The 72,089-nt window shown below is 27.8% G+C and overlaps 4 protein-coding genes across 6 annotated transcripts; 1 reads left to right on the top strand and 3 right to left on the bottom strand.

Moving 5' to 3' along the window:
- Positions 1-6,157: 6,157 nt before the first annotated feature.
- Positions 6,158-12,457, bottom strand: LOC148231982 (endochitinase-like). Its single transcript, XM_088193436.1, has 12 exons — positions 12,403-12,457; positions 10,569-10,691; positions 10,426-10,499; positions 10,029-10,364; positions 9,734-9,956; positions 7,506-7,629; positions 7,232-7,429; positions 7,092-7,164; positions 6,778-6,989; positions 6,595-6,702; positions 6,455-6,523; positions 6,158-6,382 (listed from the first exon to the last, which is right to left on the bottom strand). The coding sequence occupies exons 3-12, from the start codon at positions 10,487-10,489 to the stop codon at positions 6,260-6,262; spliced, it is 1,530 nt and encodes a 509-aa protein (XP_088049562.1). The 5' UTR covers positions 10,490-10,499; positions 10,569-10,691; positions 12,403-12,457; the 3' UTR covers positions 6,158-6,259.
- A 224-nt stretch (positions 12,458-12,681) lies between these two features.
- LOC148231981 (endochitinase-like) lies at positions 12,682-23,022 on the bottom strand. Of its 2 annotated transcripts, none has more exons than XM_088193434.1 (12): positions 22,816-23,022; positions 19,404-19,475; positions 19,170-19,339; positions 18,937-19,102; positions 16,710-16,932; positions 16,525-16,648; positions 14,898-15,095; positions 14,742-14,823; positions 13,432-13,643; positions 13,168-13,356; positions 13,028-13,099; positions 12,682-12,955 (listed from the first exon to the last, which is right to left on the bottom strand). In XM_088193434.1, exons 2-12 carry the CDS (start codon positions 19,465-19,467, stop codon positions 12,830-12,832), a joined length of 1,626 nt encoding a protein of 541 aa, XP_088049560.1. In that variant the 5' UTR covers positions 19,468-19,475; positions 22,816-23,022; the 3' UTR covers positions 12,682-12,829. The 2 variants fall into 2 exon arrangements, with proteins under 2 accessions (XP_088049560.1, XP_088049561.1); XM_088193435.1 differs by lacking the exon at positions 22,816-23,022 and adding an exon at positions 22,572-22,649.
- A 14,388-nt stretch (positions 23,023-37,410) lies between these two features.
- Positions 37,411-46,958, top strand: LOC148231980 (uncharacterized). The gene is made up of 4 exons (XM_088193433.1): positions 37,411-37,568; positions 39,137-39,621; positions 44,573-44,776; positions 46,224-46,958. Exons 1-4 carry the CDS (start codon positions 37,535-37,537, stop codon positions 46,497-46,499), a joined length of 999 nt encoding a protein of 332 aa, XP_088049559.1. The 5' UTR covers positions 37,411-37,534; the 3' UTR covers positions 46,500-46,958.
- A 3,393-nt stretch (positions 46,959-50,351) lies between these two features.
- mtg (mind the gap) lies at positions 50,352-71,000 on the bottom strand. Of its 2 annotated transcripts, XM_088193431.1 has the most exons (6): positions 70,604-71,000; positions 53,539-53,661; positions 52,464-52,594; positions 51,582-52,408; positions 51,325-51,523; positions 50,352-51,261 (listed from the first exon to the last, which is right to left on the bottom strand). In XM_088193431.1, exons 1-6 carry the CDS (start codon positions 70,656-70,658, stop codon positions 50,377-50,379), a joined length of 2,220 nt encoding a protein of 739 aa, XP_088049557.1. In that variant the 5' UTR covers positions 70,659-71,000; the 3' UTR covers positions 50,352-50,376. The 2 variants fall into 2 exon arrangements, with proteins under 2 accessions (XP_088049557.1, XP_088049558.1); XM_088193432.1 differs by lacking the exon at positions 53,539-53,661 and having other exon boundaries at positions 70,604-70,951.
- Positions 71,001-72,089: the final 1,089 nt, after the last annotated feature.

Below are 72,089 nucleotides of genomic sequence, written 5' to 3'. Positions count from 1 at the left end.
CTGTGTTTTAATTAAAAATATTTAAAAAAAAGTATTTCCCATTTTTTCCCATTTCTAGAGGTTTTTAACTAAAATAATACTTTTAAAATGCTATTTTCATTTATTTCTCGTGGTTTTGATTTCGAAAATCCAGCAAAAGAGGAATTGACTGAAAATTGAAATTCTTTAAAAAAAACACTAATAATTTGTAAAAAATCGATCATACCAAAAACAATATTCAAATCTACAATTTTTTATCTCTTTGAAAAATATGAAATTAGTGGAAATTTTGTTTACATATTCGCACCCCTTTCTTAAGGTTTAGACCTAAAAATTCATCAAAAGATCTGAGTAAATAAATTTGTGAAAAATCAAAGTTTATAAATTTTCACCGTACTTCAAAAATATAAATAAAAATTATTTTCTTTATTCCTTAAAACAGACTATAAATTTAAAAAAAATATAAATGATAATGAAACTTTTAAAGAATTTATTTTATTAAGCAAATTAATAATTTTGAATATTTTTTTGTAATACTTTATGTCTTTATTATTGATATTTTAGAAATCAACGAATGTTTTATAATAAAAACTAATATAACTATAGATAATCGTTTAATTGCAAATAAAATATAAAATTTTGAAATATTATTTCAAAGAGAAAATAAGAATAAGTTAGGTAATATATGTATAAGTATTTGCCAAACAAACAACACTAAATATAAACCTAAGCTAGCACTAATTCTTAAACTAAATATCTTATATGTAATTGTTCTAAGCCGTTTTAAAAATTGAGTTTGCTCCAAATAATTTTCGTGCCGCCGGTAATGCATTCGATTGTTTTGACCAATGAAAAACAAGCATTAAAATATAAATCAAGATGGCCGACATCAACGTGACAACAGCTTTAAATAATTATTATTTATAAATAAAATTTTGCTATGCGACAATAATTTTTCATTAATTCGTCATGTGCGTTGTTCGATTTGACTGAATATAAATAATTGGATTGCAAATTATCAAGGTGTGTTATAACTATGAAAATTAAATATATACATAATGTGTTGAGGATTAAAAAAATTGATTGAACTAGATAAACCATCATTAAGCAATCTTCGTAATGAAATCTTCAAATTTTGAATTCCCGGCGACGGTCTCCGAGGTCAAAAAGTGAGTTTTTCCTTTTACAAATAATCAGATTGCAAGATAACTAGGTGTGTTATAACTATGAAAATTAAATATATGCATAATTTGTTTAGGATAAGAAGACTGCATTGATTAAATTAGATAAACAATCATAAAACAATCTTCAAATTTTGAATTCCCGGCGACGGGCTCCAAGGCCGAAAAGTGAGTCTTTTATATTACATAAACATTATCATTGCTTCCGATTTAATGTACATATACGTTAGATTTTAAGAATTTCAAATAAACGAGGTATGTGTTAAACGTGAACGTGTGATATATCCTTAGTATGTATGAGGATTGAAAGTTAATGTCGATCAAATCGGCGCTGTCGCAGTGGGAAAACTATATATATATATATATATATATATATATATATATATATATATATATATATATATATATATATATATATATATATATATATATATATATATATATATATATATATATATATATATATATATATATATATATATATATATATATATATATATATATATATATATATATATATATATATATATATATCAGCCAACGGACAGCTTATAAATGTGTAGCTTCTTGGATGTTATCTAATAAACGACATTTTACAATAAATATAAATATGTGATTGCATACCTTGAATAATCGATAGCCAAAATATCTAAGAGTAGGTTATTTTTAATTCCGATGTAGCAAAATATGTATACGTCTTATTAATTAAAACTATGCTTTGTAATTTTCTTTCTCCTTTAGTGAAAAATCTTTTTCTTTATAATAGTTAACAAATAAATATTATATTTTTGCATTGAGAAACGCAAAGCAAATCATATTAATCCATTTTCAACTAGTTATGTAATATTGAGTGACACTATAACCTATAAGAAGCAATGCTTTTACGATAGTCGAGACACAACTAGCATGTGACGCATTTACTCAGAAAGACATGAAATGCCTGGTAACACAGACTATGACTAACTGAAATATAGCGATTTGTGACTTGCAACATGCAACCCTTTTCAACATAAGAGAATTGTCTACTTCTAATTATTTAATGTATTTTTATGTTCTTGATTAAAACAAAAATAATGTAAAACAATATATATATTTTTTTTAAAGGGACGCAAAAAATATAATTGATGAAAGTTTGTAAAACATAATATAATCTATAAATCGTTCGCTTTCAATACCGCTATAAAATAATATATATATTTTTTTGTTTGAACTAGCATTTTTTTAACAACATAACCCTTTTCGATTGTTATTCGAGAATTATGCGACAATATAAATAAACAACCTTTAATATAATGACCCCATCGGAAAAAAGGCGATAGGACAAACAAGATATTTCGTTACTGGCTCATTGTACTTTACGGACAATCAAATATTATGACGTTGTAAAATCGCATTCGCGCGGTATTTCCAAAGGGCAAAATTGCCGTTTTTTATGAGTAAAAATAAGGATGTCCATTCTTTAAACGACAATATTTTTTTGGCGTTTGTTTGACATTAATTAAATTTGCATTCAACGCGTTAGACTAAAGATAGTTGCTTGAGTGAAGTGTGACTGGAAAATTTTCGTCCGAGGTTTTTGCTACGAAAATGGAATTTAATGCGTCTCTCTCTCTCCTTTTCTTTCACAAGAAAGTTCATTAAACTGTCTTTATTTTGATTTAGAGCGTTTTATAGCGTGATTTATGTCGTGAGTTTCAGTCCTCTCCATTCTGAGGGCCTGCAAGTTTGTCGAGTGTTTAAATTAATTGTTGCCGGATGATGAATTATCGGCGAAATTGTTCGCATGTGAAATCTTTGAAAAGATTTCTTTAGAATGAATATAAATCGCTCCGGATGAGACGAGTCCTCTTTTCGTATATTCCGAGGATTTTTATCTCAGTCGCTTTGAACATTTACAGTCCTTTGACTTAAAATTCAACGTGTGATCGTGGGATGCGAAATTATAATTTTCAAAAGGAATCGCAAACGCGACGGTTACAAAAGTGAACCAAGCAGAGTTGCATTTTTAACATACGTGTGTCGCTTTGACTTTTAAATTCATAGTAAATTTGTTCTTTTATTTACAATATTTTATAAGTTAAATCTTATTAATCTTTCATACCTAAGTATATTTTTTGTTAAAACTATATTAATGCACATCTTGACTCCTATTTAAAAAAAAATGCGTCCCAAAATTTACAATGGCAGAAATTTTATCAAGTTAATCATTTATAGGAAATGCATCTTATATGAATTTAATGAAAAAAAAGAAAATTATGACCACTAAAAATATTAGTAAAGTAGTAGATGCTTTATTAGAATGTCTAAAAAAAATCGAACAGGAAATCACAATATCAAAAAAAGTTCTTTATGTGGCAAATCAGCAAAGATAATAGATAATGTATTGGCTGCTGATCGACCTTCGATAGTTTTGATCATTTTAAGATTACCTAAATTTATTTCATTAATCTGTCTTAATATAAACTCATATATTTATTTATTTCTATGATTTTTTACAAAATAATATAATATTATTATAAATATAGTATTAATATTTACTTTCTAATTATAATATTTCTTCGACCTAATAAGTTTATTTTAATGACTTTTAAAAACAAAGAATATAAAATTCGATTGAATTAATACTTGTATTTAGATAGATGCACTACGTTAAGTTTATACATAAATTCTCTAAATCCAGAAGTGGATTACAACAGTTCAAACCAACCCTCAATGTCGGTTGTACTATTATGCTCCTGATTAATTTATATTCACAAAACTATACAATGAAACGCGGTTGGTTGTATATGCACTGTATACCTGTGATTGAAGAACGCATCTAGCTAGCGCTTTTAATTGCGAGAATGTGATTCACAGAATCCCATTGCTTCCCAGAGATATGTCATTTCGCTTTAAGCGACTTCAATTCACGATTTACCTTTTTTTTATGATAATAAAAAATCAATTGGAACAGCGCTCAATATGAGATGAATTGACTTGAGAGATTTTTCTCTCATTGTCAACTCTATATCGCAATGTTACGTGCAAAATATACAAAAGACTAACATATATGTATGTATGTGCTGGCACCAAAAAAAAACATTATCTTTTTCATAGTATTTAATTGCGTTTTCTAAATATATTTAATAGATTTTTATCATTGCTGATGTATCAATTGTGTAATAAATAAAATATTGTCTTTATTTGACGTATAATATATATTCAAATAGTGGTTTTTGATTGTAATTGTAATTTCAATAAGTAGCCCAGTTTCAATACTTGCTCAATTACTTTAAGTTTTAAAAATAAAATTAATTTCTGCAATGGTTTATTTTATTTTACTGCAAAATTTAATACAAACATGTTTAACACTCTTAATAAAACATACCATACTGCAACACTCTTAATAAACATACCATAATTGTATATATTACACAGATCACCTAATGGCACGTGCATTATGAAACGGCAATTACTCACAAATACCGCCGAAAAACTACTCTTTCTTTGGAAAAGACGCGCGCTAGACAATACATTCTATCATAAAATGCGCATAATAATATTGTTCTTCTAACCTTTGGTTACCAATCGCAGGAGTGCCCATTTAGACTGTTTTTTTTAATGTGTAAAAAATATAGTAGCGCCGAGAAAATTTTTAAATTAAAATTTCATTAATGGTTAAAAATATATATTATAATTTGATATTTTGAAATGAAATAACCAGAAGTTTAACTCAAATCTTAGCTACTTAAAACACAAGTTAATCTCCAACTCTGGCCAGCTACATACACGTAATCTAAGCCAACAAAACTACTCAAGAAGATGTTTTTTGATACCTTGACTTAAGAATCTTATTGAACATATTTATTTAATTATACATTTTTAAACTTTTGATTGTGAATTAATAGTTTAATTTTTCGATTATCGAGTATTTTGTAAATTTTATAAGCATCTATTTTCTTATATATTTTATATTTAATATATAAATTACAACATAAAATACTACATACAAGATTAATATATAAATTACAACATAAAATACTACATACTTAATTGCAAGCACCGTTGCTTCGACAGCGCAGAGACTAAACCGTAAAGGGGAATGCAAAATACTTTTCTTTGTCACTAATTAAGCATTTGTTGACAGCTGACACGGAAGCCACATCAAGGATAAGGCACTGCATATTAAAAAAGTACAAAGATCTTTGTACAAACATATATATATACACATAGATGTATAAACCTACAAGTATTAACATACAGATTGAAAGTTTGGGAATCGGTGACATCTACATTTTTAATAATTATAAATTATTATGTGTAATACAATTTATAATCAACAGATGTCACTACAGCTGGGCCAGTTTTTTTAATAAGAGCGCATTTTTATTATAAATAAAAATTCGAGTGCCGCTGCCGGGGCTCGAAACCGCAACCTCAGAATTACTAGTCTGAGACGATACGGACTACGCTATTCCGTCCTTTGTAATATAAAATAATGACTGTCAGATTGGAAATAAATAAATATTTGCTTTATAATAATAATTAATATCTTGAAGTATGCTTAAAATTTAAATCATAGTTAAATGATTTAGCCGTTTTACTAAAATGTATCGGCGCTCAATCAATCATCTGCTACGACTGCAGCAGATTTGTCATATTTGTAATTAATTGCCACTCGAGATTAGACGTGGATTTATATATAAATTGTGTGTGTCATATATACATACACATATATGAAAGCGGCATTGCCTTTCCAAATTACTGCGCGTATAAAATTTTATTATGCCAATGAAAACCGGCGGCTTGGTACGAGTTATTAGTAGATTTTCTCGAGACATTATTGGTCTCGTAAACTTTGATGAAATAATTCAATATAACGCGTCGGATTAAAAACAGATTATCTTCCATAAGATACCAATATAGAAAATTTATTAAATTGCTTACAGTTGCGTAGTAATGTGATACCAATAATCTAATCTTAAAATACTGATTTATATCGCAAAAAAACATACATGAAAGAATTAAGAATTTTTATTAAATTAATACTATTTTTTTATTATATAATTGCAAATATTTATGATAGCTAATCATTAAATTTATATCACATTTTATTAAATTTAACCTCTGCATTCTGGTCTGTCGGAGTTCGCTGGCCAATCGCACACTTTCAAGGTTGTGTGCCATACGGTTCCAGGTGTGCATTCAAATGCCACTGGAACTCCTTGGATGCATCTCCAATACTATATCCAATGATAACAAATTATTAAAATTTGTTTAAATCTGTTAGTAATAATAATTTAAGTCATACTTACGCGAGTGCATGAAATGTCGGGGAAGAAATCTCCGCCTGTGGAGCAATCGATTTCACCGGGATTTGGTGGCTAAAATTAGGTTATTAGCAATACTTATATTTGATTACTGTAATTAAAAATTTTAGCGAACATATACTTACAGATGTTGGCTTAGCTGTGGTGCTCGGGCTCGTTGGATCAATTGGGCCAGATGAGCTACTGCCTTCACTTGGATCAGGTGTGGTTGATGGTGGACGATCCCATTCAGGCTATAAAATCATAATATTCAATATTGAATTATTTAACTTATTAAGTAAGTAAATACACAATTATAACTGACGCACCCTTGGGGTTGTGACGACGTTCGGATCTGGCACAGTATAGCTTTTCATATTATTGTACAGGACTTTTGTGAGTGGATTTGACTCGCCGCAAAGTCCTCTAAAATCATCCATGTCAATCGCCCATGTCATAGCACCCAAATATCCCTTGGTCTTAAGCCAATCCATTTTGATTTGGACAGATTCCGCATGTTCATATCCGACCCATTGTGTGCCTATAAAAATATTTTTAATTAAAATATATCATGAAATTTTTTACTAAAACGCAGTAAATATGTTAAGGAGATGTGACTAAAAATATATAATTGATGTAGTACCTTTGTGCATCCACGGGCATTTTCCGATGTCGTCCCACCTGTGCGTCCATCCGTCAGACTCGTACATACAGATCTATATCAAAAATATATATTTATGAAACTGCACGTAAAGTACGCCTTTCTATTCGATATGGCATTACCTCATAATAAGACCAGAAGCCAGTTTCGTTTGTGAATGGAGCAGGAGCTCCGCCGCCTGCCTCTTTATTGATGTAAGTTCCTAACTCGTAATTGGTGTTGCCTTGCGACAAAGTGAATGATCTGCCATAGAAAGGTATGCCTACTACCAATTTGTCGGGAGAGCATCCTTTGTTCACCCATAGACTTAGTCCGTCATTCTGAGAAAATAAAAATAACGTACTCATGATAAAATGCAGCATGAAATTGTATTGAATGGGTTAAATGAGCACGTACGACGTTGAGAGCTTCATATCCCCATTGGTCGTGTGGGCGTTTGTACAATGGACTGTGGACATCAGCGAATCCAGCCCAGTTTCCTCTCAGATCGTATGACATAACATGGATGGCATCCAATAAACTGTTGAATAGAAAAATGCAATTAATGAGATGATTAATTAACAGAACAGATCTAAAAATATTTAATGATGGAAACTTTCTTATGATGAATATATGAAATATACATTTATATTTATCATATTTTTTCAATGAAAAATCTTATTTATATTAAAATAATTTATAAATAAATATGTTTTGTAAAAAAATTTAGTAAAAAAAAATGGAGACCACAGTACTATTTTTTTCCATAGAATTTTTATGTGCAAGGCCTTATCATAGCTAAATTATTTTTTTATTTGTACATTGATTATTAATTTAATTATTGAATAATATTTTAAAAATATTAATTATTTCATGATTAGTTTTTTCCTACGGGACAAATTATATACTTAATTAAGTTTAGTGTTTTTTTTCTAATATTGTAGATTATAATTGTGGTGATTTATATAATCAAATATTTTTGTCGTTTAACTTTTTACTTTTGACGCTAAACTATATGCATCACTTCACTTTTTTTCTACAAAAATTAAATCAGTTTTATTTTAAATGTATTATTTGTATACTTCTACCATATATCAATTTATGTTTTCACTGATTTTATTGTATCAAATTATTAAAACCGCAATATAAACCAAAAATTGTGAACTTTTAAGCATTTTAAAATCGGTACATATTATTACATCGATTATTGATTTACATATTGAATAATATTTAAGAAATAATAATTATTTTATTATTAGTTTTTCCTTATAAGATTTAAATTGTTACTTTAACAAACTACATATTTAACTAAATAAAATATGATTTTTTTTCCCAAGGTTGAAATTGCGGTGATGACTATAATCAATTATTTTTATCATCGTATATAAGTGTGATATAGTCGTTTATATCACTTTTTACTTTTGACGCTAAGCTATATGCATTACATCGCTGGGATTTCATTTTTTTACTACAAAGATTTATTCAGCTTTATTTCAAATGTACTATGATTTTTCTTCTAGCTTATATAAATTTATATTTACGCCGATTTTATTTTGTGAAATTATTATAACCGAGTAAGTAATCAACTTTTTAAAACAGTATATATGATATTTAAAACCAGTATATATTACATTCTGTATTATTATAATTATTGAATAATATTTTAGAATTGAAAAATATTTTATTAATAGTATTTCGCTATAAGACTTGAGATTGTACTTAAAAAAAGTATGCTTTTAATTAAATAAAATTTGATTTTTTTTTAATTATAAAATTAATTATTTTTATCATTTTGATATAAACGATTAATTTATTAAGTTAATAGTACTTATTACTTTGACGCTAAGCTATATGCATATTTCACTATGATTTCACTTTATTTCAAATATGTAGTGAGTTTTCTTCTAGCATGTATAAATTTATGTTTACACCGATTTTATAATGTGAAAATATTGATACTGCATTATACATATTCAAAGATCTAAAACCAGTACATATTAATTAATTTATTAAAACGATAGCAATAAATTGTAATCAAGTTCAATTCCAAAAACCGATACAATGTGTCACACTTAAATTGAAAAAATAATAAACGACTATAAAATTATATTAGCATAAGCTATTAAAAACTAGCTACAGTTGTGGGCAATATATCAATTTTAATGCACAAATGTATAATTTTAGAGCACAAATGACTTTTCCTTTTAAAAAACTCAATAATTTAATTTAAAACTCAGTTGAATTAAATATGCTTAATGTTTTGTAAAATATCATAAGCATAAATAATTGAAAATATTTAATATTGCATAAAATTTAATTAAATGAAGTCAAAGATATAAAAACCAGATATCGTTAGAGATAATACATCTGTAATTTGGATGTAATTTTACGTAAATAACAGTAGCATAAATATTATAAATAGTATATAAATCATTTAAAATGAAAGGTCGATAAAATAATCATCAACACTAATTTTTAATTTCTGTTTTAAAACAAATATACAAGAAATTTCGATATGTTTACGTATTTAACTGAATTTCAGTTAGAATTTATATGAAAATATAGTTTTATTATTAAAAATATTAAAGTAGAGTATTTCGTAGAATTCAGTATTATGATAAAAATGAAAATAAGTATATACTCACATGCAAAGCTCAGGTACGTGATAACCCTCATCGAGACGGAACTTGGCTAGCGGAACAGCAATCGTAATTTCCCATCCTTTTTCTTGCCTATCAAAAGCCCTCCTCAATTCTTCAACGAAATAGAAGAAATTATTCTTGTCTGCGAAACTGCCACCACGATCGGCTGCTCCGGGGTACTCCCAATCGAGATCGAATCCGTCGAATTCGTACTTATGCATGAAATCTACAACCATAACACTATCAATATCATATTTTATTCAATCATATATCATAGAAAAATTTAAATAATACACACCAATGACGCTGTTGATGAAAGAGGTCCTTCTCGCTTTTTGGGAAACCATAGCCGAATATTTCTCTCCTCCCTCGGCCCATCCTCCGACGGCTACTTCCAATTGCAATTTAGGGAACTTGTGGCGAAGATTGGTGAAGTTTCTGAATCCATTGTTGACAACGTCGTTTTCGGGATCGATAACTAGGACTCCCCAAGTTTTGTCGTCGAGGCCGATGAAAGAATAGATGAGATGAGTGCAAAGGTCTCCGGGAACATCATCAATCGTGTATTTGCCAACGCCCGGGCGATAGATCGCCCAGTTGCTGAAGTAGCATACGATTCTAGATTCCTTAATTGCTATAAAAGTTTAAAATTATATATTTATTCTATTAAAATAATAATAATAATCGATATTTACCCAAGGCAGGGGGAGCCACTGCCAGGCAGATCACGAACAACGACAACAGGGTTTTGAGACCCATGTTTCGAAATCTTTAATGCAATGTTCAAGATCAGTTTTATAGATTAAAGATAATATAATATTTATTATTGTCAATTTACCTCTTTTTCGACTCCAGCAGTATGGACTGAGTGAAGTGGCGATATCAGTTTATTTTTTCGTTTATATATTTTCGCGTGTATCGATTATCTCGTAGAAAATCTGATTTGTTTTATCTGTAGCAACTATGGATTTTAATTTTTAAAATCGTATGATGAAGTACATCATGATGTAATTAAAAAAATGTTCACAAGAAAATCTTAAGCTTAGATTCCTATAAGTGAAATGGTATGCAATATTAATACTTAACCACCTAACCTAACTTAATTTACCCTAACTGAGAAAAAAACATATATTAAAAATTAATATAACTTAACTTAATCTGTGATAAAAATATTATTAAAAAATATTTTACGCAAAGTAATATCATAACACACACCATTATTAATAGATAAATTTGTTAATTAATATGTACGAAGATAACTATATAAATATCATTATTTTATTTTTTTAATTCTGTCGCACTCTGAATGTAGTTTTATTATAAGTATTATTTTGTGTTCTTGGTATATTTTAGTATAAAAAATTAAGTTGTTAAAATATATCGAAATATGTTAGAATGCCACTTTGCTTACTACAATATCTAAGTTTTTATACATTTAATTAAAGCCATTTAATAGTTAAAAAAAACACATAAATAATAACTATATAACATGAATCATATTTTTTGCATTAGAAACTACATCGCTCTATTTTATTATCATATACAAGAAGTGTACTAGTTTAATTATTTATTAATGATTTACATACCAGATATAACGGAATATTACGTTGACATTGACACATCAACTCTTCCCAATGACCCAGAAGTGCACAGTAGTTATTATTGAATAACACCGTTATTCGTAAAACATTTAATAATTACATTTTTAGCGAAATATAAAGACTAAATAATTTTATTTTTAACATATGCTTATTATTGTTCATTAAGCATATGCTCTACGCATATTAAAATAAAGTAAATAGAACAAAATTGTATACCACTTGGACAAACATGTTATTGAGTTCAGAACTATTTATTTTAAATATTTTATTTAATTTAATCCGAATATCTATCACACTGCCTTTGACATGCAAATCTATAATTTCATTCGATTCGTTCTAGTAGTTTTTCCGAAATTTCGGATACAATTTTAAACCATATACACAGAGTTATATAACTCTAACGGTATATTTTACCAGATTGATATACATAAAAAGATGACCACTTTATGACGAATCCAATACTTTTCTACACCACATAAGTGAAGGATACAAATATATACAAGATGAAAATCCCCCAACTGTATCATATATATGTTACATAAATATCCGTATTTAATAAATACAAGATCTTAAAATTCATTTTTTTATATACTTTATTTATAGTACTATATTTAGATTTTAAATTAAATAATGTTTTTTATTCTGAAATATGTATTAATATATTTAATATATTATAGTATCTAAGATTGAAATAAATTTATAATCCTATTAGTATTTGTACACATAATATGGAAATTTAATTGTTTTATTGTTGAGAAAATCTATATAATTTGGTATTACATTGAATCTTATCAAATTAAAAAATAATCGGTAGTATTTATTAAAAAAAAATCAAGATCAAAAATTAACGATTATCAATTAAAGATAGGTAGTGCTTGTTAAACAATATTTTTCTAAAATAAAATATATAGATAAAAAATAATAATATTTTAATTTTAATTGCTTTTTAAAAAAAACGTTACTTTTATATATTAATTATAAAAAAACATATATAACATAAATACATATAGCCAAGACAATATCCTGCTTTGATCCAAATAAGATACAGGTTTACTTTGGGTTTCCATATACCATTTCAATTTGAGCTCACAAAATCCAACCAATTCGCAATAAACTTTAGAAACCTGCGTCCTTTTCGTATATATTTTCCTTTGGAGAAATATTGAAAATAATTTTCCGCATTTGTTTACGTCTAAATATGAAACGCACAACAGAATTCATCTGACAACAAGATTGACGCAAAATGGATATCGTTAATACTTTATCTTATCGATTTTTTACACAAAAAATAAATATAAACATCATTTTATTACTTGTGATAAAAAAAATCAGGTTTATATAATACAAATGTTAGAGAAAGTAAATAGTTTTATTGCTCTACGTTTAGCATAATATGGCACGTCACATTTTACACACATGAAATAAATACATTAAATACGCCCATACATTAAGAAGCATCTAACAATAATACTGAAAGTGATAATATAGAAATAATAATTTATTGATTTCTGCACTGTGGCCTATCGGCGTTTTCCGGCCAATCGCAGATTTGTATCTTTATATTGAAAATAGTTCCTGGTCTGCAAGAGAATAAGACTGGATCACCATGGACACATCTCCAATACTGAAAAAATATTTAGATAAAAAGCAATTAATTTGTAAAAACTACAATAAAAATAAATTAAAATATTTTTACATGAATGCAGGATTTATGAGGCATAAAATCACTATTTGCTGTACATTTAACTTCGTTTTCAGAGCTTGAGACCTATAAAATTTAATTATTCAATTAATTAATATAAAATCTTATTATATACATATACTTTTGAGCCATACTTGAGTCGTGGATGTTTCTGGTGTTGCGGTAGTTGTAGTTGTAGTTGTAATAGGCTTAGGAGTATCCACAAGTACAGGCCTTTGTGTAGTTACAGGTGGAATATAAGCTGGTTTAATACTAGTTGTAGTTGGAATTGGAGCACCTTCAGCTGAATCTGAAGGAGTTGATGGGGGGCGATCCCATTCAGGCTAAAATACAATCAAATAATATTTATTACATAATTAGAAATAGTGATAATTTTTTTTAAATAAATGTGTACGAACCCTTGGAGTGATGTTGCCACTCGGATTTGGGACTACATAGTCTTTAAGGCTGTTGTACATGACTTTAATAAGGGGATTTGTTTCTCCGCAAACTCCTCTAAAGTCGTCCATATCAATAGCCCACGTCATACCGCCAAGATAACCTTTGGTTTTTAGCCAATCCATTTTGATTTGAATGCTCATTGGATGCTCATAACCAACCCATTGTGTTCCTGTAAATAACAGTAATAATATATGTATACTAAAAATAAATTTACTGATTATAAAGAACATATTTTATGCAGTAATGGGCAACGTATTATTGGGGGAGAATTTTAGGAATTTTTCCAAAACATTAATCACTCATTATCACCTATAAGTACCGGAAAAACTACCCTTTGTGTGAAAAGGATGCGCGATTTACAATGCGTTCTACCCTAAGCAAAAGGCACTATATATATATATATATATATATATATATATATATATATATATATATATAAATATATATATATATATATATTTATTGTATCCAAAAAGCGATGCAATTGGTCCATTAACATCCTCTTCTGTTTCAAATGAGCAATATAAAATATGTGAGTCAGATAGAGAGAGAGAGAGGCTAGAAGAAAGACACTCGCACTAGCATCATCAGATCACAGCCGACAATAATTCAACTCAACACTCCAGCAAAAACAATCCGACTTTCAAGACTACCTTTTTTTACTCCACTACCTGATAATGGCAGCTACATTCTCATATGTATGTGGTGTATCATATGTGCTTAATAAAATAAACTAATAACAGCTTTTACGGCGGTTATTTTGGCTGCAAAGTCACACCCTTTCGGCCTTAAAGCCAGATTTTTTTTATTTGCAGCTGGAGTAGAATAAACATTTTTTGATTAATAAAATAAATAAAATTACAGTATCTTCTTGGTTAAAAGTTGGCAAAATAATATAAATTTTAACATAAAAATATACATGCTAAAAAAATATCTTTATTTTTTTGTAAATTTTAAATATTAATATTTATTGAAAAATAACTAATAGTATCATATTATTTGTTATTCCCATAAAAAATACAAAAAGTATGATAAAGTTTATTACAGATCTTTTTCTATATCACTATTTTTTAGTTTTAGCCGCAGTGAAAATCATTATAAATCGAAACCAATACTTTGCTGATTACTTTATTTATTGTTTTACTTTATCTCAATTTATAAAAAAAAAGCTCAGAGACTTGTTTAGTTTTCCTTACTTTTCTCTTTCGCTTAAAAGTCTGTCTTTACTACACCCATGATAATATTAACTAAGAAACTTTTTTATTACCTTTGTAGGCGAAGGGGCACTTTCCGACGTCGTCCCATTTCACGGTCCATCCGAGGTCTGGCTTTTGAACTTCCATACATATCTATCACACAAAAACACGATATCAATCTCATTAAAATTTAATCAAAATGTAGATTGAGCAATTATTATCCTCACTTCGTAGTAAGACCAGAATCCTGTCGCGTTCGTGTAAGGCGCCGGATCTCCACCGCCAGCTTCTTTGTTAATGTACGTACCGAGATTGTAATTGTTGTTTCCCTGAGACAACGTAAACGATCGTCCGTAGAAAGGCACTCCAACTACCAATTTGTCAGGTGAGCACCCTTTATCTACCCACAGTTGTAAGCCGTCGTTCTGAAAATTTGTTTGTTTAAGTAACAACTTATCAATATCTTGATATCGGCTCAAGTTTAAAAGGTTAACCCTCGTCTTTAGTTCTATGCTAATTTAATGCCAGAAACAAATGTTCGACTTAAAAATCATAACTTAATATTTAAATGAATGCGTATCTATTTTAATAATATATTTCGTAGATTAATCGGTTTTAATTCATCGTAGGAATCATATCCAAAAAAATGTAAACTCGACTGATTTAACCGTTTGTATGCCACAGTTTGTATGTCACAAACTTTCTATTAGGCTCTTGCAAAAATTTGCATTTATACTTTAAAATGATATTACAAGACATTAAGTATATAGTCATATATGGAGAAACGTTTAAAAGTATTACCACTCTATAGCATTCATAAAATGACAAGAAATAAAAGATAGCTTTTCAATGTTTCCAGTGTTGTCATAAGCAACTTGTGCCTTTGTAATTTTTAATAACAATTTTCCGACCTATTTTGAATCAAATCGATTGAAGAAGCCTTTCTGTTGATGCACAAACAAAGAATCCTGCTATTAAATTTTATTATCAAAATTGAAATTTGTCCTTGTGTCTGGCTACTAAAATACGAATATTATTACTCGAACAATTCTTGAATGCCGTAAAGCAACATTGGATGTACACCTATACAAAAATAATATTGAGAACTCAATTAAAAATAGATAACAACTTTATAAAACATGAAAGTCAGTTTTTAATGAGTGTTACAAAAACTCAACTGAATTTAAATTCACTACAAAACTTAAAATAAATCGTCAAAGACCAAAAATCTGCTGAAGAATATTTTCATTTAAAAGATTTTGACAAAATTATTAAATTAATTAAAAATAGACTTACGCGTCGATTTCAATAATTTCTTTAACGCAAAATTATTGCTAAGGAAATATGAAAAAAATGGCAGAATTATTGAAAGAAATTATCGAAATGGTAATCTTCAGCATATTACATAGCATAAGCTAAAAGATCATTTAGTATTCTGAAAAAATTTAAGCTTTCTATGATCGACAATGAGTCAGAAGCGACTTAATAAATTGACACGACATATTTTATATAATTCTGAAATACATAACAACCGATTTTGCTAATGGAAAAGCGCGAAGAGCCTCTGAATGAATAACTAAATGTTATAACCGAACAAATATTTAATATAATACCATTGATTTTATTGTCTTGCCCACGTTGTTTTCTTTTTAATATTCAATGGCCTCCAAAATAATATAATAGTTGCCCCAAGCTTAACATTTTTTATCAAAGGCTCTGTTTACATGTATTATATTTTAAATGTTTTATAAACTTTGTATTGGTTATTTAGGATTATGTTATTTTATAATAATATTAGTATCTGATATAATTTAATCTACCCTCATTTGACATAATAAATTAATCGATACTTACAACGTTCAGTGTTTCATAAGCAAATTGATCATGTGGACGCTTGTACAGAGGGCTGTGTACGTCGGCAAATCCGGCCCAATTTCCTCTCAAATCGTATGACATAACATGTACGGCGTCCAGCAACCTTAAAATGGAATTTTGTAATGGAAGTCGAATTCATATGTGTGTTGTAAAAGTGTACTTACTCGCAAAGCTCGGGCACGTGGTAACCTTCGTTGAGCCGGAACTTGGCGAGCGGAACGGCTATTGTTATTTCCCATCCTTTGCCTACCCTAATGAAAGCTCTTCTCAACTCTTCGACAAAATGGAAGAAGTGGTTCTTGTCTGAGAATGAACCTCCTCTATCAGCAGCGCCGGGATACTCCCAGTCGAGATCAAATCCGTCGAATTCGTATTGCTTCATAAAACCTTTAAAAGTATACATGTACATGTCATATATATTTTTAAAACAGCAATTTCAGGGATGACTAAAACTAATGGAATAGATTTAGTTGTAACTTATACCTAACGTTCGTATTTGCACGATATAAATCATATCTAGCTAAAATGTTAATAGTCAGGTCCGGTCGCTGAGATATTTTCCTTTTCGGTCGCTCGCGTGTTAAGTGTCGAGAGTGAGTAAGAGATGAGAGCGTGCAATTGCACGCTCTTATTCACCATTAAGTAAAAGGGAAAACATATCACCATTAAATAATTTGTAGGGTTCATCAAATAATTGGAGTGATTAACTCATGCAATTATTTTATAAAAAGGGCAATTCGGCAAGAGATTAAGCATTTTAGCCATCTTAGAAAAAATAATTTTCTTCGCTAAAATAGGACACCACCGTGTAAATTTTTTTGCCGGCTTAAGTCACAAGGTACATGCTTTGAAACAAAAAGGTTTAAAATATCCCATTAAGGGCGCCATAGGTATAAATACGGGAACGTACTCACTTCCCCTTAAATACATCGTCTAAGGACACTTCTACTGGCATTTACAAATGCACATCTACGTCGAAGCTTATAGTATCAGATTTTCAAGAGCCCACTAACTTGGATTACGACCAAGAGGAGGCCGACTCAACTTCAGCGAAGATTGCCGAAGGCACCGCTTCTCTCTTAGTATGGTCCAGCTTTACGTTTAACCCGCACCGATAAGACTTGGAGCCTACAGACGTAATAACGGACAATATTTTAACCTCCTGAATTGAAGGTTATGGCAATCTTTTTCACCATACAGTTTTTAATATTAAAAACTACTAATAGAAACAGTTGCCTTTAATTGCTTATGTAAAATTTATTTAGCATCAGTTTTTCTCACATTTTTTACTAAAATGTAAAGTACTGTCTTTGCCTACAACTATATGATAACAAGCAATATTTTCAAGATAATACTTTTATTTTCTAAATAAAAACGTAGAATAATGTTTCATAAATATGGTGCGGTAAAAGCATATTTTTTGTGAAATATTTAATTATAACATACAAAGCGCTAAAACTAAAAACTTAAAATAATTATTAGTAAATCAATATTTAAATAATACACATTTAAATAATTATTTTAACAGCTGATATTTTCCTAATAAATTTAAAAATCATTTTAATTTTTATAAATAATTACCAAGCATTCCATATTTTTTTATAAATACGTATTTACTGCATTCAAAAAATTCAGTCCTGTGTCGTTCCCCTCCACAGAGGTATGTGTTTTTAAAAGTTATATTAAAAACTATATTTATGTCCTTGTAAAACTTTTTTCTTCAAGACGTGTGTAAAAAATACGATAAAAATAAAAGTATTGTTGTGAATTTTAAAGCAGATCTTTATATTACGGATTCAATAGTAAATAGTAAATAAAAATACTAAAAAATTTAAATCTGTCATAATTTAAAAGCTCTAGAAGTATTTTAGCAAAACGCAATGCGACAGTGCTCACATATTAAGTGTTAAATAAAAATGTATTATTTTCAGAATATATTTTCTAAAATGCTAATAAATTTAATAAAAATTGTTAAACCTTTTGCAGCATTTAATATTTAAAATGTATTTATTTAATTGACGTAATTGTATGATTTATATTAAAAAATATATGTGTACTACGTATGAAAAATAGAATATGTGTAATGTGACGATGATCATTATAAATAAACCACAAGAAACTGATCGCAGTACCACATAAATTATAAATACATCTATAAACACAAAACGTTGCTTTCGTTACTAAATAGTAGGAGTTAAGTTACTTGAAAACATATATTTATAAACCTCTTCATAAATTTAAATCATTTTAATAATAGATTGTAATTGTGAGATTTGAGATTCATAATGAAAGCTTTGTTTATGTTTCAAATGTCAATTTGAGATAAACTACTCGTTAATACCGTAGGGTTTTAAACTTTTAATTAAGTTGAAATATCATTTAAGCTCTCACCTACTACGCTGCTAATAAACGACGTCCTCCTAGACTTTTGAGAAACCATAGCAGAATATTTCTCTCCACCTTCAGCCCATCCACCCACGGCAATTTCTAATTTTAGATGTGGATATTTGCTGCGAAGCGATGTGAAGTTTTTGTATCCGTTCATTTCAATATCAACCTTAAATTACCACACAATAAATACACAAATATCGAATTCTAATAATACATCGGTAAAATTTAAAAACCTTAGGATCGATGATGAGAACATCCCAATTTTTATCATTGACGCCTATAAACGAATAGATGACATGCGTGCACAAATCACCGGGAATATCTTCGATTCCATATCTACCGATACCAGGCCTATAAATTGCCCAGTTGCTAAAGTAGCACACAACTCTGGGTGGCTTTGTAGCTGAAAGCGTAATAATTTATAAGCATAATATTACATATAAAAATAAAATATAAAAAATACGTACCTAAAATCGATGGAGCTATGGCGAAAAGTAATATCGTGATTGAGATAAGGGCTCTGAGACCCATGATGAAATCTGTAATTAATTTAATGATTTTTATTTAATGATTTTTGTACCAAATTATAATAAATATATGTTGATTTTTATGTTAGTTTGAAGCGTATAACAAAGTGTGGGCGCTAGTTAAATTAACCGTCTTTTATATGCGATCTTTATCTATGATAGTTTTAAAATAATGTACCTTAATGTTGCATCAATTTTATGATGTTTAAAGATTGATAAGCATCATATAGTGTAAAAATATGTGTGATATACTAATTAAAATATATTAAATTTGATACATAATAATATAGCGATCTGCGATTTTGATTAAAATTAATTTAATCACACGTAGTATTTTTTTGGATCTGTGAAAAGTGCGAAATGTATATATAAGAAGTACATAATTTAATAAAATCATGATAATACTTTATTTCAATGTTTAAAAAAACATAATATTTGCCTATTCTGTATAGTTAACATTATTGAATTGGACAATCTATACTTAATTACGTTACCAGTGATTATCACTTTATTTATAATTATATATACATAACATCCAAATATTTGTTTTTGTTTATAAATGGCTAAAAATACGTAAAAATAATTGTATTTCATATTGATAGCGAATATATGTATATGTATATAATTATTTATAAATATATATATATATAGTACCGTTTGTTTTCAGAAAATACAATAGTGCAGTTCAAACTTATTTTTCTTGTATAATAAAGTACTTTCATTTTTATTCTACAAACAAATAAAATCTGAATAAATGATTTGCGTTATTTTTTTATTGTTTTATTTTATATATTAAAACAATCTTTAAGATAAATAATATTGGATTCATATGCGTCATAATCGATTGAGCTGAATTTAATCAGGATATTTTTCATAAAATTCAATAAAAGTCTAGTTGTTAAATACATATTATTGATAAAATATTTTTTTAACTGAATTAAATTTCTCATTGAGATATTGTAGTGTCAAGAAAAAACAATTAATTTATGGACATTTTATTAGATAATCCCGAAATTAATGTTATTTTTGTCAGTCGTGCTTTGACCGTTTTTTTCTTAAATCTATATTGATGCATATCTGGACTCCAAATTACGATATTAAAAAAAAATGGGGCGTAAAATTTACAATGACAAAAATTTTTACCAATGAACAATTTATACGTTGTATGATTTTTTCAAAAGTTCTGCATCTAACAACTAAGTGTAATATCCGTAAATGGCAAAAACAGTTTAAATAAATTCGATCGGAAAGTTATGATTTCAAGTCTAGTCTTAGATGTGGGAGACCAGAAAAGATAGGCGATAATGTCCTAGATGCAGAAACGGAAGCAAATCCTACTCAAACTATCCATCAGATAGCCGAGACACTAAATCATTCCGATTCAACCGTTTAAGCAGATCGGGAAAGCTTGGAGACAATTTGTATGAATTCCACACGAATTGAGCGAAGAAAAGAAGTCGGCTTCCAAGAGCTTCTGGATTTTAAACCCGTTTTTTTTTCTCAATCGTTTGATAGTACGACAGTAATCGTCGATAAAATACAAAATATTTGATGCTAATGGGATTTAAAAAATATCAAAGAAGTTAAAGAAGGTAATATCTATAAAAAAAAAATGTATTAAATCATTAAAATAAAAAAGATATTCTCTTCGGTATTATTAAATTTTAGTTGATTATATGACTTATAGCATTATTATCATCTATTTAATGGATACTCCTACAAAACGCCCGATGAATGCAAAAATTTACCAACTTACATAAGACTCTTGAATAGTAATTAAAGGACCTGGGTCGGTGTCCTTTGGGGTAAAAAAAAAGATAAAATATGTGAAATGTGCAGATAGGTTGAAGACCTTCGAAAAAATCAAGTTCATTGTGGGTTCACGTTCGTTGACCCATCGAAATTAATTCGGTAACCGGTTCGCGAGAGATTTCATCTCGGCAGCTCCTCTGCGACATTTCCTTTTACCGTTAAACCGGCCACAGTCTGTATTTTGGCGAATAATTTGGTCATCTGTTAAACTGTTAATGGTGTCTTTGCGATAGCTTTTGATTAACGGGCGCGAAAGTGCTCGCCCTAGTTTTTTATTACATTTTTAGCAACAGGATCGATATAATCAATCAGCTTATGTGGAATGCAAACGGAAAAATTAAAATATCCTGTACGTTCATAAATTAAATATTTTTGTTAACAATTACAACAATAAGAATTTTTAATTAAAAACGATTTGTTCATAATAATATAAAAATAACTAAAAAAATACATTTAAAATGAGATTAAAAAATTATAAACTTACATTATATTGATAATTTAAAACATCATGGAAAAACAGAGGTAAGTCATATTTCGTTAATTACATTTTTTAGTAGCGTTATATTATCACATTAGTTTCAAAATATACAACATTTTATTCAATGAAACGATTATATCTATCACTAATTGACTTACCTCCTTTTCTCCTGATGTTTCATATGTAACACAAGAATGTATAATAAGTATTAGATGGTTATCTTTAAATATATAAAATAGGGTTGTTATAATACAAAAGTGTGATAGCAAAGGTTCGCATTAAGTAATATCATTGTATATGTCGTTTAACTGCTAAGCGATAAAAAAATAATAAAAACTTTTAATGCGTTGTTGGCAACTGACAGATACACTGAGACAGCAAAAGCTTTAAGAAAGATGTTATTTGAAGCTTGATCTAACAATGAAAATATAAGTATTCACATAATTTATTGTATTATTTTGTAATATACTATTATTCGCTTATGTATAACTAAAATTGTTAACAATAATCCTGAATTGTTTGTTTTATAACTAGAACATTATGATTAAAATTATAGTTAAAAATAACAATACATATTTTAATGTATAAGTTAAAAAAATAAACTAACAATAATTCAGCGCTAATAATTAATTAGTTCCTATCGATATTACTAATTAAAAAACATTGTATTGTTATTATAAATTTTGATTAATTCTACCTGTTACAAAGTTTATACTTTGTTCGATTTTATGGGTAAAAATGATTAAATATCAGTAATTAAAATTATACAATTTCTACAAAATCGACGAAAATATAATAAACTATTAAATTTCACTTACTATTTCATTCACTATATTATATTATATAACTAACAATTAAATGAGTAAACCAATCGACGCGACGCTATGATCGCAAATGATGACAGTTAGCTCGATCAAAACCCGCTAAGTGCCTCGTTCTTACGGTAACGACCTCATAGTTAGAAAACTACATTGTGACATGTTTAAAATTACAAGGCCAAGGACCTGCCAGTAAAATTTCACTGCGTGACTTTTAATCCGGTTAAGTGAATTTGCTACTCACTGGTTTATTGTTAACCGTGCAAAGACCTGCCGCAAAATAACGCCAAATTCGCAGAACGTCTTTTATTTATATATGCCGGTTCGTGTGTGCATATATATATATATACACACTTAGTAATAAATATTCTTTCACGTTAATAAAACATGATTGAAAAAATACAAGAAGAGCAAACGACTTTTGGAGGACAGAGAAAGATGCATCAGTGGTACTCCATGTTGCATTTAATGTTTGTTATATATTTTATTTTAAAATATGTATTGTGATTATTATTTATAAATTATGGAACGAACAGGTACAATCAATATTTTTGTTGCTAATATCCTTAATAATACAGAAAAACTATAATAATAATAATAATAAAATACATATTTATTATACTGAGAGAAAAAAATCATGAACCAAATGTTTAACCTGTTTTTTACATTTCCTTAAAATAAAAGCAAATTGTCACGAAAAATTCTTAAAAACACAAAGCTCAAGGGATACTCAGTTCACGTATTGTTTGATAATGTCATTCTATTGTGCCCTTCTAAATTTCACCTGTACGAATACAGTGATTGAAAAATATATGATTTATATTATAAACATATGATTTTTTTAACTATGGTTATTGTGAATATCATTGTTGGACACATAAATAAGAAAAAAACATTTATGTTTTGTATTTATAACTTTTAAAAAGGCCTTTTTTATAATAAATTTAACTAGTTAAATAAATTTAACTATTTATTAATTGTATATTTTTACTGTATAAATAATGTCTGATTATCGGCCATAACATTTTTATAGACATCTGTAATGTCTCGTTCCTTTGTTTCAAAGCTGCATTGTGAGAATGTGCGTCAATAAGGATGGATTATATTTTACGACATAAAGAAGAATGCTCGTTTTTTTTCATGTCATTTTTATCTCGCATTCCTTCTGTGCATCTTTGTGTCATGATCGATGACTGGCGAATATAATTTCCTCGTTCACAAGACCGATCTTCGGGATAATGATACCTCATCGGTCATGGCCCGGAGAAAGAAGTTACATACAAAGGGAACGGTTAAAAGTGCAATGCACCATAATGAAATCCGGTTTTTTAACTTGCATAATAATCGGCTTACATAATCGATTCGGGGGAGATAAATATTTTGCTCGAAAACAAGATTTAAATTGCTAATAAAAACCCTGTGCTAAAAAATATTCGTAAAATAATGATTTCTTATTGTACAATATTTTTGCTGGCTTATTAAAAATTTAGTGATATAGAAGTATACATTTTTAAAAGCAATATATTATTTATTACAAAGCTATTAATATTTATATCTTACAAATGTCACAAATAAAATAAAAATATATTTTTTTTCTATTTTAGATTTAATATTTATTATATATTAGTTACTTATTATGAGGCTTTTCTGAATTTATATAATTGTTTGATTGATAAAAATATACATACATATATGTATGTATATTAAAAAAATAATAAAATTTTATTTACATAAATTATTATTAACTAATAATAGTAAATTATAATTTTCATAGACAAAAATTATAGAAATCTCTTGATTTCTTTATATTACATGTAAACTAATGTTAAAAAAATTGTCCTGTACTGTATTAAAATTGAATTACTCTTATAAGCATAAATGGAAAGTCTACACTCATAAATAATTTAAAACTAGATATGCTATGATTTTTTATGTATAAGCATTAATCATAAAATTCAATACTAATATTCAATAGTTTACAAAAACTGTTAATATGACCAGAAAAAAATAATAAAATACCACAAAAAAATCTGGATAAGCTCTACAAATTGGCAATAAAAAATTTTAATTTCACATAAAATTGGTCTTGGACTTTTTTTGTAAAGCTGTAGAAAGGACTGCACAAAAATTATAAAACCAATTCTAAATGGGTTAGGAAACAGTTAACAAATTAGCACGTAAATATTTTAAATTTATACAGTTTTTTTCGAAACACACGACTTTGAAGGCTATATTCAATAGCTTACAAAAACTGACCGAATTTTCTTAAAAACCCTTAAAAGGTTTTGGTAAGCTAAACGAATTGGCGATTAAAAATTTGAGTTCTACATAAAATTTGCACAAAAGTAATACCTGTTTGTTAAATCTGTGAAAACATTTACTAAACAAACTTCAATAAAACGAACGTGAAGAAATTAAAAACAAACTACAAAAGGTCTAAAAATAAATAAAAAATAGTTTATCCATAAAATTATCATAATTACGACTTCAAAAATATACGAAAATATATACATAAAAATTAAGTGCAATTTTCCGTTTAATAACTATTTTCTAATGTACAAGAGGAAATTTAAAAAATAAAATAAGACTAATTAAATTAAGGAAAATTACAAAAAGCTGTAACAAACTAGAATAAAAAATATATAAATCAATAATTTTGATGTATAAGCTAAAAATGATGAAGGACCTGTAAAATCTAATCTATACTTATGAAGCAAGATGTGTTGAGAAAAACTTTAATTACTAGTGTTACTCTACATTATCGATTTAATTAGAATTTATATAAAAAAAATAGTTAATGCGCTCCTTTTAATAAATAGCATTTTTTGGGGCCGCAATGGCAGCAAGCTCTTTGAACGTGAGATCCGCTACATGTTTAGTGAAATCAAGCAGATGTATACCTAGGTATTTGTCGCTCGCCCTCTATTTAATGCTATGGCATAAATATGACAAATAGTAATGTTTAAACATTAATAAATAATTCATATTTAATTATTTTTTGTAGTAATACGTATAAATAACTATAACATATTACATTTTATACAATAAATTAGAGCTCGAATTAATATTCCATCTATACTCGTATTGCGAAAATAACTCCAAATATATTACAACAAAAAATATGGATATCTTATGAGTAAGTGAACAACACAATACGAAACACTTCGATATAACAGAAAGTTTTTTAACTTAACCAAATATTTGTTTATGTTGCTAGAAATATTTTTATATAAAAACTTAATATACAAAAACGCAACTTTGATAAAATTGCGACTTTTTATAGACACCGCCCCATTACAACCCCATATGAAAAGGTAAGTATCGATTATTGCACCCTACATCATCTTTTATACGAATACTTTTTTCATTACGCTTTTCAATGAATAGTATTTACGACAAAAGTTATATTAAACGGCCGGTTTAGTTATCGGCTTGGTAATTTATTAAATTAATAAAACATTCAAGCACGTAAATTGCGTTTTTATTAATTTATTAAACTTATGATAAAATAAATTTAATGCTTTTCGAAAAGTTTACGAGAACGTAGACGGAAAGCGACTGTGATATTAATGTGATATACAAAAATTATTTGATATAATATTAATTAATTATTACATCTTTTGCTCCAAATAATACAAGAATATAAGAAAGGGTATTAGAAAAAGATATTAATCGTCTGAAACGTGTCCAGAAATTATATCCGTCGCGTTCGCAAGGAAGACATTCATATTCTGTGGCTATAAAGATAAGGTCGGGAAATGAAATAAAGGATCCGGATATTTTTTATTATCAATTTGTCTTCTTAGTAAAGTTTCGCACAAACGAAAAGAATGGTTGCAATACGGCAATTAAGTATTCTAAACAAGTCTGCGGTTCGAAGACAATACTGCGAACCTTGTCTGGACAAATATTTCTTACAAAGTCACAAAACGCATACAAATGTAAAGGATGACCATCGGAACATATGACAAATGCTAATTTTCAGGAAATATTATTAAATCGATGTCTGTGGATGCGTTAGACATTTTAATATTTTTATGCAAATCAATAATATAAACAAATATATTGAAAGAAAACAAGCGCTAAAAGCCTATATTAACTTATAGGGAAAACACTGTATAACTTTAGTAAAATATGTTTGTTTTACTTTGAGGATTGGACACGATACTCAGTTAAAAGAATGCAATAATAATAATTTAAGTAATTGTGATTTTTACATCAAAATTACATTTTCTTTGAATATACAAAGAGAAAAATGTGATGCATATTATATTACTTGATGTTAGTCATTTGTGCAAAAAATAATAATAAAAATATTTACCATGGCAAATTATGTGATATAACGAACACATTTAAATTAATTGGTGATGTACATAGATATATACATATATATTTTTATATTCCACAAAAAGTTACTTAGTTTATGTGTTTTCTCAAGAAGCACTTTATATTAGAATTAATAATGAAATTATCAATCTCAAATCAACAATATAAAATATGTGAAATTTGGTCACCTGTGAGCAGAAAAGCTCTAGAACCTTCAATAAATCCAATCACGAGGCACATCAGCGAATAGTCCATCATCATCACAAGATCACATTACAATTTAACTCGAAAATCCAGCAAAGACTCAAGATCGACTACATTTTCATATTATTGCATTTCTTTTTATGTACTTGAATATGGTTATTTGTACATGAAAAAAATAAAATCTCTGCTGTGGTTATTTGTACATAATAAAAATAAATCGTTACCAGTTTTTCCGGTGTCTATTTTGGTTACAAAGTCACACCCCCATTGGCCTCAAAACTGTCATTTTTGTCATCTTGTATTTAATTGTTCTAAGCCGCTTCCGGACACGCATGTTTTAAAATAAAACATTCTCCATTTAATCTTTTACTCTCTGAATCGTATCTCTTTGTATGAACGGTGTATATAATACTACACATAAACAAAGGAATTATATTTAAATATAATTAATAATAATACAAATAGAGTTAGCACGATGATTTTTGAACCTCGGCTAATGTATTCTTTTGATGTCGACCAATGAAAAATAAGCATTCAAATATAAAACAAGATGGCCGTCATCAACGTGACAACAGTTTTAAATAATTATTATTTATTAATAAAATGTTGCTACGCGACAATAATTTTCATTAATTCGTCATTTGACTGAATATAAATATTCGGATTGTAAACTAACTAGGTATGTTATAACTATGAAAATGAAATATGTACATAATATGTGTAAGAATTATAAGAATACATTAATTAAACTAGATAAACAATCATAAAACAATCTTCGTAATGAAATCTTCAAATTTTGAATTCCCGTCAACGGACTCCGAGGCAAAAAGTGAGTTTTTTTGTTTTATAATACATAAACATAATCATTGCTTTCGATTTAATGCACATATACATTAGATTTAACTAAACTAAGTACGTTTTAAGCGTGAATATGTAATATATACTTCGTAGATTGAGGTAATTATCGATCAACCCATATAAATGCTATTAAAACCTATTTTTTTATCTATTGATATTAGGGCATACTATCTTTTACATTTTTTAATGATTGTGATGCAATTGATTATTTAGCTAAAGAAGCTTAGTTACAGCAAAAAAAATTAAAACCATTATTGCAGCAAAAAAATTCAACTAGATCGTTCCGTACTGTGTGACGCAAAATATTATACATTTGTGTCGTTCCTTGGATTTTATTTAATAGACGACATTTCACAATGATTATAAATATGTGATTGCATACCTGGAATAATCGATAGACAAAATATCTAAGTGGATTATTTTTAATTCCGATGTGGTTAAATATGTATACGTCATAGTTTTTAATCAATTTTTGTTCTGTGCCACCATTCCTCTTTCGGAATAGCCAAATTCAGAATATTCAGTTACATCAAACTTATGTAGTATGTTCTTTATAAAAAGAGAATACTTGCTGACAGTGACTTCAATATGAGAAGTTTCACTCTTTGTTTATATATACCAATTCTATTTTGTAGCCATATAGGCCATCAAATTGTTCTATCATTGCTTCTGAAAAATAATTAAAAACAATAAGAATTTATCAAGAGTAAATATTGAACACATTATTACTACTAATAAAATCCATAAATTAAATTTAAACGACAACCGAAAAACAAAATTGATGGAAGTTACTGTAGAGGATTAAACACGTAGATTGGCGTCTCCTCATCTTGTTAAAAATTGTCGCAATATGTCATAGTTTAATTGTTATTAGATCTATCATGACTTCTAAAAATGAATGGTAAGCGATACTATATAGTGGGTAAAATGTAACTTTTGTTTACACTAATACGAGATTTTTCATTATTACTAGCAGTGTTTTTGGTATGTATACCTTTAATTACCAAATCATGGCTGTTTGTCTTTTAATATTTGATCCTAGAAAGTCAATGGTAATTTTGTTAGAATAACCGTGATATATTATTCATATAACCAAACACTCATAATTTATAGTTTTAATTATATTGTCTATAATTCCAATGCTACATCACTTTGAATCATCTTCAATTGACACTTTGTAAGAAAAATGCTGTGATTATAACATATTTCACTGTTTATTTAATTGCACAGAACTATGCACCGCGAGTGCTTGCCAGACGACAGAAAAGCTGTCGCATGTAAGTAAGTTTGAAAGGGAAACCCAGTTTTAGGCACGCTTGAGAACGAACTACGAAATTGATTTTATCGATTTAAATTGAAAAACACTTTTTAAATTGTAAAACACGTAAAAATTATCAGATTCTAAAAAATTTATGATAAAGTAACTTATGGTGTAACCAATAAACATTCTTATTACTAAAATTAAAATTTATGATAAAATTGTGTTATATGCAGCGTTAAAACGGGCCCTCAAACACCTAAAATAAGCTAAAACACAATCAATGACTGATAATCGCTTACATTGCATTAACTCTAGGTGATTAATAGTGTTTTAACGTCAGTAAGGTGTGACAAAATATTTTTTCAGTCATATTTTTGAGCGGATGTGTAACCGATGCTATTAATTATTATTATTTATTTAAACTGTAAACCTACTTTAAAATTATGCAAAATGTTACGTTTTAATATTATTTTTTATGCTTAAAACATTTTGTTATTTTTTGTTTTAATAATATTTATTTAAGTTGCAAACCTATATTAAAACGAAATACAGTTGTCACGAATACCAAAAAATTGAAATTCCCAGTATAACGAATTTTCAATTCCTCCCCGATAACCTTTCATACAGAATGTTTTTATTGTAACGAATGCTGATCTCAGTATAACGAAATATTTTATTCCGAATAAATTCAGATTAAATAAATAAATAATTAAATTCGTCATCCCTAAAAGAATGACGTTACAACTTGATACAATATTTCTCTAAATTCAGTTTGTCTATGACTTGGTGTGTGCCTGATGTGTTCACAAGCGACATTCAAGGTGTTTCGCCGACCCTTAAACTTTTTTTATGAAACAATTTTTCAACAAGTTTTATTGTGTTTATTACAGTATCCTTGAAAATGGACAAAAAAACGATCTGTCTATCTTAAAAGAGATTATTTTTATGCTGTAGTAATATGAAAATTTAAAATAAAATAAAAATATATCATCTTCCTTACATTCAATATAACGAATTTTCAGTATAACGAAATTTATTCGTTGCTGACGTGAGCTTCTCTATACTGAGATTTCACTGTAAATGTAAAATTTTATTATTATCTAGCTAAGTTTTAAACCTAAATATAAATGATACAATGTTCAGTTTTATCATTAAAGTTTCAAATTTAACTTTAAATAATATAAAAGGTTTTCCTTTGGAAATATTTAGTTAAGTTGTAAAATAATTGTCTTATTTGAACCATTAAATTTAAAAATAGATTTAAAAAAATCAGAACGAGATAAAAATAATATTTAAAACGCAAAAAGTTGAGGGTCCGGTATTCGCACACCCGCTAGCTTCAGTACCTCACGGCAGTGAGGTACCGACCGTTAGTAATTCTTAATTATCTGTTTTTGATTATCATAATTAAATGAAGTACAATTGTATCGCTAGCTCACTATATAAAATAATATAATCAATACACGTGATGTTCCTTATCAAATAACAAATGGATTTTGTTTGACACAAACATTTATCATTTAATGTAAAGACTCGAATTTATTATCTCTGTGAAAAGTTATATAATAAAATATACATATACTGAGTATATATTAATAAAAATTGTAATTTTTAGATTAAATAAAAATATATATATATATATATTGAATAAGTTAAGAAAGCAATCAAAATATTTTTATAAATGTTTCTTTTAACTCATATTTTTTGCAAATAAACTATTATGTAGTTGTACCAACTTTAAAGAGACACTTACGGTGTGGCTTTATTGCATTAACTCTTAGACACTTCGGCGACATTAAACATGGTACATGGCGTTTTTACGATTCGTTGAAAACTTGAAAATGTTTACTTTTCAGTTTATCTTTGGCTTTGAGACAAAGTTTTCAGCCGCAATTCCGTTCGACAGGCGAGAGAATCGAGCGAAATTTTAAAGATAAACTTTTGAACACGTCTTTCGCGTGATTTTTGGTTGGTGTGTGTCTTTCATAATTTATTTATTCACAATTCACAAATATTGTTAAGATATAAATAAAAATATATACAATAAATTAAAATTATCTTTAATTAAATTAGAAAATTGTATATTCATAGTTTTTGTATAGACATCTGTTAAAGAGAAAGGAAACTTTTACGTTACAGTATTGATTATCTATTGACTGGCAATGAATTTTATGTTTTTAATTTTATAATTTATTAAGTGTCCTTACAAAATAAATATTAAAAATAAACGAGAATAAACTTGTTATGCTTCAGTTATGCAATGACTGATTTTTTAATATGTAATATTTATATACATATATTTTTCAATATATATTTGTAAAAATTTTCTTTAAATAAAATAATATTTTTTTCTTGTTTCGTAGTTTAATATTTTTATATTATTGACGAAACTTAAGTAATATGAGGCAAAAATATTTTCGGAGAACCAGAACCTTATTTTGAAGATTATTCCTAAGAAAATATTATTTTCTCTTATCAATTAAAAATAATTGAGTATGTTATATATTCCTATAGCATTAAAAAATATATAATAAAATAATATTTATTTTGACTTTAGTACACTATGAAATAATTCAAGTAATATTACAATACAATTAGTAGAATCTTTATATTATTTCTAAGAAGTAATTGATTTAAAATAATATAATTCGTCAATAAGTATTTTGTATTATGCTCTTTTGCGATTTTTGTAAATTTGGTTATATATACATATGTATATATAAAAAAATACGACTGAAATATTTGTTAACACGATTAAATTAAACCGTTTTTCATTATTTATAGTTAGATAGTATGTTTCGTGTAAATATATGGAAAGTAAATACTTTTATATTTCAGCTATGTATGCAACTAGTAATAATAAATAATATTATTTTTTTATACATTGTATAATATATAATAAAAACTTTTCCACCATCGAATCAATTTATTTATTGTTAAATATTTTAAAGATTTTTCTTTAAGCCAAAGTAGTCTATTATTATTATTTTTTTATACATAACATAAAAATCTAGATACACTTATCTACAATGATCAATCTAAATTTTAACTATATATAATAATCACTAATTTAGAAACACTAAAATTCATATGGAATTTTTCCGTAATCCAACCAATTGCCATTTTTTTATTTTATTTTTATTATATCGCTTCAAAAGTTCTCAAATAGTATAATATCCTTTATAAAAATGTTAACGGGTATTTTTTAAAAACTATTTAAATTGTTATTATTTTATATGACTTTGTACTTGAAATCAAGTATGCACTATATACACAAAAAAAAACATTATTAATATTTTTAATTCCATTCAGAACATTCTAATTAACTTAGGAATAAAAAATAAAATGAAAGTATATCATGAAATTTAACCTTCATAATATCACTTTTAACGTCCCAGTTTCGGATTTTTTTCATTGTTACTATTACATTTTTTAATGCTTAATATGTGCACTCGTATTTGTCAAGATAACGCACCTTTTTTATACCTTTAGTTGAACTAGTCAGTTTTAGTTGCACAATACCTTTGCGTAAGAAATAATTCCATTACAAAATGGAGCATAAAAACATAGTTTTTCAGACATAACAGAACCTAATCATTGTTATGTTATTTTTAGAGTAAAACACAAATTAAATAATCTCAAATATTACACGTGATTAAAAAAAACAGATTCCATCTAATCATAAAAATGATATTATATTTTTGTTGATATAATCTAATATTTAACGACATTTATTCAACTTTCATAATTTTTATCTTAGATAATAAAAGATATTTTGATTTACGTATTATCCAATATCACTAATATGATGTACTATATTTTCACTTTCTAGTAGCAATTTCATCCAATGCCTATGGTGCACTTTAAGAACTTTCTCAATGCTCATATGCCAAGATCATCATCACAATCGGTTTACTTACATTATAACAACGAACGTGACTTAATAATTGTATGTAAAAAAATCGTAATTAATCAATAATGAGCGATTGTTAATTTCACTTTTATAGCATAAGGTATGCGGACGTTAGTCACACTGTTTTAACATTGCACGAATAATTTTAACCTACAATAAGATTTTTACTTTTAATACTCTCAATTATAAAAAAAAATCTTAATGATTTGTTACTAATTTTAATTACATTACATATAGAAAAAGTACAGTTATATTTATATTAGGCGTAATATAACATAGTTGAATATTTAGATACATCTAGTAACAATATTTATTTATTGGAATTACTGATATTAAATTGTTAGAAACCATCTCTTAAATAAATTACTTTTTAATAATCAATTCACATTTTTTTTTAATTTCTTGTCTCACCCATTAAAATTTAATAGTTCTATATTGAAGTTAAGTTAAATTTGTATCATTACGATCTTATTAATTTATATATAAATTAAACCACGTTCTCTTTCAATTTACAGTTGTTTCATTTTACACACAAAAACGACTCCAATAAACCCCGCGAGTTTTAACGAGTCAAAGCAAGAGGAAAAATTCTTCCCGAAGCAAAACATAAAGGAGATTCGGGTTTACGAGACCCAAGAGCAAACCCGGCTTCGAGGGCAAAGCCCGAGTTAGCTGACCCATTTCGTCAATCCCTTAAATAAGACCGCACATCTCGAAGCGGAATAAGTGCGTCAAACGATCATAGAAAATTTGTTACAGCATCCGCATCCGGCTAAATCCTCCGTCGAATGATGCGGAAAAAACAATTAACCCTTTCTCTTTTTTTAATTTGCGTTTTTTTCTTCCTTTTATCGCTAATACAATTATAACGAATTCTTTAAATCACACCAAGCATAAACACATATCGTGCGCTTTGATTACTTTAACCGGATACTTAACCCGACATTTATTATTTAACGGCAATTATATTGGAAGCTGGTTTAAACGCCAACATGAATTACACAATGAAAAAGATTCATAATAATTATTGCGCAATATAGCGTTCGATAATGATCGATAAAATCGCTATTTTCCGTAACGTTTATGTTGTTGAGTTTGTTATTATGATCTGCGTCCGAATTGTGTAAAAGCGTTTCATCACAAAATGTGACACTATCGAACAATGAAAATAAAAGCAAATTTTATTACATTTACAACAATGTATAGTACGATACATAAACCTTACTGCAATTTAATAGTTTAAATTAGACACACTTTCTATATTTTTTTACGCATAAAATCGTAAAACTTTGGTTGATTAATTACGATTTTTTAATCCATAAACCAATTAAATAAACAATGAATAGCTTCGAATTATAGTATAAATAATTGAATTTCACAAAGTAATTGACATTTGTATTGATTTTAAAACATCTAGATAGCCTTGATTTTGAAAATAGTTGTATATTAAGCATTCAAATAGAGAAATTGATCAAGATAATAGTAATCATAAAACATGGCATTAGATTCCCAATTAATATCTTTTTTCTTAAACTGGTTCTTCCAACGTAATTTGTTGCATTACTAAACAATCATAAATAAAGCAACTCAATGATATTGAATAATAACAAATCGCCCATGGCCTTTAAGATTTTCACTAAATAATTAATTTGATCATAAATATTTAAATACACATATATTTTCACTTATGATGTATTACAAAACTGCCTATTAAATGCAATAATATGTAAACGATTTCTCTGTTCATTGAGATAATCAAAATACAGATTAAATCATTTTTGATGTATACATCGTAAAACAAACTGTTATACATATATTATAACATATTTATAAATACATATTCTAGAATTAATTATTTTGACTTATAATCGGAAACCTAACTGTTGTGTTAATGTAATAAAAGTAAAACTCAATACCGATTACTGAATTATTACCATAATAAAAGTATTTATTACAGCAGCGTTTCTTAAACCATGATTAATATCGCTACTGATTCTTAATAAAAATGCATAAAATAATAAGTTTAATCAATAAATTACAATTATTTCAATATAATCATATTGCACGGTCTATAAATATGACTATATTATTTAAGTAAAATAAATGTTTCGAGCTACTTTATTGAAGTAAAGTAGAAGCAATATTGTGGAAAGATCATGGAATTTGTATCTAATTTTTTTTGTCAAAATCACTTGTGAATTACATATAATTTATTAGAAATGTTTTAGAAACTGTATATGTAGCTTTAAATACAATTTTATTTGCCACGAGAGAATATGCAAATTAGATGAAAGTGTTAATTATGGTTGTTTGTAATAATGGTTTAGGTCTGACCCTTTAAATTGTATCAAACATTTTGTACGTGCGTATAGGGAAACTTTGTTCAAGTACTTAATTATATGAACATTTTAAAAGCCACACCAATTATTGTTGTTATATTTTGTAGAATATCCACGAGAATAATCTATAAGCTAAAAAATAATCAATCAATATAATAGTATTATGGTCGTCAGAATTTCCCCAAATAGATTAAAAATGTTTTTTTTTTTGAAATAAGGATTTAATGGATATAAATAAAATTACATGAAAATATAGAGTTGATCATGGTGATGCGATGTCATCATTAAACAAGTCTATAGAGAAACACACCTGTGCACGAATATATGTATTAAAAAATAAAAACGACCTCAAAAAATGAATCTTACTGAACTATAGATGTTCGAGGTGTATTTCATGTATAATTTCCTTCAACCCTTTTTATACATACAATAAATAAAAGGAGCGGAATATTGCCTTCAAAACCACTACTTTCACAATAAACATTATTACTCAAAGGAACAGATTGCATTTTTTTTGATGCGGCTCTGTTTGTGTTAAAATTTGATTGCAAATTATTGTTGACTTGACTGTTTTTTAAACGATTAAAAAATATTAGACATGAGAGGAAATATTTAACGACTGTTAATTTGTAGCAGTAAATTTAGGTATTTTATCTGAATTTTCAAATCAAATACCTAATGAAGAAGCAAAAAAATAACGAAAAATCAACAACAGCACCAACTCAAATACATAATTAAAATTACTCATGAGTCAAGAAGTTGTTGCCTTTTATAACCATTATCGAATATAAAAACAAAGCAGAGAAATGCATTGGATCCCAAGACAATATTTAAATTGCCCTGACAGCAAAATGTCCGAATTTTAATGTTATTGTATCAAATTCATGAAATTGTATATCAATTTATTTCAAAAATGTAAATGTATGAAAATAGATTTGCTTAAAGAGATTTTTCAATAATAAAAAAGCCTTTCTAGGACAATATGATTTAAAAGTAAGTCGGTAACAAGTTAATTCAATAAAGTCCATTTTCATTTACTCGCAGACTTTCAAAGTGATACCGCAGTATGTAATCCGAATATAAATGAGTTAAACTTATACTTAAGGCATGTATATTAAATAAATCATTATCAATTAAAAAATAATAATTACTTTAAATTTATTTAGCATATAATAACAAACTCATTTATATGATAAATGTTTTGAAACAACATAATAACTCCCATTTTTTGCTAATTTAAAATATATTATATAAACATTGTTTTAATATTAATTTATATAAAGCAATAAGCTACGCTAAATTAAGTCATAATTCACACGTGAGTTGTGGTTTATTATTTACAAATCCACTTTTTTTGATCTAATTTTAGCATGTTTGTGTAATAAATATTATAAAATCAAAGAGATCTCATTCATGAGATTATGCGGTACGAAAATTACGAAACTTTCTAATCTTGTCAAATATGTAAATAAATATTTTATTATCAAAATGTAATTTTCGATACGTCATCTCAATTCGTATTAAATTTGCGTCGTGAAAACCTAGTTATGCAATATACGCGATACGCACTTCTAAAACGGAGCAAATTAGTTTTTTTAACGCGTTTTTATACCGACATCGGTCCATTTCGACAACGCAGCTTTTACATAATGTTTTTATATAAATTTTTGGGGGTTTCGGTAAAAAAAACTCCATTATCTCGATTTTGGGCTTGAGAAAAAACGTATTTTTCGTGAGCCTATCGTGGAAAAAGATTAGTCAGGGGTGGAAAAATGGTTGAAAATTTTACCAACCGGTTTTTGTCACGTGCCATTGTCTACAATTGCATGCCTGGCAAATTAAAAGTGGGGAGTTTAACTCCACGGACGGATAGATCGGTTCAAACTCTCTTACCTTACCACCATTTCACTTTCATATATAAACACAACCGACTCGGTTTTGGCGAGCATTCTAATTTTAACCAATTCAGTGTCGTACATATATACACATCGCGAATAATTCATTCAGTGATATATTTTTCTAATATCGGTGCATTAATAAACAGTGATATAAAACAGTTAAAATGAAGCTCATATTCGTGACCCTTGTCTGCTTCAGTAAGTTTAAACATAAATTTATACATGCAATAATCATACGCCATATTACTCTATTAAGTTTGGACTTATTAGTAAGATTTTGCGGCGTATACATTGAGTATATATTAGAAAAGTTTTTTAATATAAAATAAGGTATCGGAAAACTGCCTTAAATAGTTACCTTAAAAGTTTAATTAAATACCATTGGTTTTGCTTTAATTTATTGTAGTAGTTTCTTCAATAACGTTGTATAATATGCGCTCTTTAAGTTATTAATTGAATATAAAAATATATTTTTTTATCAAATTTAAAGAAAATAATAATAATTAAACTATAAATCTAATATTTAAAAATATACTCGATTAAATTAAATTTAATAATAGCTTACATAAATATTTTAAGTAAATTTGATAAATCGTTTACTTTTATTTCTTCTTAGTTTAATGAATAAAAATTAAATGATATTATCATTGAAAGTTGTTAGTATATAATTATTAATGTGATACATTACAATAAATATAGTGACACCTTATTTGGAACTTACTCTAGGTTTTACAATATTTCTTACTTTATAACTTAATGAATATTAGAAGAAAAAAACTTATTTTTACATATGTTATTTTTAATTATTATTTAGCAAATTAAGCAATTTAAGTTAATTTTTTTTGGTAATCTAAATAATATTTTTTTATTAAATCATATTTTTCGTTAAAATCTAATTAAAAAATATTTACTATTTTTTAAGATTATTGTTATCATAATAAACCTATTAGGATATAACTAATTTTCTCATAATTTATGCTTTTTAGATGACTAATAATTTTAAGTTAAATTTGTCTTTTTTAATATAAATTATAAAATTTTATTTTATTAGGCCAATGAATACACAAATCAGTTATACTAAAAAAAAATCTTCGAACGAATGTTTTACAATATTTCGTACTTTATAATTTACGTACTTTCGTACTTTATAATTTAATGTTAAACTTATTTTCACATTTATTATTTTTAAATATTATAAAGCAAATTAATCAATTTAACTTTATTTTTTAGTAATCTAAATTATATTTTTTTATTAAATAATATTTTTGGTTAAAGTCTATTTAAAAATGATTTACTATTTTTAAGATTATTGTTATCATAATAAACCTTAATATGAGATTATGTGTCAAATTTGTATGTTAATTTATACTAACATACTGTTTGTTTTTATACAAATATCTTAAAAATGTTTTTATATATTGTAATAAATATATAAGTATTTTTCTTGATATAAGTCACGTGGAAGATTGCCATATTTTTAATTGTTACTTTTTCCCATTAAATTCTCAGTCATAAATATAATGAAAACAACCCCTTTTTCATATTAACAATTCAAACAGCGTAAAAAATGTTTCACTGACGCAACCGAACTACACTATTCGCTAAAAATAATTTGCAATTTTTATTCGGAAGTCTTCACGCTCAAATAACCATTGTACTTTCGTTCAGCCGCTTTGATACTGATTTCACGCCTGGTTACGCAATTAAATAAATAAGATCAATCGAACGTTACCCGAATTCACCTAATAATCGTTGCTTTTTACCAGACGTAGCAATCTGCTTGGCGAAATCACCAAAGTCCAAATATTCCAGAGTGCACAGGAAACCTCAAGAGTTCGAATATGTGGATTACGGAGAATATAACTCTCCTCAAGCTGCTGCTACTATCAACCATTACGATACCTATGCTCTGGCCAACGCCGATGTTTTGCCGAAAAATGGATTCAGCGTCGGCAGCGGATTGAGGTCCATAGCCCAAGGGTCCGCCGATCAGGCTAATATGGCAGTTGCTAATCAACACGCGGCTGCTAAGCAAGCTGCTTATGTAGCTAAGAACACTTTGGCTCAAGCTGCTGCTCAGGCTTCCGCTACGGCTCAGGCAGCTTTAGCAGGAAAGCAAGTTATCTTGAGTGGTTTGGAGCAACAAGTTCGAGATGCGAAGGTTGGACTTGATGGTGAAAATATGCAGCTCATGCAGGCACAAAGAGCGGCTCAAGCCTCTCAACAGGCAGCACAACAAGCTGCTCATCAGGTATGTGTCAATTTTATTTTTCAAGTATATGTTGATTGTTATGATATAAATGACTCACAATTTCCTTACCATGTTTTAATATATGTATATTCAATACATAAAATAACATTTATTTTAATTCTTAAACAAACGAATAAATTATTTTTAATAGTATATTTAAAAAAAAAATTTGCGCTACTGAACGAATCAGTGAACTTTTAAAGTAAATATAATTGACAGGTAATTAATTGCTATTTTCTTAATTTAAAATTATTTTTCTTAACGTACATCTTAGGCTGTATGAACAAATAAACCCCAACAATAAATTTTTAATCTGTTTAAATATAGTTCACTTATCTTTTTAATTGTTTATTTTACAGTTGCAGTTAATATACAACTGTTAGTCACAAACCATTAACATGAGGAATGTATTATGGAATCTCTCAAAAATATTGTTGAGGCCATACCTCAAATTTTATTCTGTCCTGTGATCCAGTCTCACGTGTTTTTTTTTGTTCCAAATAAAAGTTTTCCAGGTCAGTCTTCTTTCGAGATGAATTCCAAGATATTTGGTTGAGCTCCTTGTGGTTAGCGTAAATTTAACATGGATTGATTTAGTTTCATTAGCTCTGATTCGCCATTAGAACTTTTTAAATATGATCCTACTATTTTTGGGTCAGAATCAGACGCCATTATTGTAGTGTTGTCGGCAAATGTAGCAATTCTTATTGCGTTTGTCTAAGGAATCTATCTATCGTGTATAACAAGTACAGCATCGGTCCAAGAACGCTGCTCTGAGGTACACCCAATGATACTTAGTACAGTTTTGTGTGTTACTTTTCCGATCCTAACTTGGAAGTGTCTATCTTTCAGATAAGATTGAATTAATAAGAATATATTGTGTTGAAGCACCTGGGTTATATTTAAGAATATAGCCGATTAATATTTTTTATTTTTTAAGTATTCATTGATATATTTTACCAAACTATGCAATTGCTCTATGTAAAATGTTTATTTTTAAAGATAAAGTTCTTCTATTACCAATTTGATTATTTAAAAAAATGCTACCAAATGATATACGCATATGTTTCAATAAATTATAATTAATTATACGCATATGTTTCAATAAATATTTTTTTTTAAATAAGTTATCTACTCCTGACTTTATGCTTCATATAAATACATAAATAGCAAAAAAAAATTAAGTTAAACAATAATCTTTATTTTGAAAAAATAATTAAATTTTTTATTATAATAATAATACTTATTATCTTTTTAATTATTGAAGTAATAACAATTCTAAGATTGTGATTTTTTGTGTTTTTATGAACAAGATTAAATTACAAACACAATTTAATTACACATAGATAATGATAATAATCAGAATTATTTATTAAAATATACGTATTTTTTTAAATTAAAACTCCTTATTATTTAATAATATAAAATTTGTATAGTTGCACTTTAAGACCCTGAAAAAAATATAATCTCACTCAAAAACTCTTAATAGTTGCGTTTAAAATAAACAGTCAACAGAGTTTTATGTTTAATATAAAATCTTTTTAAAAAATCCTCCTGAAAATTTTCTGAATAAACGTTATAGCAAATTATAGAGTACTCTCTTAAACTAACCATAGATTTTTTGCGTTAAATCTTACATAAAAAATGACATTTATTTACATAAAGTGATTGAATACATATAAGATATGCTCTATGAGCTAAAATAGCTCATTATTAAAGAACTTCTAATACATTATATATAATACTTACCTCGATTTTAATCCAGAGATTATAAAAATTATAAATATATAATAAACACAAATTCCGATCTCCCAGATAAGACAGATGTTGAAAAACACCATGGTTCATATGGGATTCAAACCCTGATCTTTCAAGTCAATAGTCAGTGCTGGTATATTAAAATATTTTTAACGTACTTTTATATATATACTTAATTGCATTTTGCACTCCATCCCTCTACTTTATTTTTCTAAAACACTCAATAGTTGCAGAGCTTGAAACAACTATTTTGACTATGAATATCTTTTTAATAGATTTTTTACGTTAAATCTTATTGTACAAATAAAAACTTTGAATGATATTCACAAATTATGCTGTACTAGAGTTCTCTAATGTGATTTATTATTTTAAATTATAAAATGTGATGGATCAAATGTCACGTTTTTAATTTATATTCATATGAGAAAAAAGAAAGTACGATTAACAATCCAAAATAATATAAATAAATATCATACATATCTGTAAGATCAAGCGTTGTCGATTTCTATAAGTATAATACATAAAAGAAGAGATTTTTCTTTGTCAAAAATTATTTGTTAAATATATGACGTATTGCAAAGGAAAAAAAATACTGTCATACTAGCACATTTTTCTAATATATTAAATATATTTATTTTTAAATTAAAATACTTTAAAGAAATCAAATATAAATTTACAGTTAAAATAAAATCTTATAATTCAATATAAATGTTCCAAATTAGCGCTTTTGTACAGAATATAAGATAATTCATATGCAACAGTATGTATGTACATACATAAATTTACTATTTTGGTACATAATATTATATAAAAAATACCACTTTTTGATATGATACTAAACTCCACACTTTGTTTAGGTTAAGATGTTATCCATATTTTCGCTGTTTATTTTCTCTTTCAATATCACGATAGTATACATATATCCATAACTATGCCACTGTAATATCTCACGATAAAGTCAGAACTCCCCTGGATATCTGTTATAAAAAAAGCAATGCGGATGTTTATTCATCTCGGCGATTTTCTTATCTTCACAGCACAGTGCCTTATATTATACGATCTGATACACATATAGACTTAAAATAACACAAATTTAAACTTTTTGCCGCTCATTAAGAACCTTGGATCGATAACATAATCTGCATAGATTGCTCGAGATAGCCGTAGCTTGAAATTTTCAAAAGTGAAAGTCCCCTAAAAGCAGACGACGGCTCTTCCGAATTTTGTTTGATTCAATGGGTGATGCGACATGCTTTCCATTAATCATCTCTCTCGTACTTTCAAAATTGTCGCGTTGTCTTGAAATTTGATTAGCCGAATATGTATGTGTGAATATACGCAATATTTGGAATGTAGATGGAGCGTGTGAAATCAAACACCATTAAGTAAATTTCGAACAGGAATTGGGTCATTAGTGCGCTCTTGTTATTCAAGATTATTGTCTTCAATTGTGAGTTTATTTAAGCTCTGTTTAAGTAGCCATGTACATTTTTGACAATATTGAATGATGTTAGAAGTCGTCTATAATTACACTTTTACGCGACTTTAAAGTACAATTAAAAATAGAAAGAGAAACTGCTACGTCACGCGAACCCATGCATATATTGTTGCTTGTATTTTTATTGAATACCTCTCTAACTTTTTTTGTAAAATAATACATTGAATCACTACTATAAAAAAATAGTTGAGTAAATTTGGATCTTAATGGTAAAATAAATTAATTTATACTTTTACAATAAATTTAATCTAGCTCGTTGAACATTATCAATAACTCAAAATGAACGTATGTTATATATACTAAAATTATATTGTTGTAGATTCAGCTATATGTGACCATTATTATAGCAATTATGGTGAAAAAATAATTTTAAGCACAATTAATCTTGATTTATCTACAAATTATTCTATCATAACTTTCTTGTTATTAATCATCTAAATGACTATATTATGCATCATAGTTATAATATTGTCTAAACTTCATTGTGATTAAACCCGTCATTTTTCACTGGAAAACTTTCGTTTAAATTACACCTAAATTCATACATACAAATTTACAATTATACATTGGTAGTTCCCCAAACAATTCACACATATTGCTCATGCGATACGCTCTCTTGGTTTTTACACGTATTTACATCCGAGATTGTTTTGTTAGATGACAATACATAATGCATGAAGATCGTACACAATAAATAATTGCGTTTTGCAATACGATGAGCGCAGAATATGAAATCATATTAAATAATTAAACTCATACGTGTTCCATTCGAAGAATTTAATTCCGTGGTTCATGATCGTTAGGGCACATTTTTACAATCTGTGTAATACCTTTCACTGCGTTCACTACATAACGCGTAATTTGATCGTCTGGTAAGTGGCATCTTATATTTTTTACATAACTGTATGTATGAGGTTCTATCCTAAATCACAGTTTGACAGTTTTTGGTACGATGTGTATTTGTGGCTTGGATTTTCGTGTTTAAGTTGTCTCAGGTAACCTAAACGTGAACTGAATTTTTAATGGATTTTATAAAAAAAAATATATTTTTATTGAATTATTATTTTTTACCTATTTATATAAAAAACCCATACGATAAATCGATTATTTAAGTTTTATACACATTGAGAGGGTTAAAATTTTCAACTTATATACAGCAAAAATAAATATCATTTTTATGGTAGATCGTGTTTTAAGTAATTTGACTGTCGTTTTGCATTTGATATGAATACGAAACTTTTAATCTAAATGGGATAATTGGAGAGTAAAGCTATTAAAAATGAATCCGTATTATTTAGCTACAGTAAGCTACATATATCAGAACCTAGCGTGTTTAAAATAACTGTGTCAATTCCTAATCCTGCCTAGAGTGAGTGAGGTTGGTTCAGTGATTTGTATATTCTGTCGAAGCTACCGCTTAAATTGTTGTTATCTATATTTAAAATGATGTTGTGGATTAAAAGCATAAATAAGTTTCGTTTATTGTAAACCATGAATCGATAAACACACGCGCTTCTGGTGTAGAAAAAAAGAACATTGCTTAAAATTAAACCACTCATTCCTCAATAAATTAATTTACTAAGGTGTTTCGGTATATAATTGTAGATTAGTTAATAAATAACAATAATAATAACTAAATAGACATGAATTAATATTTAATACGTTGTGTATTTATTTACTACCATTTTTTTTTAGGTGAACGTAATACAGGCAGCTTTAAACGCAGCTCAATCAACCCAAGAAAACTCTCAACAAGCAGCCAGTGAAGCAGCAGGAGAACTAGCTGCCCAACAATCTATGGTTGGAGCTGCCAAACAGAGACTTGCATCTTTATCAGACCAATTGACTGGAGCCAGAATTGATTTTGCTGCTACCCAATCAGCTGCCCAAAATGCTCAGGTATTATATTTTTTATAATATTTATACACTCTCTCTATTTCGACGGAACTACGCAAAGATTCATACTTATAATATAACAATATTTAGTAATAGTATAATCTAAGAAAATAAGAAAACAAAACAAAGAAAGAGAAGAGCAAATACATATAAATAAAAAAAGACGGGTAAAAAATGTTGTATGATTCATAATTATTATCAAGCTCAAAAATTTGTACTTTCTTCACATAAAAATATTGTATCCCAATCAAAATGTTTCAAAAAAAATTGTAAGGCTCCCTTACTTAAAAAAATATGCTATTTCCTAACAAATATTAAATATAAATATAAAAATAACCAGTCCAACTGTAAAGATGTAAATGTATATACTGTGCCAGAATACCGGTCATTCACACGGAAATATAGCGTTGTTAATTTTTAACAAGTACCAGTACCGCAATTACTTAACGATCAGATGCATTCATTAGGCATCTGCTGGTGAAAAGCGGAGAAATTACGGGCAACGTAAATTTTAATTAATTAAATTCACCTTACAGATCTTGATATAATACGATACTGTATATTGTTATCGAATCCACTGCGTAATATCTTGTAATTGGACAATTTAATCAAAATTTAACATTCGATTGTGTTCAAAATGCAACATACATTGATTACAAACATACAAGTTGGATAGAAAATATTAAATTTTAATTAGTATCTTTATATACTTAAATAAATTAGGTCAAGAGTTGAAACTTTCCATCTCATTGTATGTCAATTTTTTATTATGATCTTTATTTATTTTTCTCAGTAAAGAAAGCGTCAAAATGAAATCTCCACTTTCATAATAAACTTGTTGTCTAAAATAATATAATATATATTTTTATGTCTAGTTTTGACATTTAGTGAAATGGATTAGAAAATGTTATTTATACAATTTATTTTTTATATATATTTTTCTAGATATTTAATAAACCGATTAAATTATGACTAATAAATTTAAATAAATAATATCAATCAATAGGTAAATACTATTTTAATAAACGTATGTTTTAACTGTTTGCTTGAAATATTTTATTACTATATAATAACCCTTGAGTTTGAGTTTAAGTAATATAATAATTACTTAAAATAAATAGATAAAATAATTTAGAAGAAAAATCTTATGTAAAATACCTAGATTGATATATTGAGAGTGAAAAACCTTAAGCCTAATTTTTTTTGTATTTGAGAATCTTAGCTATTAATTATCATTAAGTTAAATATTATTTAAAATTATTATAGATACATTTACACAAAAAATTGCTCTATTTTCCACAAATATAATATAACTCGATATATTATAAATTTAGACACTAGTGTTCCCTACTTTTAATAATATTACTACTATCACAATTTTTTCTAGTGCGTATAGTTTTGTCTAAACTATAATTTTATATTATATTAATTTAATTTTATATTTTTCTAGTTCTCTGCTCAACAAGCTCAGTCAAACGCTGCTGAAGCTGCTGCTAAAGCTGCAGTTGCTGCTGCCGAAGTCGATGCTGCTCAAGCTGCCAAGAGTGCTGCCGCTGCAGCTGCTGCTGGAGCTGCTGGAGCAGGAAAAGGTGGTGGACATGTATCGACTGCTTCAGATGAGCCTACACGTGGATCGCCGCAATATGACGACTTCACAACGATAGCCGGAGATGAAGGAATCTTACAATACGGATACAAACTGCAAGGCAGCATCAATCAATACTAAATAGAATAACAGCTACATACTGTAAATAGTTAATGTAACCATTTTCGCAGAATCTCTTCTGATGCATAATTAGGAAGTTGTTTCAAATTATAGACTATCTAATAACTAGGACCAATTTTCTTTGACGGCAATGCAACTTTCATATTGCATCGTTTCCTATCTATTTATTTTATTATTATTAACTGGATTGAATGCTTGAAGTGTTTCTTGATGTAAAGTTATGTATCTTTTACGTGAATGTCTTTAAAATTGTGTTATGTAACATTTCTCTGCGAAAGCTCAAAATACTTAATAACTATAATATATTGAATTGTTACTTATTATTTTAAGTATACTGAAAATGTTATTAAATTTTAATCAATGTTACCAAAATCATGTTTATTTTAAATATGGATGTGTGAAAATTGTGATGTATTATATTTATACGTTATTTTTTAATAAAATGAAAACCAATGTAAACATTTTTTTATTGACCATACTTAACAAAAACAAATATCCTTTGAAGCGTTCTATTTTTTGCTAATCTTAACAATGTAACTGTTTGGTTGTGCAACATTTAAACAGCAATTATTCACGGATTGAGTTTCCGCTTCTGAATTCGCATTACTTTCCATCCGTATTGTTTATTTTAATTATATTTTCTTTGAAAATAGTGAAAAAATATATACTTTTGGACGAAAGGTGCCTGATCGGGATATTGGATAAACGTGACCGTGCAGTTTAATCAGATTGCGTTACAAAGCCGTGTACTTTTTTCTGTAGATAAAATGTAACGTGCCTTAGATAAGCATGATTTTTTTTATTATGTTGATACTATGACACCTTGTTTCGGAGATTGTGTCTCTGAATGCTTTAACAATATTTTGTAACAAATTAAACATTGCGATACGGTTTCGTGTTCCTTTTGTGCGAGCGGGAACAGACAAAAAGTGACATAGATACGGTATCAGTAAACGTTACCCAAAGAAAGAATGAAGAAAAAAATAACTAAAGATATTAGTTTATAATATCTAGAATGAAATAATAATAACTTGAATTTAATCCTAATTAATACAGCCTCCATTTAATTATATATTAATAATAAATTTAAATATATTAAATATTACATTATTAATTAGTTAAAGTAATTTTTATTTAACGCTTTTATTAAAAATATTTTTTAATATATTTGTTTCAATTTATTAAGCTATGGCAATCGTCGCTTTAATGAGTACTTCGCGCATTCTGCAGTACAACAGCGATCCAATCTGGGTCCTTTGTTCTTTTTGCTTTTTATAAACCACATACATACAGAGATGCTGCAATATTTAACTCTAAATATGTATAAAATGCTGATAACTTGAGTGTTTGAGTATTTCTACAAGTTGTCACTTTGCAATATTAAAAAGTGTTGTAAAGTGGTGGTGTCGACAACTCGACTTTTAGGTGCAAGCATAAGAATGCCCTAGTCTCCTAGAGAGTTATGATCGCGATCTTGCTCATTGCGGCCAGGACGCTCCTCATGCACGAGTCATCCAGCTTCTCAACGAGCTTGCCAAACACAAACATATTTTCGGCGATAGCTATGAGGAGCTGTAAAATTTTAAATAAAATTTATTAATTATTATTTTTTTAAATGTTTATTATTGTTTAAATAATGACCATCTGACGCATTGGGGAAACCTGAACGGAGACAATTTTCTCCATTCCATCTGCAATTTTTCTCGCAGCTTAATTTTTGGTAAAAATTTATTTTAATTTTGCCCATAAATTATCTAAAGAATTTAGATATGGTGATTGTGTAGTTCATCCTAAAAGCGTCAAACCCTTTGACACAAACTAACCCCTGCTTTTAAGCGAAGTATGGCACGGAGCGTTTTTTGCTGGAATCGCATGATAGCGTGGTGTGTGTTTGAAAATATTTTCCAGTAGAAATTCATTTAAGTGGATTCAAATATTGAAATATAAATATCAATATTCATACTAACCTCGCAAGTGTACATGTTTCCTACTCCTGCTACTGCCATACAAATTGCAACCCCAGAACGTAACGCTTCCGCCACATTATTTGACTTTGGGTAATACGCAGCAAGTAAGATATTCTTCCCCGACTCTTTAACGCACGTGTACTACACCAGTGATCCCAAAAACTTGTTTAAAAAAATATGATTATATTAAAAAACTATTTTTCCATAGTTTATAATATTTTTTTATAATAACCAATTTTTTATAAAATTATCTTGAAGTTGGTTTCTTCGGACCAATTGACTTTCGCCCAATTTTAAGATTTGGTGTTTTCGGGTCCACTCTAGCCTTCGAGTTTTATTTATTTATAAAAGCTACAGTTTGTGTCAGGCTTTATAACCTCTGAGTTCCACATTGTTGAGCTTTTTTCCCACCGTCCGCGAAAAAATGGATGGCCCTCCGCTTGCAGAAACTTCAGCAGCCAGCTTTGAAGACATTATTCAATGATTTTTAAGGAAGTCTTAAACCAACATTCGATCTTCCTTGAGCAGTTTAGAATCACATTCGTTGAACCGTTACGCTACGTTACGTTAAAACATTTTGGACAGCGTGTCGTGAACAATTAACGTGTTTACTAATTTCCGGTATATTCATCCAATAATATGCAATTTACAAATGCAATAAAATTATATTCGCTTATTTTTTTAAATGCTTATATAATATTATATAAAAAAATTAACGACAAATAAAGACCGAAATTACGCAACTGATCATAAAGGTCACTTATGCGAAACTGGACAATTTAACTTGCAATCTTTTTTTAAAACTCAAGTGAGCAATTAAAAATGACAAATTTCTTTGTATAGTTCTCAGAATTACGGTTAAAACTACGTAATAAAATATTTCGGTCAGGCTATGCACTTGTAAAGAGTTACACACCATTATTATGGCCAAGCCATAGTAGATTATTAATAGTAACAATTTAAATACATTGACATAATCATACTCGAAAAAAAATCATCTCGGAAAAAAAATTTTTTCGATAAATAATTCTCAAAAAAGATTTTTTTAATTTTTATTAAAAGTTAAATTTGTGCAAATATTTTTAAATGTTTCCTGAAAGGAAAAACAACGAGAAACCAGAATGTCTAATTGTATAGATATTAATTATATTTACATTATGGCTTATAACGTTTAAGAAAAAAATCAAATACTAGTTTAGTTACAAACACAATAATTAATATTGTATCTATTTCTTTTTTTGTAATAAACTATACTAATTAATAAAAATATTTTTTATTCATCAAGTACAATTTTACTAATAAATTACAAAACATTTATTATAAACATAACATCATAATTATCATAGCAGTCACCTTCTATACCGACTTATTCATGAACTCGATTAGCCTACGGACATCTGTAGTTCATAAAGGAAAATATTTTACTAACATAGTTCTCATTCGCGTTATAAAAATATTTACAATACACAAAATTTCTATATTATATTTACAAAGATTAAATAATACAGTAACAATAAAAATATATATATTAAATAAATAATAAACAGAAATATACGCATTTTTATTATACAACTGAGCAAATTTGTTAGGTGTGTTTAATTTATATTTATAATATATATATTTAATTACGATATTATAATAAATAGTAATTAATAATAATAATAATAATAATATAAAAATTGTTACTCTAAATGACTCTGGTTACATATTGTATTTATACACTACAACAAGTATATTTACATTTTTTTTCCAACAAATAACGTAGCCTGATTTAAAGCTATTCAATATCCTACATGTAACAGCCTTACATATGATTAATAAATTACAGATTAACTTTAATTTATTTAAGTACCACTTGTATGCGAATGGCATATATTTAGTTTCATTTTGGATAAAACACATGCACTAGATCACGAAGAATTATTTTGTCCCATGATGGCTTGATCCATCATTTTAATGGTTTTGCTAACTTTCGTATCTTCTTTGATTTCTGGCATTACGAAGACTCTCGGCACCATTGTAGTAAGCTTAATAGTCGTGGTAGTCTTAGTAGTAGTAATAGGCATCGTAGTTGTGGTTGTTTTGATCGTAGTGGTCTCTACAGGCTTAGGAGATTCTGTAACTTCAGCACTGGATCTCTCAGATCTATGATTAGTATCTTCTGTTGGTACTTCAGTCGTAGTTGAAATCACTTTCCATGACACACTCGGGCGTCTTCTATACTGCCGCTGAATACTCTTTTCTGTTGTACTCTTTTGAGTACTCGTCACTACTTCACTGCTTTCGATCGCTTTTCGACCTCTATTGATCCTACTATCTTTGTTATCCACCGGAACCGGTGTCACATAACTAGCTGATTCTTCTGACAAAGCATTCACTTCTTTTATATTAATAGGCGGAAAGAATTTACTGTTCCTATCAAATTTAGCATGATTCGTTTTATTTAATTCAACTATTTCAACCCTTGGCAGTTGCATTCCACCCTGGTTTTGTAAAATCTTCACAGCGTTACTGACTCCATTCGTATTTTCTTCAATTACGCTTCTCGTACCACTAGCATGTTGATCATCTCCCTGAATTTCCTTTTTATATGAAGAGAAGAACGTCAGAGCCTTCATCAATTGATAGCTTTTAGAAATCGGTATATTTGAGTCGTACAATTTTTTTGAATTTTTGCAATCGACATAGAACCACCAATTGCACTTAAGAATGGTTTGATCGAAGAGTGTCGATTCGGGACATAAGAACGACTTCATTATTAGACCATCGTCTGTTAAGGCGCATACGTGGAATACCTTAAAAACATAACTATTAATACAAATCTATAAAATATATATATTGCTTGCAAAGTAACATACCATGCATCCTAAATCTTCATCAGCGTATAGACCAGGGAAATGTTTTTGATCTCCACAATAGAAAGACGTATCAGGAAGGTCAACTTTTGAGAGGAAGTTATCATCAAAGTTCTTATCGTATCCAACTGGATAATATTCCTTTGGTGCGTTCATGACTTTAGATGGAGGATTTGCTGAGACTGGTGGAGGTGGATGATATCTAAATTATAAAAATATTAGTATTTATGATTCATTGAATATCTGTAAATGTAATTTACCTCTTTGGTGGTATTGTAGGCAAAAATGGCTTTGGAGTCGTTGTAGTTGTCGTTGTGGTACTCGGCGGAACATTGAGCATTTGTTGTAATATTTGGTTTTGCCTCAGTCTCACGGCAGCTTCAATAGTCTCTACTGATATATTAGTTGCTTTGGATAAAGCAGCAATTTTTTGATGCAGTGAAGATTGGGTCGAATATTCGTTATAGTTTTGTCCATTAATTACATTATAAGCAACCATATTATCGATTTTCTGCCCTGAATTATATATTGGTCCTTGAGTTTGTCTATGAAGGGACAGAGTATTTCCCATCGGTATTTTTGTCATCATATTAGGCGCTAATGGAACTTGAACAGAATTTTTGTAAGCCTGAGAAGTCACTATTGAAACTCCATTTTTGTTTTGATAATCTTCAATGGAAGCGACTCTGGAGATTGGGCCTGGTGAGTAGCTTTGCATCATCGGTGATGGTATTTGTCTGAAAGCTTCGTTTTTGTTTCCTGTCATGGCTTGTCCTATTCCAACAATTTTGACTGGTGACGCTGATATACTGACGTAATTTGCGTTTGCAGTTTGCCCCATTCTGTTCGGATTAGATTGGATATTTGGGTCAGATGATTTGGGTGGTTTTGGAACCATCATGTCTTTAGCTGGAGGTATTGGTCTGAACGGTGGTAGAGTAGCAAAATTTTGTCTGGTATTATATCCATGTGCTCTTCCTGATTCCACCATCTTTTCTGTCGGTAATGGCACGTCCAAAGTAGTAGGAGCACTAGTCGGCTGGCGAACGGTAATACGGTTGTTGTTATTTCTTACGTTTAACCTCAACTACAATGAAACGATTATTAGAATGCAAAAATTATATAATGCTTTAAAGTGTTACCTTTTGCTGTTGAGTTGCCACTCCAACATTGTTTACTGGTGCGCCATTAACGACGCTAACGGATCTCCTTTTGCTAGTGTCAAGGTTGGTCAAAGATTGGTCAAAGCCCAATTCATCCCCGACACTGAAACCTAAAATTTGAAGCAATTACGTAAGAAGAACCTTCGATGCCATTTTTTCAATACAAACGAGCGAGGTTGTTTTTCAAAATTGGAAAATGCTCTATGACCTCAAACGGTCCAATCGTCAATAATAATTATTTTTCTTAAAATCATTAAGGCGTAAAAAAGATGAATGCATACCAATTCACAAAGGGTAATTATATCTCAATACCCACTACTACTTTCTTAAAGGACGTTAAAGTCAACGATCGTATCGAAGTGATGCGGTCTAATTATGCGTTTTCTCAAATGTTTATTTGTAATCGTAAGCTGTCATTTAAATTACGATAATGGTTTGATTGTTGGGTTGATGATCTGTAGAAACTAGTTTTCGACATGTCGCCTACGTTACAGTGACCTCAGTACAAGAAGCAAGGACGTATATGCCTTTCTACAGACGTAATCAGAATCCAAGTTACACATCTACTAAATATTAAGTTTAATATTAACAATTGTACAGAAGTTGACTGCAACATATAATAACACCAGAGATATCAATTAACGTAGAGACCGCAAACCTAACTAAGAGAAATTTCGACATAATTGTTAATTTTGAACGCAAATTTGACATGCTTGTTAAATTAATAGATTTAATATAATACATAATTAGTTAAAGATAAATACTTCATATACATTATTTAAACAGGTGAGAGAAAGTGTAGAGGAAACAGGTAATAAAATAAATAATATATAGGAAAAGGTCGGCGAAGAGTAGATCGTATAGATTTGTTTAATATAAATACAAAATAAATATATACATGTATTTTATATACAAATATACATAATAAAAAACCGTGATATTTTAATTTTTTATAAGTGCAGTGTGTCGTTGTAAAAAATGTGTTCTTTGTTGTGGTCGATCTACTATTCCTCGACTACACATACATAGATAATTAAATACATGTTTGTTTTACCTAGGCCTAAGTGAGCTTTGACGCCTCCTAAGTTCCTGACTCTGAATAGTCCTGATTTTTTGAAAGCGCAGTTTAATTTGAAACCAAAATCAGACTCAAACACACAAGTGGAACGAACGCAACCTGCAACAATACAATTAACCGAACTTAAATCTATATTTTGAAGACTAATATTATTTTTTGAACATTAAAACAATATCAAATATATATGATTACGAGTAAAAGTATTATTATTATTATTGTTATTTACGAATATATGAATAAGCAAATATGTTTACACGTATGAGTTTAAAGCTTTTAATGAATTTGGTTCGATAATTTTACATATATATATACTTGTCAATACAACAAAAAGCATTGAACTGTAATTTTAAATAATATAATAAATTTCTAATCAATTAATTTTATACTAATTATTAAGTATAATTTAAAATAGAATCGAAGATATAATATTAGAAAGCAAAATAAGTTTTTATAAATAAATGCTTTGAGTTCAATTGTAAATTACCTAATGTGATTAACTAATAATTTTATAAATTAAATAAGAATGACTTGTTTTTAAAAAGTTAAGTATTATTATTTTATTTAAATTACTACAATATTTTACACATTTTAGTTGCATATATATTTTTCTGTCTTACATATTAAATATATAAAGAATATATTTTTTTATAATAAAGTTGATTTTCCTATTATTAATTATTATATATACTTTTTATTGAAAGAACTGCAATATTTTTTACACCGTTTAGACACTTTTTCAAGTTTTCTTTCTTACATATTTTTTTTTAATCCGTCACCAATAATTTAAATAAAACTATATATATTATATAAGTAACAGAAGCACATACAAAATAAATTACTTTAACAATATTTATTTAGATAAGTTATAATTAAATATAAATTTTAAAAATAAAAATAAAAACGTTATAGTTTTTTTAAAAAAAATAAACCAAAAAATATGTTTTATTCTTACCATATTAAAAAATTTAATTTAATGAATGATTTAAAATTTTCGGTAAAATCATAAATTCGTATTTGTATTATTAATTATAAAATATAATATGGGGCATTGTATTTAATAAAATTGTTTTTTTTTACTGCAATTTTAATAAATTATTTATTATAGAAATAGGTAAATTGTTTAATATTTTTTATGTCATAGTTATGTTAAGTCTACTACTATTAGTGTTATTTTAATTTATTTATCAATAAATTATAAAATATTAATAGAATAGTTAATTTCGAAATATTAAATATATCGTGGAATATATTTACATTTATAATAATAATATTTTTACCTGTATATACATTTAATATTGTGGTAATATAGTAAAAAAGTCATTAATTTATGCTTTTATTATATGTACATAGAATATTTTTTGTTAAGAAAAATTACTTAGTACATAATAGGTTAAAGTAGGTAATGTGGATATATAAACACTTAAATGTATTATTTACAAGAACGTTGAAACGCAATAGAAAAGCACTCTTAATTAGTGTCACCGAACATCAAAAAGGTTGCTTACATCTGACAGAACTTCGCGCGAATGCTAATGTGCTTTTGACACACTTAATTTATTTTACACTCTTAAACTCTTTGAATTTTCACATATTTCCATAATTGATGAACAATAACTATACAACAGTAATGACGCATGTTATTAATAAGCAATTTTCTACCAATTCACCTTGACACGTCATTCTGTTAAATTGTAATAATTTCTTAAGTTTGCATGTGTATTACATTCATACTTATTTCCCTAATTGCGCCAATAATTCGAATAACAGCTTCAGGAATTAAATTCGCATCGGCCGCACTTAACCGGCACACTGAACGGTTAACTTTAACCAGCATCCATATTGATAGCATGCATATATGATATTTTTATCTACTCCAAAGCCCATAGATACTGGTTTTAGTCGAAATCTACTCGTTTCAAGTACCAAGTTCAACACATGCGACACGGAGGCCGAATTTGGTTTAACCGCTTTCGGGTTTTACCCACTGACCTACATATAGACTATCCGTACTTGAATGTACGACGATTCGGTCTCGAATTGACGTAAGATGAGACAACTAAGGTAAGATGATCTAACGGTAAATTAGGGCCGAATCTCTATTAAGTAATATCAGTGCCCATTTTGCACGATTTTATGATGGTGGACGATAAATTGTCTTATCGAATAGATACGGGTTTAGTGCCGTAAATGTCTATCGATATATTATACCCATCGACATAATTCAACGTCATGAAAAGGTTCCTAGTTCGAATAAAAAAGAAAGTATGCGTATGAGATGATGTTACCATCATAAAGACTCGCTGTCGTATAAACATTACGAATTCTTCACGTCTTAGTTCTACAAATACACAAATGTTCCATTAAGTTTTAGAAATAAATCACTAGAGAAAGTTGTGATTTTCATTCATATAAATTGTGAAACGTTAAGCGTCAAAATTGTTTTATTTAATTTGACTGGTGAAATTTCTGGAGTTAGTGTCATTTTTAGAGCTTATGATATATTTTGTTTGAATAATCAATAATATAAATATTTAACATTAGCAATAAATATTATTTTATAATTTTTTCGTTATTTTGCATCGTCTATTTTTTTATGCTTAGAAAGTTTAAAAGATAAGGATCATTTTGTAGGAATTTCTGAAGAACTGACATTTTTTGTACCCATGTATAATTACATAATTGATAACAATAGCTGAAGTTTGATTATAATAAGCAGATTATTTAAGTAATTTTTAAAGGGGATCTTAAGACCGACTGATTATGATTTATACCATTATCTGTGATTATAATATCTGGCTTCCTCTGTATCTTAGATAATAAAAAACAATATTTTGACTTTTTATTAAGGCAAGTTAAAAACATGTATAAAATTACTTCCGTCATTCTGAACAGAGCATTGAGCCTTCAATCAGTAATTTGATGATCTTTGCCTCGTTACAAAACACATAAGGTTAAAGACGAAACATTATCTAATTCCAACCAAAAATAACCTTCATGTATAAGTCAGCTATATTGTAAAAATTATAAGTAAATTAAATTGTAATAATTGATGTCTGAATAACTCATATATATTTCTAACTAAATTATAAACAAATTAGATGAATCTGTATAACAATTTTAGACCTCTTTTCGCCAGAAAGAAACGTGAGACAAATCGATTACATCTGCATTATAAGTTTTTCGCTATAAGATTCATTTTTAAACATTATTTAATTTATTTTGATTTGTCAATCTTATATATAATTGTTCTAATAAGTTTTAATTACATTTGTTTGATTATGATTCAAAATTTTGTTCTTAAATGTGATTTTTTTGTATAACATATGTATATTATACATATGCATATGTATGTCATTTTTGCGAATATTTAATAGCAAGGTTATTTGCGTAATTTAACTGGTAACAATTTACATTTTATTACAAATTGCCTCAAATGTTCAATTTTTTATCTAAAGCTGTAATTGTAGGTTTTATGTATTTTTTGGTAACAGTGATTTAATTTAATGGCAGTTATGATTTTTAAGTTAACACATATTTTTTTAAATAAATTGTGTTTTATATTTGAATGAAAAAAGCACATTAAATTTTGATTTCGTCTACTATAATATTCATCTAGATGATTTTTTTTCTAGTTTAATACAAAAAATACCACTTTTTTAATAAAAAAATCATAATAGTAATAACTAACACAAACCTTAACTTTAAAAAAACTCAATCATAGAAATTCATTTTTTTTAAGTATTTTTCCAGTGCAGTGTTATTCAAATAAAATAGATGTATAATAGCTTTAGATCAGACAAAATACAGAGTGTCGAAAATATTTTGTAGATATTGGCAATAAAAAATATTTAGTGCGGTTAAATGTTAATTAAATGGAAGATCCAAGCAAGTTAAATTGACTAAATATCATATTTATATGTTTTAAATGTGACAAAGTATCAAAATGATTAATGTTCATTTAAAATCATATGCTAATTTAACTTAAATTTGACTCAGAACTCGGTTAATAAAAACAAACTGCTCAAAAAATTCGGTCATACTCCACAGAAAGGCGCATGTAAATGTTCATTGAACAGTGTCATCTGCTCGGATCTCGTTCAAACGACGATAAACGGTAATACTATCCACTTGTGGACTGTGCAAACGACACAAGAAAAGAGGTTGTGCGGTATAGTCACATCCGCGACCAGAGAAATTTACAACATTCTCCACTGGCGTTGGATACTGTCGAAATAATTGAATGACCCTCGAGAGGGCAAATTTCATCTCGATGCTAAACTCTGCAATGTTCGTATAGAATACTTACATAATACTATGCATACGTAGATTAAGAAACGCTCTGATGTTCATAATGTAATGAATAGTGAGTTGAAAGGTACATGGATAAGTTGTCATGGCAAATTGTTCATATTCAAATGCAAATTATTGGACTCTTGCATTTGATGCACTTGGGTAACACCAATGCATTATTACTCAGCTCGTTGCAATATTGTTTAATTTTAATTTAAACTGCAATTAATAATACATTTCGATGGGGTATTTTTATTGACTAATACTTTTATATAGATGTGTATTATGTAAGTATTACATTAAATGATATGATTAGCGGACATTCTCCAAATGTAGAAGGGGCTTAAAATGGTTGTTGAAATGTTTTATATGATATTAAATTTATTGTACTATGAAATATTTATTATCTTTATTATATTTTCTAATATACTATATACTATAACGTTCATAATATGAAACATTTTTGATATAATATGATTTTTAATTGTAGTCTATCAAATATATAAATTATTTTCTAATGAAACTTGTAATGCCTTTGGAGAACCCATCATAATTTTTTTTACATCATTTGCAGCAAGAAATGTGGCATATTATTTTATGTAAAAATATTAATTGAAGCAGTAATATTAGAAAATTCAATTGCCACATAAATAAATTCGAATATTATTTATTTACTAATTCACAATATTTATTGAAACATACCAATAAATAATATTGGCTTTTAATTGAAAATAAGACACATTTTTCGTAATCCCAAAGTCATTGCTTCATAAGCAACATAACAACACAATACAATAATCATAACCATTTAATATATAAATGTAACATATGCTATTATTATATCACGAGGGAAGGCTATATAAAATGGCAAGGCTCAACGTATATTATTCCAATTTATATGTATCCGCAAAAAAAAACATTTTTAGCAAAATTTTGTATTCATAAGTGTTAGCAATCCTTTCACTTCTAACCAATGTCAATCGTAATTGACATCTCCTAAAACCTCACGTATTGGAATAATTTTAAGCAGTCATCATCATCACTTTTTTACATTCATAAAAAAAGCACCAACAATAAACGTCTCTAATCATATTTTTTCACTTTCGTCTATCTAATCTTCGTCGAAAATTAATTTGCACGCTTGTAGAATAGATCTGAGCAAGGAAGAGGCGTTTTCTATTATGCAAAATTTGACACACATTCGCATAATATTCGTACATTAAACGGACATAAACATATGACCCGCGAAAAGAGAATCGTAAAATATTTTATTCGTGTCATTGTACAAAAATTTTTTTGGCAATTAAGTTCCGAATAACATCGACACAGACAGAAACAATTAACCCGTTCGTGGAACAGTAAAAATGCTGTACATATTTTTAAACCATTTTTAAGGATACTGTATGAAACATATTTAAAATCCATGATAAAATAAAAAATATTTTCAAGATTGAAAAAAATATTTAAAATAAATCTTGAAATTTTATTTTGAAACTTTATAATTTAAAAAATATTTAAATTAGTGTTACACAATTTTGTGTAGTTTCCTTTCAAAGGTGTCAGTAAGAGGGATTTTTGCAACACTATGTGTTTAGTAGTTGGTTGGTAATGAATAGTACTTATTTGAAACTTTTCCCCTTTTTGTTGAAAATGTATTTTCAAGCGAAATTTAATTTTTTTTCTAAAACCTAAGAAGCTAATACAAATCCACATTATTTATATTATATATTATATCCCGTATAAACTAAACATATTTAAAAAAGTGTTAGTGTAAACAAAACGTTACATTTTACCCACTATATAGTATCGTTTACAGTTAATTTTCAGAAGCAATGATAGATCTAATAACATTTACATATGGCAAACAATTAATATATGACATATTGAGACAATTTTGAAGAAGATGAAGAGATGCCAATCTACGCGTTTAATCCTCTACAGTAACTTCCATCAATTTTGTTCTTCGGTTGTCGGTTAAATTTAATTTATAGATTATAATAGTAATAATAATGTGTTCAATGTTTACTCTTAATAAGGTCTTATTGTTTACTACATAAGTTTGATATAACTGAATATCTTGAATTTGGCTATTCCGAAATAGGAATAATGGCACAGAACAAAAATTGAATAAAAACCATGATGTATACATATTTTGCCACATCGGAATTAAAAATAACTCACTATTCCAGATATGCAATCACATATTTATAATCATATTAAAATGTCGTTTATTAAATAACATCCAAGAAACTACACATTTATAAGCTGTCCGTTGGCTGATATATAATATATAGCTTTCCCACTGCGACAGCGCCGATTTCAATCAGCATACATACTAAATATATATATTACACGTTCGCATTTAAAACATACCTGGTTTATTTGCAATTCTTAAAATCTAACGTATAGTTCATTAAATCAGAAGCAATGATAATGTTTATGTAATATGATAGGAAAAACTCACTTTTCGACCTCGGAGCCCGGCGACGGGAATTCAAAATTTGAAGACTTCATTACGAAGATTGCTTTATGATTGTTCATCTAATTTAATCAATGTATTCTTGTATCCTAAACACATTATTTATATATTTAATTTTAATAGCATAACACACCTAGTTAATTTTCAATCCGATTATTTATAAAAGGAAAAACTCACTTTTCGGCCTCGGAGCCCGTCACCGAGAATTCAAAGTTTAAAGATTACATTACGAAGATTATTTTATGATTGTTTTTCTAGTTTAATCAATGTATTCTTCTAATCCTCAACACATTATGTATATATTTCATTTTCATAGTTATAACACAACTAGGTAAATTGCAATCCGATTATTTATATACAGTCAAATGGCGAATTAATGATTAATATTGTCGCGTAGCAAAATTTTATTATTAAATAATAATTATTTAAAACCGTTGTCACGGTACTGTCGGCCATCTTGTTTTATATTTGAATGCTTATTTTTCATTGGTCGAAACAACAGAACGCATTACCGGTGGCACGAAAATCAATCGGAGCAAATTCAATTTTTATTTTTATTATTACTTATTTAAATTAAATATATTTCCTTTGTTTATGTGTATTACGGTTGCGCGTCTGGAAACGGAAATGACGTCTTAGAACAATTGTATTATAGATTTTTATTGATTTTGAAATATTATATTAAGAAAAAGGAACATCTTTGTTTACAATCATCACAAATTTTGCAATAACATTTTTAGCAATAGAGATCAAAAACACATTTGGATTTAGTTTTGATCAGTTTAAGGCAAAAAATAAAATATCAGACACGATATACAACTATATTTTTCAAATGTGTTCAAGCACGGAAAGTCTATTTAAATAAATATGAAGATAAAGATACAGCCTTCTGTCAAGCCTTCAAATTCCGGCAAACCAACGCAAGGCCTTGTTTTATAAAAATATTTTTTTTTACTCTAAAACTCAATGCCATATACTCCTTTCGTGTCCTGTGAGTGATTTACTTAGAAATTGTAACCGATCGTTGCTGTTATTATATATCTTTAAAAATACATGACACAGTTAGTTTTAAAATTCACCGAACAATCCGAAACAACGCTGCTAATATATGTAGCGTTATACCCCTTGTCGACTTCACTGATATGGATTGTGTGGCACAACCCTTAATCTGGCTATTCGTAATACATATTCTAAATATATTTTATAATTAATCTGGCGATTCATAATATATATTAGTGGCAAAAAACTACAATAATTGGTTCAGTTAGGATTTTGGGCAAAAATTATAAAAATAGTCGGTCTTTATCATTTCTTAATCAATTATAAAATCAAATTAATAACTATTTTTAAGTTCGAAAAAACATAAAAATATAAATTAACTATCAAAATTATTGTTCAGGAGTATTTTTATTAAGTTAATAATAATTGAAACAATCTGCTTTTGAATTGTACATGTCAAAAGCAAATCTTCCTTTAAACTTAGTAAACTTTGAGTTTAAAATTAAATAAATTATTATAAAGTTCAACTATTATATTCGTATTCTAATATACAATAGCGTATTTAGACATTTATTATTCTTTAACACTGATCATAATCAATATATTTATGAATGAAATTCACCGCAAGTAAGATACTAAACGATATCAATCGGTCAAAATTCGTCCGCGAATCGATATTATGTAGGTCAATGTCGACAGTAGAAAGTGGCGAGTCACCGGTACTGCTCGACAAATGAAAAAAACGTCATTAACTCATCTAAATAACTCTCATGGTGCCATCCGTGTCCTATAATTACACAAAAATTACCAACCGGTTTAAAACCAGAATAAAATTTATTTAAACCAAAAATATTTGCATAAACTGTAATGCAAGTCGTTTAAATATCCAAATCCCAATGTCAGAGTTCAACGATCTTGAGACAAAGCTTTTAAGCTTAAATTATTCAAAAAAAATGTAATATAATATATGCATCCATTTACATTTAAACATATCTATAATTTATATCTGCAATTACTTAATTACTTACGATGCTTCAGATATCAATAAATTTTATATACAATAATAATCTTAAACTCGGTTCCGGTTCCGATCTTATAAAAAATATACATTACATTAAAATTGACCCATATTTAAACATAAACGCGTGCAAAGTCACGTTCACATCTTTGGAATAAATTACGTTTATTAAGTTTATTTTATAATATAAACGAGAAGTTAACGGTAAACGCAATTACTTACATACTATTCATTTTATGCACACGCACTTAATCGGAATTTAGGAAGTTCCTTATTTTTATAAATGCATACAAATAGCTGTAATTAACCTTGATGGGTAAATATAAATTAAATAATAATAATTGTCGTATTGTTATTTTAAAGGCATCATTAAACAAAGAAAAATATGTGTTGATGAGCAATGTTCGTGTGAGAATGACTATTTTTTTCTATATAATAATAAGATACATGGTTATAATAAAAATATTCATCGTGCATGTATAAATAACATATTTTAAAATTGGATTGAAATATCTACGTTATTTTAAAGCTAATGAGTTTATTTTTTAAATACCAGTTATTTTAAAGTGGATTATTTTGTTGTATTTTTATCTTACATCCTGCATTTAATTAGATATTATTTATGTACTAGACTTATTCATGTACGTCTTAGCTTGAAAATAATGTTTTTTCAACACATATTATTATATAATTTTTACAAAGGCTTATATTTAAAAAAATAAATTGTATATACTTTGCGTTCTGAAGTACATACGACTATTTATAACATTTCAATAATTACTGTATCACGATATTTTTATTTTTATTTAGTCTTTTATACAATACATATGTTTTACAAACTGCAAAAAAATTAATTAAAATAAATATGTATATTAAAAGTTGCCCCCAACGATTTATTTCAGGAAATGTCCTTGATGTATGTTTTAACGTTCATAATCAATCAAATATTCTTGTATTACTATCTATAGATTGACACAATAAAACTGAATGATGTTTGACATGCTTAAATTATCATCAAACAAGTGAAATTATTTTTTTAATATATCTTTAAACATCAACCGTTTATAATTAGATAAAATAAAATACAAAATATAATATGATAGTTTCTCAACAAAATGTCATAACTCTGTTACAATTCCATCTTGAACAACTTTCCTATGCAATTTTATGGAATTCGTCACATGTCGTTTGAGATGATGAGCAATCTAGGGAATCTATGCAAAATGTTCAAACTATGGCACGCGACTACACAACAATGAGTAAACAAAAACAAGTATTTCATACTAAAAAAACGCACATCCTTTCATGAACGCAATTCATATGCATAATTTAAAAACACATACAGTTTCTCTTCTGAGTCATGACTGTGCCGTGCGCGAATTCTTATTGTTTGCCTTCAACTAAATGAATTGGAATTCAATAATTATCTTTATAAAATATAAATGATATGATTTATCACAATATATCGCGTGTATAGGTACCATATGAAATATACATATAAACTTATGTATGTTAAATATAAAAAAAAGAATATTGAATTGCTGACATAGTAACTTAAAATTAAATATAATAGTAAGATTTACTTATGTTATGTCTTTCAAAGCTAAAATGCTGACTACTAACAATGACGTTAAAGAAGTCTTCCTTTTCCTTAATTTTGAAACTGAAGGCTATTGTTTTTTGCTCTCATTTTAGTAAATAAAAATACACGAAGCTCTTAATTATATACGCAAACTCATCATCCGCGATACGAATTCATAATGTAAATAATTATACCGCAACGCCTTTATAAACACAAAACAATGAGAAAATTAATTACGCAAAAGTACATTTGTTCATCAACAAACCTACAATAAAATCAATCCTTTTTCCTATTAAACCGATTCATATACTATTTATAATATTTATTATATATAATGCATATTTTCGCAACACGCAACAAAGCAATTACGAATCGTTAAGCAAGTTCATTTCTAACTAGTTTTGTGATTTTTAAATTGCAACAATTTCAATCATGGTATTTCATTTTTTAAAAATTTATAATAATAGTATTCAAACCTATGGATTAATTCTAGGGATTGTTTTCTCTCACAGATTCGGTGCGTTTAATTTCGATTTCTATAAGAAAAACAGGTTTCATATACAGGGCAGATAGAGGCCATCGGAAGAATTGAAATTCTTTCCAATGAACCTTGGAGGTTCAAATCCAATCGAAACGCATTAACAAGTCACGGTAAACTATAACTGAATTTAATGACTCGCATAAATGAAATCCATATAAATCTAAGCAATTGTGAAACAATATAATTACTCAAAAATATTGTTCTTATACTAACGATTCTCAAAATGCTATTTTTAAATGAGAAATACAATAACATGTGTTATAATAATAAACATTTAAAAAATATATAAAACAGTTATGATGCAAACCTAAAATAGATGAGCACAATCCCAGCTCTTCATAGCTATCACCAGAATCATCCTAGTGTTTGGCACACTCGTTTAGAAACTAGATGTCTGTGCTTGAACGTTCTCAAGCACTGACATCCTGGCCGCAACTGGCAAGAATAAGGAACGCGATCGCGACTCTCTAGGGCGCTACGAGTGCAATAAAATGTATCCCAAAACTCATAGCAAAAAACTCTACGATACAAATACAGATAATACACATCTCAGATTTTTTTAAATCTCTCCAACAACAAGTACTATTCTTCACTCAGATTCCAGACAATGGAGACATATTTTAGGACGCTACAAACTAACGCATCGTATAGAACGCGAATCAACAATATATTTTTTTAAATTACACGCGCTCCGCATAATGAAGCCGGGCATCTTTAACGCCTTATCAAAAACTTTTGCAGGAAGTATTTTTGCTTAAAACGCCTCCGCCTAAAATGTAAGAGTATTTCGCCGGGCAAGAAGATTTGAAAATGTGACAACGTGCCACTTGGCGATGCTAAAGGTAGTTGATTGTCGATCGATCACCTCTACAGCGACTCCAAGTCTGTCTGTAAATATAGTGAATCTGAATTTATGCAAAAACTCTGAAACATTTTTAGGTCATCAGCATGTAATAAATATTATTATTATTAATTTCCTCATTAATAAAGAGAGAAAAAGAAGAGAGCCCAGATTTGATTCCTGTGGTACTACAGAATGAGCGAAATACTCATAGGAGCGTCGATTTACATAGCTCACATTAATTGTAATTAAAAAATTATTTATTTTGATTAAATCATCCGTTGTAACTTGACAGGCGTAAGCCCAACGAGTTACAATGGGCACATCTGTACAAACTGAGTAAGTCAATCAGACATAATGAATACATACAAGTAAGTATTAACCACTAGACTGAAAGTCTGGGAATCGGTGAAATCTATATTATTAATTATTAATTATTATGAGCTATACAATTTATAATCAATATATGTCACTGCAGTTGGGACTGTTTTTTTTTAATAATAGCATATTTTTATAAATAAAAATTTTAGTGCCGCTGCCGGGGCTCGAACCCGTAACCTCAGAGTTACTAATCAGAGATGTTACGGACTACGCTATTCCATCCTATTTTTGTATGTTTATGCTATAAATTTATTTGTAAAAATATTGCCATAAACAGATATAGATTACTGAAGGAACCATACACTTATACTGGATTAGACATTGATGCACTATAAGCATTTATTTATTTTACTAAAATAATCAAATATATTTCTTCTGCATAATTTGATTTTTACATGACTCATTTTAAAATAATTTATCAGTTATTTGACTCATTATTCAAATTTATGAATGAATCATAATAGAAAAGAGCAATGAACTTGTATATGAAAATTCATCATAATCAATACGTTCGTGTATTTTCGACACGGTTTTGTTCAATGTCGTGAGAATTTTTTTCGTGCATTACGTTTCATGAATTAATACCTAGGTCTAGGTTTAGAGACTTGACACACTGAACTGGCCGCTTTTCATCTTCGATTGTTATTGAGCAAAAAGTATTATTAGAAAGTGGATGCTATGACAATTTGCATGTATGTATAGAAAATCTTTATGTAACGTAAAATAACCGTTATACGGCTTGACAATGTATCAAATAATCGATTTTGCAATTGCATTTGGTGAAAAAATAAAATGAAATGAAATCGCCGACGATGACTCGTTCGAAGAAAATTGAGGCCACACTCAGAGGTCTCAAAAATGCACAGTATCCGGTAATGGAGTTATAATTTTAAGAACTCCTCGATTAATCGGGCACGCGTGAATATTTAACAAATATTTTCGGCGTCCCACTTACATTGTGGTCATAGAAAATTTTTGTTTATAAAGATAAATAAAGAGAATAAGATGTTTTTACAGCAATGTAGCGACTGTGTGTTTATATTTTAGAGTAGTGTTTGTTAGAAGCTGTGTGAAACAGGAGAAAGGCGATGACCATTAATCCATTAACATTTTCCCTGGTACTCGTGCAAAAATAAAATTTATCCATGAATATGAAAGTTGGCCGACGTATCCGCTTTGAACGAGGAAAGTACAGACCGAATCGCTTCTTTAAAATCCGTTTTAATATGAAGTAAAAGTGAAAATGTAAAATATATAAGTATTAACATCATAAGAGCAAACTCGACCACAAGAAATTTCCTATTAGTCATTTATGCATCACAGAAATATGCATAAATGCACTATTATTAACTTTCCTAGTCTATGCTAACTTATATTATAAACTCGCGAGTAATAATACGGTCGATAATAACCGCTACAAATTAAACATTTTAATAAGTTGACAATAAACAATATAATAAAAAAAGTATAAGTTTCATTACCATCAAATAAATAAATAAATTATAAAACAGACCTTTTAACTATAATTTAAGACCTTATGGAATTAAAATAAATAGTTAAATGTTAGATTTTAGCTAATTTTTAGCTTTAGCACAATATTAATTATTGTATACTAACAACGCTGATATAATAATCCAAACCAACATTTAGTAAATAATTAAATATCCATAAAGTTTAAAATCAAATGGTTTAATGTAAGGTATAATTTAATTTATATGTTAAAATAAAATATTTTATGTATGTATATGTCAATATATTATGTATCAAAATCAAACATATTAAAATAATGTATACTATAAAAACTAGTATAGCTATTATTTATGTAACACATATTAGGAATTCATAAGAATTCTTGTATTTTTCAGTATATTTACATCATTTTATGTTTTTTTTTCATGCACATATCAGTGTCAATGATTGTGCAGAAATGTGTCCTTGTTGTCATTGGCAGGTTAATAACAGAAATATGTAATACAATATAAGTCTAAAAAATTGAGAGAAAGTAACATAAAACTGACCCTACTGACAAAGCTATTCGTGAACTTGGTCGTGTGTTTCACAAAGTATATTATTTTGATAGTGTTGCAAACATATAAACTAATAATAAAGATAGGGTCATTATTATATATATTTTTAATGAATTTATGAAAGATTTCAAGCTTAATATGTGTTTTGTATCATGTTTATCTAATAGATAAACACTTTATTGCCCAACTATTTATTAAATTTATTAGTTTGTAAAAATTATATATCTGACTATTTTTTCTCCTCCACCTTCTTATTTGTGAAGGAGGAGAAGAAAAACTGCAAAGTAAAAAAAAGTGCATTGCAATGTCACATTTTCTCTAAATCTTCAAAGGGAGGTAAATACAAGTTCCTAGTTAATGTTCAACGAAAAAAAAATCATTAAACTATCAGTGAAAGATAGCAGTGATTTCGATATTATTGATTATTAAATTTAAATATTTTATAAAAAAATTAAATAATAAAAAATATATGAGTATTTTGCGAAAATCATTTGTATATGATTATTTATTGGTTTTGGAACGAATCAAATTGATTTTTTATTGTTTCTCATGGGCAAATTTGCTTTGATGTACGAGTATTTTAAAATACGAGCATGCTTAGAACGAAAATAAATTTAATTGAGTCAATTTAACTATTTAATTAATTTAAAATATTTAAAAAAATACTATGGTAATGAATTTGCCTTAATTCGTTTTGAAGAATGACTTTTGTTTGCCAAATAGAGAGCTTTATTTATTTTAAAATTATAGACACCATATAAAGAAAGTTTTATTGCATCATAGTGTTTTAGTATGTCATTGCAAATGTAATCAAGTGTAAGTTATAGCTATTTTATGTATATATCAATATGATTTTTTTAATATGCACTACATAAATACTCAATTATATTGAATTATGTTCTATAAAAATATACATATATAACACGTATCTATTTTCACTTTATGAAACGAGTCAACGTTTTCATAACCCACATTCTCAAAAATCACGTATCAGGTTACACGTTTTTTTCACATCGCAGCAAACAAGTTCGACAAATATATTTATCACTTCGAATTTTCTCACAACATTTGACCCCTGGACGTGTGTTTATCTATCTGCTTACAATGAAAACATTACAGATATTTTCATCTCATAATACGAGATAATCTGACGACAACTGATTGCGAAAGTGTTAAAGAAAATTATACGTTTCTACACAAAAAAATGGAGCATAATCTGAAATTGTGCAAAGAATCGTTAAATATGTGTTACATGTTAAATTTAAAATTTTACTCAATCGATATCGACGTAGATTGAAAATACAATGATCGATTTTTGAAAGAAAAGTTATGAAATATGTTGTAAGAATTATGTTTCTCATCTCTCAGGTATGTAGTGATATTATGAGAAAATGTAGCGTATTATAAATAATACAATTAAATATGATGGTTACACATTTTCCTTCACACAATTATAAGTACTTAAACGCATAGAAAAATAAATTTGTGTAATCATATTTTTAATTTATAATCAATTACTTTAACACACAAATGTTATATTATGATACTTAAATAAATAATAACTAAATAATTTGGAAATTCTAGTTTGTAAATTCGATATATTATTTGGAAGCCACAATTTATTAGTCCGTGAAATGTTTGTAAACATAAATAATTGCCTGCTTTTTTATTCCTTTCATTTTTATAATAACAAATAAAGTAAATAAATCGATCAGTAACTTACATATAATTTTGGGCTATCACTTGTATACTAGTATTTACAGAGTTTTTAATACGTTATTATTACTTGGGAATAAAGAATCAACATTTATTAATACATTATATTGTTATTATTGATTAATGTAAATTAAATAACAAAAAACAAAAGAAAAAATATTTACATTCATACAAACACAAAAATAATTAAGTCACATATATATATGAACATATATATTTAATTTGTATTATTCTTGATCTAATGTATAGTATATGAAATCTGATGTATTTAATATAGTTTTAAATGAAAAAATTTGATGAACACTGATTTAATCGAAATATTTAACTATGAACAAAAAAGACTTATGGTTAATTTAATATAGCCTCAAATATTTAATTACATATATTTTTTTTTCATATTAAATATAAAATTGTGAACTTTACTTACGCACATTAATGACAGAATTGGCCTTCGATGTTTCCCAATTTTTATTACCGGTTACTAATATATCATAATTTTGACCAGCTGAATATCTTCCGTCAGTCTGATTTCAATCATGTATAATGAGTTAATCGAATATAAGCAACATTATCTGTTAAAAATATCTTTAAAATGTTTATATATTAAATACCGGATTCACTTTTGACAAATTAAATAACTCTTTACGCTTCGTATGTTAAAAGACATTGTTTACGTCCAAGCAGCATAATTATTGAAATATTTTTACCAATTTTTTACATACATTTTACTTCATAATTTACATATATCGTGCACTAACTCGCATTTTCTTCCAACCGGCGAAAGTAATATATACAAACAACACACGCATGCTTTGAAGCATGAACTTCTCAGGTGCAAGTAAAACTGTTACTGAAACACCAATGATCAAATTTCCTTCACAATCACCACAATCGCTTTCTCGATTTTCTAAATTTACAATAACTGATTTATCGCTCTAATTTAACTATAAAAAAATATACAACATTCCTTTTCGATTCAACGGAAAAACGCGTGTCAAGGTTGCGATTGAATTAAACTAGTTTCGAATGAAAACATTATAATATAGCATGCTTATATATATCAAGATAATCAATTTTCCTTATAACCGTTAGTCCAAAATTGTCCAAAGCGAACACGTTGTTAATGATCCACATCCTTCGTTAAGTTATTTAATGTATTAAACTTACCTATTGCGAACATTGCCACTATTAGAAATCCAAAGCATGCTTTTATCTTAGCCATTTTAATTGTTTTTTTTTATATTATTTATATGGATTATATCGACTTTCTTCGATCGATGATGATCAATGCACACTCGATATAATTAGGGTAACTTTCACAAGAAGAGTCACAATCACATGGCACTTGAACCTTATTAGCCTTTGTAGATTCCTATTATAAGTTTTGGTTTGTTATTATTTTAAGTTTATTTTGAAGTGCTCCGTTGATGTTCACATTACGAGAGCAAACTATTCACTGTGAAGGCCAGCAAGCAGCACACCGGCCGTCCGATATCAACTTTCTTACTGAAGTGTTAAGTGTTGCGGCCAATAGTTATAAGCTTCGTCAGGGGTTACAAAACCTGATTGGCGGACAGAAAACATTTATATATATACATATGTAAAAAGGTTGTACCTGCAAAAAAATGCATTTCGAAAGTTTTGGATTTCGGACTCAGTACGCGGAAGATTCGCGTCTTTGTTTTTTTGTGTATGTTGAAATTAATGTTTTATAAAAAATATTAAGTTGTACCAATTTGAATCTGTGTTGTATAAAATAGTAATGAGTAAAAAAATTGCAGGTATGTCTTTTCAGCGTGCTTATTATTACTTTATATGTAAAAACTGTATTATCAAGATATTATGCATAGTTTTTTATTCGATTTGATATGTTATTATAGTAATTAGTTTGAATATATTCTACAAAACAGAGGTCAGCAAACTTTTTTCGTAAGGTACCAGATCATAATCAAATAAGCAAAATAAAATGAATTTCAAAAAAAAACATCTCTTCCAGTTATTTAAACGTAGTGTAAGTTTTATATTTTTCACTATTTCACTATTTTTCCTTTTATTGTAGTTTAAAATTGAAGTCGTTAAGAAATCCCATTATATCTGAAGCTTTTGTTTAACCATACCAAATATTCTAATTCTTTAACCATACCAAATAATAATTATTTAGAAATGTTATAATTTTACATAAGAAGCGATGGAAAAACCTGGATTTAGCAAGAGCATCGAGAGTCGAAATAATTTGTAAATCACTGAATGAAGCAAAAAAAAAAACACTTGAAATCATTCGCTTTGCTTTTTAATTGCCTATTGATGTTACTCACAATGTGCTCAATCCGATAGATGGAAATAAATATATTTTCTCTGGCACTCTTAAGCTGCAATTAATGAATGAGCTACGCGTAAATTGATTTTAGTTATTGCTTTGTTTTTCTCAGGGATAATAAGAGCCAAAGGCGTATTTTTTATTTGAGAAAAATTTCAATCGCTCCTTTAAGTTCAAAAATCGCAATAAAACTACGACTCACCCATCGAACTGCTGTATGGTAGAACGAGTCACTGAACTCACCAGACTCACTCACGGAGTTCACCATTTGGTTCAACAACACACGAAAGATTGAAATGTATCCTACAAATTGTAATACATGTCATTGAATAATAC

Source organism: Plectrocnemia conspersa, unplaced genomic scaffold (genome assembly GCF_051122295.1).
Source record: "Plectrocnemia conspersa isolate PC_06_02 unplaced genomic scaffold, ASM5112229v1 ptg000009l, whole genome shotgun sequence".
NCBI lineage: Eukaryota > Metazoa > Arthropoda > Insecta > Trichoptera > Polycentropodidae > Plectrocnemia > Plectrocnemia conspersa.
Note: the sequence above shows the minus strand (reverse complement) of the source record. Positions and strands in the feature narration are given on the sequence as shown.

What these genes read in the sequence shown, in the direction of transcription:
- LOC148231982 (XM_088193436.1), bottom strand. Translation starts at nt 10,489, where the DNA reads ATGGGTCTCAAAACCCTGTTGTCGTTGTTCGTGATCTGCCTGGCAGTG. An exon ending in AGTGGCTCCCCCTGCCTTGG is followed by an intron (nt 10,365 to 10,425) that starts GTAAATATCGAT and finishes AAACTTTTATAG; the next exon opens with CAATTAAGGAATCTAGAATC. An exon ending in CACGTACCTGAGCTTTGCAT is followed by an intron (nt 7,630 to 9,733) that starts GTGAGTATATAC and finishes TCTATTCAACAG; the next exon opens with TTTATTGGATGCCATCCATG.
- LOC148231981 (XM_088193434.1), bottom strand. Translation starts at nt 19,467, where the DNA reads ATGGGTCTCAGAGCCCTTATCTCAATCACGATATTACTTTTCGCCATA. An exon ending in GTTTATTAGCAGCGTAGTAG is followed by an intron (nt 16,933 to 18,936) that starts GTGAGAGCTTAA and finishes ATACTTTTAAAG; the next exon opens with GTTTTATGAAGCAATACGAA. An exon ending in GTGGCAACATCACTCCAAGG is followed by an intron (nt 13,357 to 13,431) that starts GTTCGTACACAT and finishes ATTGTATTTTAG; the next exon opens with CCTGAATGGGATCGCCCCCC.
- LOC148231980 (XM_088193433.1), top strand. Translation starts at nt 37,535, where the DNA reads ATGAAGCTCATATTCGTGACCCTTGTCTGCTTCA. An exon ending in CACAACAAGCTGCTCATCAG is followed by an intron (nt 39,622 to 44,572) that starts GTATGTGTCAAT and finishes ATTTTTTTTTAG; the next exon opens with GTGAACGTAATACAGGCAGC. An exon ending in CAGCTGCCCAAAATGCTCAG is followed by an intron (nt 44,777 to 46,223) that starts GTATTATATTTT and finishes ATATTTTTCTAG; the next exon opens with TTCTCTGCTCAACAAGCTCA.
- mtg (XM_088193431.1), bottom strand. Translation starts at nt 70,658, where the DNA reads ATGGCTAAGATAAAAGCATGCTTTGGATTTCTAATAGTGGCAATGTTC. An exon ending in CAAAGCTCACTTAGGCCTAG is followed by an intron (nt 52,595 to 53,538) that starts GTAAAACAAACA and finishes TTCAAATTTTAG; the next exon opens with GTTTCAGTGTCGGGGATGAA. An exon ending in ATGAAGATTTAGGATGCATG is followed by an intron (nt 51,262 to 51,324) that starts GTATGTTACTTT and finishes TATGTTTTTAAG; the next exon opens with GTATTCCACGTATGCGCCTT.